Here is a 72,089-nt window from a genome sequence, read left to right as displayed (position 1 = left end):
CTCCACCTTATCGGAGACATATTGTATATCAGCCACAGGTAGTGCCTGTACCTGTACCTGCCGAAAGACCAGAACAGAGTGCAGCGATTGGTTCTAGTCAACAGAGGACAGGTGAAAGACGTGACCCATTTGAGGTAACTACCCAAGAGGGTGCAATTGGGGCACAGGAACCGACTCAAAGTGGGCAAACGATGCAACCAGCTGCTATACCTTTATCATGCTCTCCATTTCACCATACAAGGAGTAAGGGTCGGGTGATAAATGCCGATCAATCTAACGATCAATGTGATTGGCTAATGAATGATCAAAAGTTGACTCTCTCACAAGGAGGGTTTGAGCAATGTGGTGTTATGAATTTTCCTCAGCGGCAATTTCCAGGGGCAAATCAGCAACAACCAGATCTGATGTATAGACCATGGCAGGTACATCAATTGAAGGCATTGCAGAGTAGTATGCCATCTATCAAAACAGATCCACTTCAATTTGCGGAAGAACTGCGGTTAATTGTGGAAACTCAGTTGCCCACTGCAAGAGACATGGAAATACTTTTGAAGTGGTTAATTCCTAATACCACCACTTTGAGGAACTTAATGCGTGAGGCCAACTGGGTAAATACGGAAGATGGACAGGTTGACATGCCCACGGAGGCTAGAACGGCACAGATCAATAAATTGATAGAGGCCATCAAAAAAAAAAATTGCCACCAATGACGGATTGGAACAAAGTGGTTACATGCAAGCAGAAAACAGGCGAAGATGCTAGCGATTATTTGGACAGATTGCGAGATGTTTTCCGACTATATTCAGGCATAGACGGGCACAAATTGACAATGCCTTAAAACCCCTTTTTATCAATGGTCTATTGCCCAAATTGAAGAGTGAAGTGGAAAGACAATGTATTGCTTGGGAAGGCAAGCCAATGCAAGAAATATTGAATTACGCCTTGCATCATCAGCGGATTCAAGCCAGGAATAGTGCTGTAAATGCCGAGAAATTGATGCAATTACAGACTCAAGCCCTGATGACTACGAATCAACGCAATAGGTTTTCTGGGCAACAACGCAACAATGCAGTAGGAGATAACCAGGGAGTGGGGTGGCAACTCAGGGATCTGGAGAGGCAGCCCAGCGATACAAGTGAACAGGTGGACAAACCAGCCAATGACAGACATCGATGTTTTAATTGTGGAAATATTGGACACTGGAAACGATGTTGTCCATATTCAAATAGGAAGACGAGTTCATAGGACGAACCAAGATCAAGGGTACCAGTGCTTACCGGTACCTCAGATAACGATTAGGCCTTCATTGCTGCAGATCCCAAATGACGACAGGCCTCAACAGATTAAATCATAAGACCAACATGAATAATTGTTCATGCTTCTTGTCTCAAAGAAAATTTTTTCGGAGCAAGAATGAATTTTACTTTTGCTTATTAGCGAATTAATAATTAATTGATTAAATGCCAACATTGGATTTTTGGAACATGAATTAAAAGATCCAGAATTAGAGTTCATTCTGGAAGCCTCATATTTGCCAATTATAAATGTCGTTTTAGGGAGTATTTTGGGCGAAACAATTTTTTACAACAAAACAATTTCAAAAAATTTTTTTTTTACAAAAGTATGGAACATTGCTTTGCAAAATTTTTCCGAAACCAAGTGACGAGCATCACATGATCAGCAGGTGGGCATTTTGGACTATTTTTTGCATGCTCATAGGTCAGTGGTCGACTGACATGTAAATAGAGGTGTTGTAAAATTTGTACAATTTGTAAATTTGTACAATTTGGATAAATTATTGTAGGACCAAAAAGGGTAATTTCAATGTGACGTTATAGGGGTTTTCTAAAAAAAAACAAAATAAACTTTTTATCTATTTGTGTATTAGCGTTTCTAAAATTAAAGGATAAATTTTACGAAATTGAAATGCAATTGACACCCATCTTGATCTGTTAATGATGGTTCAAATGCAAACAAATATACATAATGCTTGGGTTTGTGTATGTTTGTGTGTCAATGTTTTTTTTGGTTTTGTGTGTCAATCTTACAAGAATATCCAGAAAATTCGTAAAATAAAATAGGAATATAATTTGATTATGTACATTATCTCTTTTGTCAAGGGCGATGGAAGATACGGATTTGATGTGCTAGGTTATGAGCAGCCATTAATTAATAGTAAAATTGTGAGTAATTTTGGGATTCTATTTTGATAGAATTTATATGAAAATAACAGCTATTTATGGATAGGAGCTTCATAAACAAAATGAGTACAAAATTAGCCAAATTTGGAAGTGGTCTTACATTGACTTTCCAGAGTACTCTGCTCATGGATTTTTACATATATAAACTTGACCTTTATCTGCATATAAATTGTGCTGTATGTATGGATGTGTCTTAGGCATAGACGATATGGGCAGATAGTAAAGATAATTTTGTTGAATTGAACTATTGTGAGTTTTAAAACGAAGTGCATTGTGAATCTTAAAACCAAGGGGCAGACGTGAACGCGCTGTTATGTTTTTTACACTCAGAACACGATGTTACGTGTACCTGCAACATATTTTGTTAATCTGCCACACCTATATTGGCATACTGGTGTCAGTAGTATTCACTAAGTTGCATAGAAAATGGAGGAACAACTTTTAAGGGAGTATACAACCACGTATTTGGATATTTTCTACAAAAGTAGGGGTTTCAATACGTAGTAGCTGTACACATGGGATTTATCAAATTAAGTTATGCAGTTTAAACAAAGTTACTGGTAAACAGAAGGGAAATGGATAGTAAATAAATTCTTCAATGCTGGGTAAATTTAATGAGATATTACAAAGACTTATAAGAGCTACTGTTCTTCCTTATAGCAGTGGGAAAAGAGTGAATTAGAACCAAATGAATCTATAAATGAATGTGATAGGGATAATATCCTCAATTTGTGTTACTTATTTGATTGTGGGTAAAGAAATTATTTTATCGTAATAGATTGATAACAGCAGCCTGCAATGTCCTGAGAGTGTGCATCCATGTAATTAGAAATCCCAGATTTGTTTTTACAAACAACATTTGGTAGAGGTCTTATGGCGACGAGCACTTACTTGGTAGATAAAAAATGGTACTGCATGTTGGCAGCCACTTTTGTGGCCATTTAGGCCAAACACGTTGAGAGAAAATTGTCGTTCAATACGTAATTTACACATGGCTATTTGTAAAAGGGACGTTGTTGCGATGGGAAACATTTCTGAAGGTTTATTAAAATGTTATAATATGACATGTGTCAAGGCAAACTACTGGATGGGAAAATTAGATCTGGTTATAGAATGAATTTGCTGACCCTTTGAAGTTAATTCTTTGAATTGATTGTTTTACTAGTATTTTGAGTTCAACTTGGAAATAGTATGGTAGAGCTTTGTTAAAACCTATGGTTGTGGTATTTTGGAACGAATTCACAGACCATAGGAAGTTGATAACAATAGAAACAAATATGGACCCCGGGAGATAGGGGCATCAGAATAAGGCAAATAATCAGATTTATGTTATAGTTTAAGGGATTTTTCTTTAGTCACATTTTAAGAAGTTTGTTAGTTTGGTATATAATGTTGAATGTCATTGACATATAATTATGTTATAGGTATGAACATATACAAGGAGTAGCAGCTGAGATACTCCAATATTTGTTTATTCGATTAGTGGTTATATTGGCAATAGTTTTAGTAGTGGCTTGCTTGAAAACCTTAGTGACGGTGGGTCTGAATAAGATAACATACAACACTATGATAGTGCAAGCAGCCACAAAAGAGGAAATAAACAAAGCAACAAATGAGGAAATGCATGTGGAACCACAAGAGGAAGACATCTATGGCGACATGAATACTGAGATTCAACGATTGAATCAAGTAATGTTGCAAATGAATACAGTCGAGTTAAAATAAGGGCATAACAACTTGTTGTGAACTATGTCTGTTTTACACGATCAATGAACTCATATCACCACAAGTAACACTGTTAAAGAAAAAAAAAAGCGGGGAGGACTATGCTAATAACACATTAGGCATAGTTTGCTTGTTTGCAAGAATTGTTGGGAATTAGATATTCCTGTTTGTGATTTAAATCATATATAATCATTATTAATGCATTTATTTTCTTTGAGTTGAGTTACAACACCTGCATGTGTTTAATTTTTTGAATTATATGAACCTGAAAGCAATTGTGGATGCTATTCTTAGTTTTAGTAGTGTAAAACACATGTCTGATTTGAATATTATTCGTGTGAAGTTGTTATAAAATATAGTGATTTCATGTTACAATGTACCCCATCTGATTCAATCTGTGTGGAGAGCAGATATAAATGTGGCTAAGTAAAGGAAAGACAAGACCACATCCCAAATGGAGTGATAACGACATCTGGGAAGAAGTTTGAAAAAGGAAAATTTGTGAAAATGAAGTTAATCTTGGCATACACCCTCTTTCTCAAAGAATGATGAAGAAATGCTCCTTTGGAAGATGGATGTTTACCTTCACCAAGGGAAAATTATGTGACCATTTGTCTGGGTCACACTGCAACATATGGAAAAGGGCGATCACTTACTTGTGTTCAAATACCTCGAACATTCATCACATCAGCAATTGCAGGACGACGATATTTTACCTGCAACGTTTACGGGATACGGTGACGCGTGTCATTACTTCACCAACTTCCGGGGAGCCAGCATGGAGCTGCAAGCGAACGACTGCTTTTCCTTCACAACAGCTGTGCACGATTCTGCTGTGTGCTCCTGGTATGGACCATGGACAACTGAGTACCATGGTCCCAACATCATCAGTGCGGATGCATCCGGCATCCCTGCTCTACATCTTGTTGACAAATCAACATCACATCAACACTTGCTCCATGCTCACGATGTGTGAGGAGGCAAGTCGACTACAACTGGATGGAGGCCTTGTTCAAATCTACTATGGCTCACAGCAAGAGTGGCAAGGATGCTGCATGGAGAGCAGGGTCAGTCTTTGACTCTGCCCAGCTATCACAACAGCGGAAAATCCTATGCAAATAGTGAAGGTGTGATGAAGACAACAGGAGAAAATTGTTTTATGCTGAAATTCCAAACACAAGTGATCCGCCCCTTTTTTCAAACAAAAAAGTCAATATTTGATTAAAGGCAAATATTTTGCCAAATGTTGCAGATGCTTTATTATTTTGATGAACTGAAATTATTGCGTTTTGGTGAAGGTGAAATGTTTTTGTGACCTTTATGCAAATGAGTTGAATTGAATTATCAACATAGAAAGAGTCAATGAACAAGGAAATGTATTGTGATCAAAATTCTTCCAGAATGACGGTGTATGCCTTAGGAAATTGAATTACCAGATTAGTGTTATGAATATTTAAATGTGGTAATGTTTAGATTAATGGTTAATATAAACATAAATGAAAAACTGGGGATTGTCAGGGAATAAATATTCATATTAACAATATTGCTAGAATATATATATACTAGCGGGGTCACCCGTGGGAATCCCACGGGCATGGATGTGTGTGACATTTCGACATATTGAGTTAGATGCTGCACCTGCACATTCAGTTATATAAAATGGTTACTGGCAATAATTGATCACATCCACAAATGATGTAATCCACACAATTTATGTACTTTACATAACGTTAATAGGAATACATACATGCCCGTGTAGATGGGAAATACAGTTTGTTTGAAAGAAATCACAAATATCAGAAGAAAGTTTTAAAAATTTAGAACTATTCTCACTCAGAGTTAAACATCACCGTAATATTATGCGGTTGCTTCAACGTTTTCGTTGAATTATATGTCATCATTGTGAGATTTTTTTGGAATTTTTTTTTTTGAAATGAGATTTTTAGGCAAAACGGCAAAAAAGCAACAGAACAGCTGTGAAACAACATCAAAACAGCAGTGAAAAAGCATCAAAACAACAGTGGAAAGCGTCAAAACAGCAGTGAAAAAGCATCAAAACAGCTGAAAAAGCATCAAAACAGCAGTGAAAAAGCATCAAAACAGCAGTGAAAAAGCATCAGAACAGCTGTGAAAAAACAGCACTGAAAAAGCATCAAAACAGCAGTGAAAAAGCATCAAAACAGCAGTAAAAAGCATCAAAACAGCAACAATAGTCCGGTGATTTTTCAATCACCGCAACTAAATGTGTCGGAGTAATTAACTATTTTCCTTCGTGACCTCCTTTTGTTGCCTGAATGGTGTCACTGCAGGACCTCCGGGTAAACAACATTACGGGTGAAGATTCCACTGCGGCCATCAATTTTTCCCTGTTGGCCATTACTGACTACCTTTACCTTGACATCCTCAAATCGTTTAGCACGCGACAATGCAACATATAATTGGCCATGGCTGAAGACGGGTTCTGGTAGGTAAATCCCAACTTTGTGTAATGTTTGACCTTGACTCTTGTTTATTGAGAAAGAGAATGCCACACGAACTGGAAATTGATGGCGTTTGAGTACGAATGGTAGTGTTGTATCGGAAGGTGCAATACTAATCCTGGGTAAAAATGTGCGTGTTCCTTTGTGACTGCCAGAAATTATTTCTCCATCTATTATGTTTGGCAACAATCTTTTAACAACCAATCTTGCACCATTGCACAGTCCCTGTTTCGGATCAAAGTTACGGAGTAACATGATGACAGCACCATCTTTGAGACGAAGTTTGTGCAATGGCATTCCAGAAGGAGTTAATTGATTTAGGAATTCCATAGGATAATTTAGTGCCTCTTCAGGGTCATCACAGACAATGGAATCAGCGCTGAAGTACGTCTTTTCTTCCCCAGGAAATGCATCCAGTATCTCATCGTTGATCACAAATGTGGATTCATTCTTTGGACACAACACGGCTCGTTGTGCCAGCGCATCATAGTTTGAATGGATTTCGTTCAAATTACCAAAAACAGCCTCTGCTAAAGACATGTTGTCTTCTACACAGATACGATCAGGCAGTCGTATTAAATCTGAGTCAGGAATTGTTTCCACAGGCCCATTTCCAACCGACAGTAACCATTTTGAGAATTCTTCGTCATCATTAGCTCTCATGTTTGATTTTAAGTTCAGCAGTTTGAACTTTGGCCACAACTTGCTACGCTTGATGCATGTGGCGATGATTGCTGCAGGTGCAGCGCGAGGTACAACGGGCAAAACCTGCCTGAAGTCCCCACCAAGAAGTAAGACCTTTCCACCAAAAGGAATGTTGTTGCTGGTTACATCCCGGAGACATCGATCAACAGCCGCTAAAGCATATGCTGGAGCCATAGGTGCTTCATCCCAAATGAATAGGTTGGCCTTCCTTAGAGTATCTGCATCTTTACTCGTAGGTGATATGTTGCATGTGGAGTTTTCCAAAATGGGCACTGGCAATTTAAATCGATGGTGCGATGTACGGCCCCCTGCTAGCAATGTTGCTGCAATGCCCGAGTACGCCATTGGAAGAACCAAACGACACTGGCCTTGCAAGATGTGCAGAAGCGTATTATAGAGAAAGGTCTTGCCACTTCCGCTCGGTCCATCAACGAAAAACAACCGGTTGCCTGTGTACTGGTCCCTACAATGAACGGCCTGTAGGACCTCATCTACAATTTTGATTTGGTCATCATTTAGTAGTTGTCTGTTGTTTTCACCTTTTTCATGTTCATCTCCCGGTACATACTGATAATCATCGCTCGAAAGATCTTCAACAGTGTCTGGAGGTACTGGTAACTGAAATGCTTCCAAGGTCTGTCCATGTCTTAGGAGGAAGGACTGTATTTCTCGCAATGCCATGAAAATACTTTGTTCCAAGATATGGCCGCTGTGCACAAAATCTTCGCAAAGGTCGTTTTTATATTTTTCCCACAGTGCCGACGTGTCTGTTGGTGTGCAGAATATGCATAGGGTTGCAAAAAGAGATCTCAATTGTTGTGGCATGGCAAAGATAACTCCATCAGCTAAGGACCTGTCCCATTCTGTATCATCTTCTGTTAAATGTAATTTCCTGGCTGCATCCTTGTATGTTTCACAAACTGCTCCATCTACGGTTCTGAGATCTTCAAATGATGTTTTACCAGGGCAGTGCAGCAGGAGTACACGAAGATGAAAGCGCTCAATGTCCATAGGGCTTGCCGAAACCATGCGTCCGATAACCTTGTTGCCGCCCCGGCGTCGAAGTTTCCATGTCTTTTGTCCATCTTCAAATACGTAATATTTTGGAATGTCATGGTACAGATAACTTCGTGCCTCAGGGTCTCTCTGGTTTAACTGAAACCAAGCTGTAAGTGTTGTACCCCTATGTCGTACAATGGCTTCTTCCTCGTTACCATCCCTGAACACAACAGTCTGCAATTCAGGTAAGTGTACCGCAAGTCTGGTGATGGAATGGGACTGTTTGTGCATTTCAAATTCCATCAATCTCCATGCTGCCTCTGGGGCACTGACATATCTACAGTCCAAATAGGTCTTTATTTCGTCCACCTCCACTCTCCCGCGCTCTCGAATTTCGATGCTGGCACAGTCATGTCCCTTGTACACATATTTAAATAAGTACTTTATACTCTTTATGCTTGCGCAAACCTCAATGTTGATGTGTGCTCTGTACTTCTTCAGTAAATAAGCATTGAATGGGACGACATATTGGCAATCAACATCGGTTCCATGAACGGTTATGGTGGGTCCATTTGGGGGACGCTTGTAAAGGGCATAGCCATCTATGCTCGCAAGTGTCTCTGCAGCATACGCTTTTGGAAAGCCTTTACTGCACACTCCATCTTTCACACAAATCGAATGGCGATTTAAATTGCCACACGGACCATGTATCATGTGAGACTTCACCAAGGAATGGATCTCTGGTGACTCATTTGAATTAGGAATTTGTGCGGAAACAATTCTGTCAATGTCTTCAGCGGTACAAATTTTATCTTCTTGGCACAGCATGAGTAATATGTGGGCATGCGGTAGGCCACGCTTCTGATACTCGACGACGTAGAGAAATGCACGTACTTTGCCCAACACGTGCTTCTTCGTTATATCGTCGATTAACTCTTTTAATTTCAGATGAAACACGCGTGCCACTAAATCTGGTCTGCCTTCAGCTCGTTGGTGTTGGCCGATGTTTTCTTGTATCTCTGTCCATTTTGGATTACACGTGAACGTGATGAAAAGATCTGGTTTTCCGAATTTGCGAACAATGGCCATAGCATCTTGGTAGTTCTGCTGCATAGCTCTGGGACTCCCTGCAAAACTCGACGGCAAAATGACGATACGACCGACAGGACGTTGGTTATCAGCAGCAACGTTCTGGACGTGGTCCAGTAGTCCTCTGTATTCCATGGCTCTAAGGGTTTCCTGATTTTGTTTGAAGTATTGCAGTCGATTTGCTTCTGCCTTGCAATAACCGTCGACAACATACTGCTGGAACAATTTCCCCGAAGAATGGATAGTGCTGAATTCATTTCGAATAGCCAGTCGGTAGGCATAGAATTCACGATGAGTTACCTTGTTTCGAACCGCAGTCTGTCGCAGGTGAGGCATGTTTATCATCCATCCAGGCTCGCCATGTGGAAAGAGAATGGGATATGTCATGGGATCAATGTGAGAGGAAAGTGGAGAGAGATTGTGTAAGCCCTGGTCATGCAAATGAACCTGGAAATCCCTGTTTGCAGGTGGTTCACCATCTTGTCCACTAACGAAGACAGCAGCAATTTCATCAGCAGTTGGTATGTTGTAACGTCTTTGGTCGTCTGCACACAGTCGACGAAAATGCATTTCCAAGGTAGAAGGGAGGCGATCTTCAAGGACAGCTTTCCTGATTTCTTCCTGTTCACGCTCGAACATAGTCTTGTAACATGTGACATAAGGATTAACGTCAGATAGTATGTTGTGCAGTTCTGCCATCAATTCTTGCAAACATCTGTGATTCTCAGGTCGATTCATACGTTCCTTTGTAGCTTGAGCTGTATCCAAAATAAATAATTGTGCAAATTGTGCTTGTTCATGTACATGTGATGGATGTAATGGACCACAGCGATGGTAAATTTGACCGTGGATTTTGAAACAGTATGGTCCATTTCCTGGAGGAGATGAGATCTGAGCACCCATTGATGCAAAAGCTAATGCCGAATTGTAATTCCGGATATTGTCTCGGAAGTTGCGACATTTTCCATCGTCACCCTGATAAAGTTGTTGCAGTCGAGCAGGTACGGCAAATAGTGGAGGCAATTTAACTTTTCCCTTGGAACAACACAGTGTAAATCCATCCCCTTGTCCTGTTGATTCATTTGTGAAATGGTGTGCAGAACAGTACACACATGGTGACGTCATTGGACCGCATTTATGCTCTTGAACAATATTATCGGATACTTCGGCCGGATCCATTATGGCTGCGGTTGTATATGTTTGCTGAGCACTCCAACGTCTTTGTTGCTCAGCATGCCGTGCGAGTCTGTGTTGGCGTTCATCGACGGTCTCGTTCTCGCACCTCATCGTTGTTGCAGCAGCATCCTGTGCGAGTCTGTGTTCACGTTCGTCGAGGGTCTCGTTCTCCCTCCTCATCGTTGTTGCAGCAGCATCCTGTGCGAGTCTGTGTTCACGTTCGTCGAGGGTCTCGTTCTCCCTCCTCATCGTTGTTGCAGCAGCATCCTGTGCGAGTCTGTGTTCACGTTCGTCGAGGGTCTCGTTCTCCCTCCTCATCGTTGTTGCAGCAGCATCCTGTGCGAGTCTGTGTTCACGTTCGTCGAGGGTCTCGTTCTCCCTCCTCATCGTTGTTGCAGCAGCATCCTGTGCGAGTCTGTGTTCACGTTCGTCGAGGGTCTCGTTCTCCCTCCTCATCGTTGTTGCAGCAGCATCCTGTGCGAGTCTGTGTTCACGTTCGTCGAGGGTCTCGTTCTCCATCCTCATCGTTGTTGCAGCAGCATCCTGTGCGAGTCTGTGTTCACGTTCGTCGAGGGTCTCGTTCTCCCTCCTCATCGTTGTTGCAGCAGCATCCTGTGCGAGTCGGTGTTCACGTTCCTCAACTGTCTCGTTCTCCTGTCTCATTCGTTTTCTTGCTGCAACCTGTTCAAGTCTGCATTGACGTTCGTCGACGGACTCGTTCTCCCGTCTCATTCGTTTTCTGGCTGCATCCTGTTCAAGTCTGCATTGACGTTCGACGACGGACTCGTTCGCCCTTCTCATTCGTTTTCTAGCTGCATCCTGTTCAGGTCTGCGTTCTTCATCCATTTTGGAAATGGAAGTTTCCACGCACCGCATGAATTGTCACGATCCTCAATAGGAAGTGTCTCATAATTATCAAATGACAAATGGCAAGTAAATTACATTGTGAAAATTTAATATTTCAAATAGACCTATTTAAAGTGTATGCGCAAATAACTAATAAATAAAAAAACGAAGAAATATGTCTCGGTAATTTCCTGAACTCGGTAATTTCTCGGTAATTTTACTTCCGGCTAAAAATGTTGAATGAAATAAAAACGAAGAAATATATGTCGTTTTGTGACGACTGTCACCAAAGGTAAACGGTGAATTCACTCGGTTTATTCGGTTCGGCTCGGTTTAAAGAAAAAGCGATAATGTCGAAATGTTGACGTCTGTGTCATGTTGGGCGGTGTATGATACTTGTTGGCTGTTGGGCGGTGATATGGTGTATTTTTAAAAATATATGTCTGCGTTTTCCCGCGTTGCTGACACCGAGTCTAAAACCATGATGGTGAGTTATATTGGAGATAAAGGCGTGAGAGAGACTCAATGGCCTTGAAGTTACAGGCATTTGAGAATTCATTTCGTTCTATAAACGGCAACTTTCATCGGATTTTCTTCTCTTTTTTTTTCAACCGAGTCTAAAACTATGTTAGCGACTGTGAAAAATGAAATGATATATCGAATTTAAAATAGATATCGACACATTGCCGTCGGTGTCATGTTGGGCGGTGTATGATACACCATGACGCGATTTTAAAAAATATATCTCTGCATTTTCCCGCGTGTGTGGAATGTTTGTGGAAAATTAAAGATTTCAAATAAACCTATTTAAAGTGTATGCGCACATAACTAATAAAAAAAACGAAGAAATATCTCTCGGTAATTTCCTGAAACATATTTTACTTCCGGCTAATATGTTGAATGAAATAAAAACGAAGAAATATATGTCGGCATCATTGTTGACGTTTTTGTGACGACTATCATCAAACGAAATAGTAATATATCATAACGGAAAAGCAAAAGCGAATTTTTAATATATATCGACACATTGCCGGCGGTGTCATGTTGGGCGGTGTATGATACACCATGACGCGATTTTAAAAAATATATCTCTGCATTTTCCCGCGTGTGTGGATTGTTCTCAATTATTGCTGACACCGAGTCTAAAAGTAAAACCATCGATAAAAATGAAATCATATGGTGAGTTAGATTGGAGATAAAGGCGTGAGAGAGACTCAATGGCCTTGAAGTTACAGGCCTTTGAGAATTCATTTCGTTCTATAAACGGCAACTTTCATTGGATTTTCTTCCCGTTTTTTTTCAACCGAGTCTAAAACTATGTTAGCGACTGTGAAAAATGAAATGATTTATCGAATTTGATTTGAAATAAAACTGGGGGAGAGCAAGACACCACGGGCCTACAAAACAGGACTCAAAGCTATGCGAGTTAATAAAATGGTGGATATTTGTTTATAGCCACTCCCAGAATGGGTGGAGCTATGGGTGGAGCTACTCTGCAAACCGAGTAAGCCACACCCCGGACAGACACCCAACAGATAGACAGACAGACAGACAGACAGAATCATCTACGGCTATTATAATATAGATAGATATAGATATATATCAATGTAATCTTGTTTAAAGTGGATATGTTTTACTTTACGAATGAGTAAAGTGCATAGAACTAACCGGTGGGCAAGAGAGTTAATTTAAGGAAACAGAATGTGTAATGCTCGTGGACTGCCATCTGTGTAGAAAAATAGCCTATGGTCAGGCCACTGCCCATAGGCTGCAAATTCTTCCTCAGCAGGTCAGAGTATTTGACCTCTTGAACAGAAATAAGTACAAGCTAGCCAAGAGAGCCAAATAAGGTTTTGGATAAGGTACACCCTGCATGCTCTGTAACATCAAAGGGTTTTGGGGCTTTAAAACCAGGAGAAAGTTGCGAGCAGCGCGCAGAGTGGACGGGGAACAACTGAAGACTGGTCAGCAACTGAACGAGCTTCAAAAGACCTACAGACCGAGCTTCAACCAAGACCTACCAAACGAGCTTCAACAAAGACGAACAAAGACTCATTAAAGATCTCGGCTTAGTATACAACAATTCTCAAGTATACAACAAATTCTGAAAAGTGAATAAAACATTGATTTTGCTAAACCGAGTCTCTTGAAGTTTTAGTAACATAACACCAGAAATTGTTAATAATTCTCCAAGAATTGCATGCGGGTCCACTTGTCCAGCAACATTGCCTGCGGGTCCACTTGTCATGCAACATTGCCTGCGGGTCCACTTGTCCAGCAACATTGCCTGCGGGTCCACTTGTCTAGCAACATTGCCTGCGGGTCCGCTTGTCATGCAACATTGCCTGCGGGTCCACTTGTCCAGCAACAATGCCTTCATGTCCGCTTGTCTAGCAACATTGCCTGTGGGTCCACTTGTCCAGAAACATTGCAAGCGGGTCCGATTGTCATGCAACATTGCCTTCGGGTCCACTTATCTAGCAACATTGCCTGCAGGTCCGCTTGTCATGCAACATTGCCTTCGGGTCCACTTATCTAGCAACATTGCCTGTGGGTCCACTTGTCTAGCAACATTGCCTGCGGGTCCACTTGTCCAGCAACATTGCCTGCGGGTCCACTTGTCTAGCAACATTGCATGCGGGTCTGATTGTCATGCAACATTGCCTTCGGGTCCACTTATCTAGCAACATTACCTGCAGGTCCGCTTGTCATGCAACATTGCCTTCGGGTCCACTTATCTAGCAACATTGCCTGTGGGTCCACTTGTCTAGCAACATTGCCTGCGGGTCCACTTGTCCAGCAACATTGCCTGCGGGTCCACTTGTCTAGCAACATTGCCTGCGGGTCCGCTTGTCATGCAACATTGCATGCGGGTCCACTTGTCCAGCAACATTGCCTTCATGTCCGCTTGTCTAGCAACATTGCCTGTGGGTCCACTTGTCCAGAAACATTGCATGCGGGTCCGATTGTCACGCAACATTGCCTGCGGGTTCACTTGTCCAGCAACATTGCCTGCGGGTCCACTTGTCTAGCAACATTGCCTGTGGGTCCACTTGTCTAGCAACATTGCCTACGGGTCCACTTGTCTCGCAACATTGCCTCCATGTCCGCTTGTCTAGCAACATTGCCTGCGGGTCCACTTGTCCAGCAACATTGCCTGCGGGTCCACTTGTCTAACAACATTGCCAACATGTCCGCTTGTCTAGCAACATTGCCTGCGGGTCCACTTGTCTAGCAACATTGCCTGTGGGTCCACTTGTCTGGCAACATTGCCTGCGGGTCCACTTGTCCAGCAACATTGCCTGCGGGTCCACTTGTCCAGCAACATTGCCTGCGGGTCCACTTGTTGAGCAACATTGCCTGCCTGTCCACTTGTCTAGCAACATTGCTTGCGGGTCCACTTGTTGAGCAACATTGCCTGCGGGTCCACTTGTCTAGCAACATTGCCTGCGGGTCCACTTGTCCAGCAACATTGCCTGCGGGCCCACTTGTCTTGCAACATTGCCTGCGATTCCACTTGTCCAGCAACATTGCCTGCGGGTCCACTTGTCTAGCAACATTGCCTGCGGGTCCACTTGTCTGGCAACATTGCCTGCGGGTCTACTTGTCCAGCAACATTGCCTGCGGGTCCACTTGTCTGGCAACATTGCCTGCGGGTCCACTTGTCTGGCAACATTGCCTGCGGGTCCACTTGTCCAGAAATATTGCATGCAGGTCCACTTGTCTAGCAACATTGCCTACATGTCCACTTGTCTAGCAACATTGCCTGCGGGTCCGCTTGTCTAGCAACATTGCCTGTGGGTCCATTTGTCTAGCAACATTGCCTGTGGGTCCATTTGTCTAGCAACATTGCCTGCGGCTCCACTTGCCAAGCAACATTGCCTGCGGATCCACTTGTTTAGCAACATTGCCTGCATGTACGCATGTCATACAACATTGCCTGCGGGTCCACTCAGTCTGTGCACTTGGTTGAGCTCCATTAGGTCGCTATCTCCTTCTCGTCTCGGCAGGTACATTCTCGGGATGCATTGATTTTTATGCCTTCGCCGACAGAGTTGCCAGAGGCATTATGTTTTCGGGTTGTCCGTCAGTACGTCTGTCTGTCCGTGTTAAACCTCGTTTTTCTCAGCAACCATGTGTCGGATTGAGACCAAACTTTCAGGGTAGGAGTGACAAACATGCAGAATGGTTTTATGATAATTGTGACGTCATAGGTCACGTGGTGTGGCAGCCATCTTGGATTAAAAGCAAATAATAAAAATATATTTCTCAGAGTTTGAAATCATCCAAGCAAATTGTAAAGTACTGCAGATGTTTCACCTTTTTAAAATCTCTTTGGACGTTCTCTTATTTGATGCCAGGGTGTATCCATATCCTTGCTCATTCATGAGGTTGTTCAGTGGGTCCAAGGCCAGGCAAAACAGGAGGGGTGAGAGGCTGTTTCCCTGTAAGATTCCTCGATGTATCTTAACTCCTCGTATTGTGATCTTTCCAACCGAATGCTGTAATATCAATGTGGTATTCCAAAGCTCCATTGCTTTCTTTATCAGTTTGATTATTTGGGGGTTGATCTTGTACAAATGATGGCTTTTCATTATGCATGGATGTGGGGCACTCTGAAAAGCTTTTTTGTCGTCCATCCATGCTGAAGATAATTTAGTTCTTCTTGTATTGCAACTTCAAGTATGGTCTTGTTTAATAACAGGTGGTCTATCATTCCATAGCATCCTATTGCATCCCTTCTGTTCTTCGTCTTGGCCTCCTTATAGTCTACTTGCCAAGCCTATAGAGCCCTCTTGTGAACCCGGAAATGTTGAGTACCCCAACGTTTTAAGTTAGAAATGTACAGTATGGGTCCCCAGCACTTAGAAACTGCCGGATGCTAACTTGCATATGTTGGGCAATTAGCAAAATTCGCATTAATAGCATTAACCCTATCAAAGATAGGCCTGGGACACTGAAATTTCTGTTTCGCTCTATTGCTCCGTTTGAATGCTTCGTGTGAGCAAACTATTTGAAGGATCTGTATGAAATTTGGACATAATACACTTAGACAGATATGCTTTCCGTGAGTGTTCTTATAAAAAATTTCCTGCGATCAAAATTTCATGTGAAAAAAGGGATGTAAAAGCCGTGGATTGTTTTTTACACAACATGACTCCACCAGCTCTGAAAGAAGTCCCAAGAACTGATGCTTTCCAAGATGCCATCAAACAGAGTGTTTCAAGAGCACAGAAGAAGGATGCTGCTTGGCTCTCGCAGCTCCACTCTTCCCTCTTCCCCAGGACTGGGCAGCCTACAATGTTGTGCAAGATCTGATGACAGTGCTCCAAAGCTGAAGACGATAAGTGTCTTTGGACCACTGCTTGACTCGCCCCCTGCCCACCCTGATACAGTGCTCAGTACCATTGCCTACTTAGACACATCACTGAGGCAGCTTGGCATGAGCCACAGTCATATCACGTTTGACATGCAGCTGTACGTGATCGCTTGCTTGATCAAGTGGAGTGATTTGCAGCGATGGTCATCAGTGGTTCTCAGACCTGGGATGATGCACACTCTCATGTCATTCATCGGCTCAATCGGACAACTGATGAATTCAACAGGTGTGGAGGAGCTAGTCGGTGCATCATTTGGAGGCCTGAAATCCATCTTCAACGGGAAGGCCTGGCCCAAGGCTATGTGAGCCTTCCGTATGGGTGTGTCTGCTCTTCTTCATGACTTCTTAGAGGAGGGAGAGAAGACTCACGAGCAGATAACGGCATTCCTGGAGAAAGCCAGAGAGCACCCCACAGGCCGGCTATGGGTGGATTGTTTCATCACCCCTACCCTAATAGCTCACAGGTTCTGGCGAGCAGAAAGAGAGGGTGATTGGATGCTGCAACAACACTGCCTTGAAGAGATGCTGCCGTATTTCTTTGCTGCCGGTCATCACCACTACGCAAGATGGATCACATGGCATCTGCGCGACATGCAGTACCTTCCTGCTACTGCCAAGGATGACCTTTACGCTGGAAGCCATGTGTGCCGCCACTCTGATGATGCAGCTACAGTGAGTGGAGACATGTTTGGGGAGCAGACATGCATCAAGCAAGGGAAGGGAGTAGGAGGCATGAAGGGCATCTCCACCAACCCTGAGCAGGTCGCCGTGTGGATCCAATCTTTCGGCATCTGCTCCTATCTCTCCAAGTCATTGGATGAGATTTACGACGATGCTGAAGCACCGGATAAGACAATGAAGCCCAACAGACACAAAGAAGAGGGTAAAGGACGGCGGGAATTGGACGCGGAGGACCGGGCTAAAATCCTGAGAGTGCTACAGGAAAACTCCCATCCACTCACCATAGAGACCGCGACCCTCCACCATATCATAAATGGCCAGGTGGCAGATGAAAAGGTGAATGTGCAAGATGCATTGAAGATCGGACAGGACATAAGCACACTGTTCTCTTCATCACTTCCTGAGAGATTTCATGCGCCCAATAAGGTGGTGACAATGACATTCACCAAAAAAAGAGTGAAGGTCAATGCGAAGATCATATGTGACCTTGAGGCGTTGTTTGCTCGGCTGCTGGTGGTGGGGAGCAAGAGAAGTATGGAGCTCTCTGCCCTCTTTGACTACGAGATCGGCCCGGTCCCTGCATCCATCATCGATGAGTATGGATGCCTCAGGAAGGGTAACAAGTCTGTGATCGTCCAGCGTCTTGGACTCCTTGCCCCCAATCCCCACCCACCACATGTTGTACTCGTTGATGCATCGCAGCTTATCTACCACGTGGTGTGGCCATCGTCAGGCACTGTGGCTGACCTCGCAGCCAGCATGGGGCGCCGGCTTAATCGCTACATCACCGAAACATTTGTCATCTTTGACCGGTATGAGCAATTCTCTGCCAAAGACCACGAGAGGCAGAGAAGAGCTGGGGAGAGCTCAACAGAGTACCGACTCTCACTGACAACCCCTCTACCTAGCCGCGACAAAGTGATGAAGAACAAGACAAACAAACGGAGACTGGGTGAGCTCCTGTGCACACACAGCATAGGAGATCACATCAAGATGGTCAGCAAAGCAGACAGTATTGTCACTCATGACGAGGCTGACGTCTCCCTCATCTCATACATGTTGGATGCAGCCAGTCGCGGAGCTGAAACTGTCCGCATTCTCAGCGACGACACTGATGTTTTCGTACTCATGATCTATTGGTGCTGGAAGGTGGATATCACATGTAACCTGCAGATGGAGAGATGGGATGGCACTATTCTCAACATCAATTCGACAGTAGAGAATCTCGGTGATCAGTGTTGCTCCATCCTGGCTATGCATGCTCTCTCCGGATGCGACACCACCTCCTATCCCGCGGGGAAAGGGAAGGTGTCCGCACTCAAGGCCATGAGAGTAGTACCTGGTGACCTGCTTCACTTCATCGGAGAGGAGGGAGCTACTGATTTACAGATTACAGAGGCAGTGAGTGGTTTCTTCCTGGCTCTGTACAACGAGAGGGAGTCGGCATCTCTGAACGTCGCCAGATATGACATCTACCGAAAGCGCAAAACCCCCCCGGCACTGAAGACACTGCCTCCTACAGAGCGCAACGCTCTCCTCCATGGCCGGCGTGCCCATCTACAGGTGCTGCTTTGGAAAGCAGCAGACTGCCCTGACCCACCAGCTGTGGACATAACAGAGTTTGGATGGAATAAGAAGGAAGGCGAGAAGGGAGAGGAAGTCATCATGCCCATCCTGGATGCAAGCCCCGTTGCTCCTCCTGCCGTGTTGGAAATGATCAGCTGTAGCTGCAAAGCTGGGTTAAAGCCCTGTTTAACAGCAAAGTGCAGCTGCGTAGCTGCAGGCCTGGCCTGTACCAGCTACTGCTTCTGCAAAGGCTCTGATCGTACATGTTGCAACACACTCACACACTCACAGCAAGAAGAGCAATATGACAAGAATGTCGAGTCAGGAGAAGAAGTTGAAGACGATGAGGATGAGTTTTATGATGAGGATATGCTTTATAACAGTGCAGAGTAGTAGAAGTGCAAGACGCTCTTTCTTGATGGAAGTTTTATGTTGTGTAACTAGTGCACATCTTTTTCAGCTCTGATAATTTTGGGTATACTTGTGTTTTAATTTTGAGGATATTATTTACCCATAGTCATATTATTCTAGTTTGGTATGGTACTTGCCTTTGTTACCTCTAATACCTGTGAATAAAAGTGGAGCAATAGAGCGAAACAGAAATTTCAGTGTCCCAGGCCTATGTTTTATAGGGTTAATGCTATTAATGCTAATTTTGCTAATTGCCCAAAATATGCAAGTTAGCATCCGGCAGTTTCTAAGTGCTAGTGTCCCATACTGTACATTTCTAACTTAAAACTTTGGGGTACTCAACATTTCCGGGTTCACATTGCTGGCAAGTCGACTATTATTGTATTAGGTGATTGTAGATCATTTCTGTGATGATTCCCATCAGGAGTTTGTACGTTGTTGGCAGACAGGTTGGGGTCATGTTGATCCTCTGTAGCAAATGTGGATGTAGAACTGTTGGAGGAGTAACACGACAAACGCACTAACTAACACACACACACACACACACACACACCGGTCCGTGAATTATAGTAAGGATTCATATCTGTTCTGCCATGTCCTTCAATACTCTCGGATGTTTACCCGGCATCAAAGCTTTTTCCTCTTTCGTCAACTCCAAGAAAGACCCAAACTAATGTGAAAGGCAAACAAATAACTAACACCAGGAGACGGGACTCCCGGCTTAACGTCCATCTGAGGGATGGACGTTAAGTTGTGGGAGAGCGGAGTTGTGGGAGATATGTTGAAGGCAACAGGAAGTTGGGGTGTGAAGAGAATGACAGAGATCTGTAATCTGGTGGTGAAAGAAGGCCGCATTCCAGTGGCTTGGGAACTGAGTACCCTCATCCCTCTATACAAGGGGAAAGGTGACCCTCTGGACTATGGCTCATATCGAGCGATAAAGCTATTGGAGCATGGAATGAAGGTATTGGAAAGGGTGTTGGAGAGGAGGATAAGGAAGAAGGTGAAGATCGACGAAATGCAGTTTGGATTTATGCCAGGAAGAGGAACGACAGACGCACTTTTCATTGTGAGGCAGTTGCAGGAGAAGTACATGGAGAAGAGGAAGAAGTTGTTTCTTGGGTTTGTTGATCTGGAGAAAGCATTCGATAGGGTTCCATGCGAAGTAGTGACATGGGCATTGAGGAAGTTAGGAGTGGAGGAATGGTTGATCAGAGTAGTGATGGCAATGTACAAAAGAGCGCGCACAGCTGTAAGGACGAAGGACGGGAACAGTGGTGAGTTTGAGGTGAAGGTGGGAGTGCATCAGGGGTCGGTACTAAGTCCAAGACTATTTGTAGCTGTGATTGAGGTGCTACCTCAGAACGTAAAGGAGGGTTTACCGTGGGAGTTGTTGTATGCAGATGATCTGGTGTTGATTGCAGAAAGTATGGATGGGCTGAAGGAGAAGATGAACAAGTGGAAGGAAAGTATGGAGACAAAAGGTCTGAAGGTGAATATCGGAAAGACGAAGGTGATGGCAAGTGGTAAAGCATGTGGTGAGGTGGAAAGAACTGGGAAGTGGTCGTGTGCTGTGTGCAGGAAGGGTGTCGGAGTGAACTCCATTCAATGTACAATGTGCGCTGAGGTGGTTCATCAAAAATGTAGTGGTCTGAGAGGGTCATTAACCAGTGTGGCAGCTACATTCAAATGTAAGGTGTGCACAGAGGGAGGTGCAGATGGAGGAAATGTTGAATTGGATCTTGGAGATGGTGTGAAGCTGGAAGGTGTGAAAACATTTTGCTACCTCGGAGACATGCTGAATGGAGAAGGTGGATCAGACTCAGCAACGGTTGCTGGAGTGAGATGTGCATGGAAGAAGTTTCGGGAACTGAGTGGCGTTCTGATGAGGAGGGGAGTGTCGTTGAAGCTGAAGGGAAATGTGTATGCTGCATGTGTGAGAAGTGTTATGATTTATGGGAGCGAGACATGGGTAATGAACGTAGAGCAGCAACGAAGGCTGGAAAGGGTGGAAATGCGAATGGTTCGGTGGATGTGCGGAGTATCGTTGAGAGAGAGGAAGACAAATGATGAATTGCGAAAGATGATGGGAATAGAGCCTGTGATTGGTGCTGTGAAGAGAAACAGGTTAAGATGGTTTGGTCATGTGTTGAGGAAGGATGAAAGTGACTGGTTGAGAAGAATGATGGAAATGAATGTAGAAGGAAGTAGAGGACGGGGAAGACCGAGAAAGACTTGGCTAAAGATGGTGGAAGAAGAAATGCGGGCAAGGGGGTTAACAGGGGGAGATGCAGAAAATAGGGCAAAATGGAGAAGACTGTCATGGGGACTGCAAGGCTAACCCCCGCTCTAGCAGGGAAAATGGCCTTAAAATGCATGTTGTTTGTTGTTGTTGAGGGACACGGCTCACATGTTGATGAATCACCTTACTTGTGAAACACCAGGATGGAAATTTATACCTGGGTCTGGATTCGAACCCAGGCTAGACAACTTGAAGGGGAGTATGCATATCTCTCGGCCATCCCGCCATCCCGAACTGTTATGATGCTCCAATAAAACTCGACTGAATCGACAAATAATGATCAATTGTTGTTCATTTCTTAACTCTCAGCACACAGGGTCGTTTCACGCCCATGCCATCTGCACTCTGACATAACTCGCCGGAAATTGAAAGAGACCCGTTTGAACACGGAGAACATTTTGTACATCGATACATGCCATCCTCCCCTTCATGTCCACAATTACGAAGAGCAATATAAAAAATAAAATAAAAAAGTACCAATATGTGTCCGAGGGTAGACTGCCCCAGTCAGGAAGCGGACAAGGGGATTATTTTGCCCCTGAATGAGTCAACGCGAAAATGAAACACAAAAACACACAACTTCACAGATTCAAACGGGAGGGTACTCTTCTCTGGCGCATTGAGCGTTGTGGAGGAACGGTGGATACAGAGTCCCAGGTCATTCTTTCAGTGTCCAAGACGAGCGGAGCGTTCGCGCAAGTTTTCGAGGAATCCGAGCCACCCGGAGCGGCCACGACAATCTCTGGTGGTGGTGGGTCAAACTGTTGTTCTGGCTGTGATAAAGCTGCAGGCTCGATTGACTGACAGTGACGGTCGGTCACATGATCCTGGTGTCGACAAATTTTGCGGCCGTTGTGCAGGAGAATCTCATAGGACAGTGGACCTGGCTTCTTGATGATGTCCCCAGATAACACGTCGCACCCGCGTCAAAGTTGTGGGCAAACACTGGATCTGCAATGTTGACACAGCGACTGTTGGACGACTTATTGTGCACCAACTTTTGATTAAAGCTGACTCTGATGGACATTTGACAACATGTCTGCTTTGAGATTGTCAAGCGCCGATTTCAGGTGTCGTTTCATCAACAACTCAGACGGAGTTGCACCTGTTGTTGTGATATTTGAGCAGGAGACGGGACAGCTTTGTCTCAAAGTTTCCCTTCCGAAGTTTCTGTAATCCAGATTTGTTGATTCCCGCCAAACGTTCGACCAAGCCATTCGAAGCCTGGTGATGTGAGCTGACAAACTTATGTTCCAAACTGCCTCTGGAAGCAACGTCAGCACAACTGTTCAGAATACGTGTCAAAATCTCCCCATGAGGGTCGAATTGTTCGATATGGCCGAAGGCAGTCATGCTCTGGGTGTTTACCTTCATCTCCATGTGATGTAACTCGACTGAATCGACAAACAACGATCAATTCTCGTATATTGATAAAACTCTCGTCACACATAGACATTTCACGTCCGCACCATCTGCACTCTCACGTCACTACCGGAAACTGAAAGAGACCCATTTGAACACGGAGAACATTTTGGACATCCATACGTGACAGATACTAAATAGAAAAAAAAACTTTTTTAGTTTTGAAAAAATATCTTTTTTTTGATGAAAAACGTTGGTTTGACACGAACTGATATGTGTTTACTAAAAGGGGGTTCTTCTTCATTATGAAATTGAGTGTGTGTTATTTACTTATTTCTGCTTTTGTTTACAAATCATGGTAAAATGTGTTTCATTTATCACTCGTTTTGGGACTCAAATGGTAATCGTCATGTTAAAACTTGATGTGACGGTAAATCTGATGATGACGTCAACATTTTTTCAGGATCCGGTATTTCAACATTTGGCGTCCCACCACAGGTCATAATCCGTCCATAAAGTTTTGGGATATCGTGCCATGTAACGTTTTTGAGCCGGCCATCTCTCAATGGTGAAAAATTTAAAATTTCTCCGGATTCGTCCTCGACACACTCAGCCATTATGACGTCACGACGGTTGGGCATGGTCACAATGATAGATAGAGACGTACATTGTTGACCTCACTTGGTGATCGACGAGCAGCAGAGAAGATGTGGTTTCTCATCGTGGTGCTGATACTCGCTCTTAGCCGAAGTTTTGTAACATCACGACCAACACAGCAGGTAACGGGTTTGTAAGAGATAATGTACTCGGGGAAGGTACACCACACGACAGGAGATACGTAGTTGTAGTTGTGAAATACTTTTGCTGTTTAAACCGGTAACTATGGAGACAACGAAAATGCAAATGACATCTCCTGTCACGGAGCTGGTAATCTGGGCCTGAGAGAAACGAACGAACTACCTATGGTGTCAAATCTTTTATGTAGTGTATGTTGAACAAACTCCTTAATCTAGGCCCCTATGAGATTTAGCTCCCGGTCTAGTACCACACATTGCACTCGTTTGTAAGGTGCAAATTGAGAACCGATAACATACAACTCAGGCTTGCCAAGGCTTAGTAGGTTGCGCACTCACCTTGAGCTGTCCTACCTGGGTTTGAATCTTGATCCATGCATAAACTGCCACCCTGGTGTTTCACGTGCAGAGTGGTACATCAGTGTGTGTACCAACCATCGGAGGAACGTTAAGCCAGAGGACCCGTCTGCCAGCACTCGTTTCTCACAAAGAGGAGGCGAGTTATCACCAGCATTCTGAACAAATCACAAATTGCTTCCCAAACCCTCTTGCAAAACTGCCCTTGGTCACCAAAACAATATGACCAGTAGGAGTTCAATGGGGGCTTCATCCTGTGTCCAGTGGATTGAAAACGGGCTGATGGATGATGGATGATTGATGATGGTGATGAAATGCATCTTGAAAAGTTGGGTCTAAACCCTTTTCTAAAACGGATGATAAAGTTTCCCCGGAAAAAAAATTTCACAAACATCTTGTTTTTTATGTCACCAAGTTTTCGATTTTGTAAGCGAATTGTAAAAATATTGTTTAGTTTAATTTAAAATGTAATAAACGTTTCTCCTGTCCCTGCCCTTGTCCATGTCCATGGATGTTCCAGATCGATGCTGTGGAGGGAGCAATGATGTCCCGAGTTTGGGATGTCCTGGTGGTCGCAATTGCGATGTTATTGTTTGCTGGAGTTAAATCATTTGAACCATCTTCCTGGTTCAAGAGGAAGAGCCACAAAACAAAGCCCCGCACTCAGTGGTGAGGAACACAAGTGACGTTTAAATCAATGTTTTACTTTCTATCAATATTTTCATCCAAGGGGACAAGATAGCTCAGGAATTTAAAATGAATTGACGTTGAATTTTTACAAATAACTAGCAAAGGATCGACCCTCTGGTGGGTCGAGTTTGCACATTACTTGCTGAAAAAGAACAGTCGGTGTTTTCCAAGAAAACTATAGAGCTGTTTGTGTGGTCTGTTTTATGGGACTTCAAAAGGGTTAAGGGTCTTAAGTGTGTCAGGGTTGCAGGAGTTCTAAATGGTCTTTGGGGTCGTCAATGTTCTTAAAGGGTTTTGGGTTCCAAAGGGTCTTCAGGGGTGCAAATCGAAAGAGGTCCAAGGGGTCCAAAACAACAACAACATGCATTTTAAGGCCATTTTCCCGGTCAGAGCGGGGGTTAGCCTTGCGGTCCCCATGACAATCTTCTCCATTTTGCCCTATTTTCTGCATCTCTCCTTGTTAACCCCCTTGCTCGCATTTCTTCTTCCACCATCTTCAGCCAAGTCTTTCTCGGTCTTCCCCGTCCTCTACTTCCTTCTACATTCATTTCCATCACTCTTCTCAACCAGTCGCTTTCATCCTTCCTTAACACATGGCCAAACCATCTCAACCTGTTCCTCTTCGAAGCATCAATCACAGGCTCTATTCCCATCATCTTTCGCAATTCATCATTTGTCTTCCTCTCTCTCTCTCTCTCTCAACGATACTCCGCACACCCACCGAACCATTTGCATTTCCACCCTTTCCAGCCTTCGTTGCTGCTCTACGTTCATGACCCATGTCTCGCTCCCATAAATCATAACACTTCTCACACATGCAGCATACACCTTTCCCTTCAGCTTCAACGCCACTCCCCTCCTCATCAGCACGCCACTCAGTTCCCGAAACTTCTTCCATGCACATCTCACTCTAGCAACCGTTGCCGCGTCTGATCCACCTTCTCCATTCAGCATGTCTCCGAGGTAGCAAAATGTTTCCACACCTTCCAGCTTCACGCCATCTCCAAGATCCAACTCAACATTTCCTCCATCTGCAGCTCCCTCTGTGCACACCTTACATTTGAATGTAGCTGCCACACTGGTTAATGATCCTCTCAGACCACTACATTTTTGATGAACCCACTCAGCGCACATTGTACATTGAATGGAGTTCACTCCGACACCCTTCCTGCACACAGCACGTGGCCACTTCCCAGTTCTTTCCACCTCACCACATACTTTACCACTTGCCATCACCTTCGTCTTTCCGATATTCACCTTCAGACCTTTTGTCTCCATACATTCCTTCCACTTGTTCATCTTTTCCTTCAGTCCATCCATACTTTCCGCCATCAACACCAGATCATCTGCATACAACTCCCATGGTAAACCCTCCTTTACGTTCTGAGCCAGCACCTCCATCACAGCTACAAATAGTCGTGGACTGAGTACAGACCCCTGATGCACTCCCACCTTCACCTCAAACTCACCACTGTTTCCGTCCTTCGTCCTTACAGCTGTGCGTGCTCTTTTGTACATTGCCATCACAACTCTGATCAACCATTCCTCCACTCCTAACTTCCTCAATGCCCATGTCACTACTTCGCGTGGAACCCTATCGAATGCTTTCTCCAGATCAACAAACCTAAGAAAGAACGTCTTCCTCTTCATGTACTTCTCCTGCAACTGCCTCACAATAAAAAGCGCGTCTGTCGTTTCTCTTCCTGGCATAAATCCAAACTGCATTTCGTCGATCTTCACTTTCTTCCTTATCCTCCTCTCCAACACCCTTTCCAATACCTTCATTCCATGCTCCAATAACTTTATCGCTCGATACGAGCCACAGTCCAGAGGGTCCCCTTTCCCCTTGTATAGACGGACGAGGGTACTCAGTTCCCAATCCACTGGAATGCGGCCTTCTTTCACCACCAGATTGCAGATCTCTGTCATTCTCTTCACACCCCAACTTCCTGCTGCCTTCAACATATCTCCCACAACTCCCGTCGGCCCTCCCGCTTTTCTACTCTTCATTGCTTTTATCGCTTCCTCAACTTCCTTCTCAGTTATCTTCTCTGCCGGTCCTAAAACTGGGTTACTCTCTATGTTGCCATCCCATTCATTCTCTGCATTCATCAGCATTTCCACATATCTCTTCCATCTTCAAACTTGTACATGTGCAGAACCAAATTTGCAAACAAAGCGGCCGGATCTGAACCCATGGGTATGCCCACTGTCTGCTAGAGTATCTTGGGATCTGAACCCATGGGTATGCCCACTGTCTGCTAGAGTATCTTGGGATCTGAACCCATGGGTATCCCCACTGTCTGCTGGAGTATCTTGGGATCTGAACCCATGGGTATGCCCACTGTCTGCTGGAGTATCTTGGGATCTGAACCCCTGCGTATGCCCACTGTCTGCTAGAGTATCTTGGGATCTGAACCCATGGGTATGCCCACTGTCTGCTGGAGTATCTTGGGATCTGAACCCATGGGTATGCCCACTGTCTGCTGGAGTATCTTGGGATCTGAACCCATGGGTATGCCCACTGTCTGCTGGAGTATCTTGGGATCTGAACCCATGGGTATCCCCACTGTCTGCTGGAGTATCTTGGGATCTGAACCCATGGGTATGCCCACTGTCTGCTGGAGTATCTTGGGATCTGAACCCATGGGTATGCCCACTGTCTGCTGGAGTATCTTGGGATCTGAACCCATGGGTATGCCCACTGTCTGCTGGAGTATCTTGGGATCTGAACCCATGGGTATGCCCACTGTCTGCTGGAGTATCTTGGGATCTGAACCCATGGGTATCCCCACTGTCTGCTGGAGTATCTTGGGATCTGAACCCATGGGTATGCCCACTGTCTGCTGGAGTATCTTGGGATCTGAACCCATGGGTATGCCCACTGTCTGCTGGAGTATCTTGGGATCTGAACCCATGGGTATCCCCACTGTCTGCTGGAGTATCTTGGGATCTGAACCCATGGGTATGCCCACTGTCTGCTGGAGTATCTTGGGATCTGAACCCCTGCGTATGCCCACTGTCTGCTGGAGTATCTTGGGATCTGAACCCATGGGTATGCGCAATGTCTGCTGGAGTATCTTGGGATCTGAACCAATGGGTATGCCCACTGTCTGCTGGAGTATCTTGGGATCTGAACCCATGGGTATGCCCACTGTCTGCTGGAGTATCTTGGGATCTGAACCCATGGGTATGCCCAATGTCTGCTGGAGTATCTTGGGATCTGTACCCATGGGTATGCCCACTGTCTGCTGGAGTATCTTGGAATCTGAACCCATGGGTATGCCCACTGTCTGCTGGAGTATCTTGGGATCTGAACCCATGGGTATGCCCACTGTCTGCTGGAGTATCTTGCGATCTGAACCCATGGGTATGCCCACTGTCTGCTGGAGTATCTTGGGATCTGAACCCACGGCTGTCTGCCGGAGTATCTTGTTGCCAAATGTAAAGAAACTGTTGTTTAGCAGAAATCGAATACTTTCTTTGTTTACTTTTTTTTTAACTGCATGAATATTGATTATTATCCTTTACAGACCAGTGTGCTCTGTTTTGATATACATTAATGTATACCATATTACCTCCTGCAAATGCTTTATCTATTGCTCTGTGCAATGCGGTTACTAGCTTGTCATGTGGAATGTTTGTGTACAATGTGGAAAATCAAAGGTTGAAAGACATTTTGCTTTACCCTTGTTATTAATGTTGTGGACACTGTCGATTACCAGTTTGGAATTGTCAACGATCCAGAATTTCTTAATACCAGATTAAAACTTCACTTTTTCATGGTCGTTTTTAAAGCATTTATAGATTCGTTTCATTGCCGCTGTAATACTGCCCGACAAAGGTTTCAAGCTACATTCTCTACTTGCGATGATGAACCTCATCTTACAAGGGTGTTTGTGCATTTTTGGGATCCAGTAAATGAATGGTAATTTATGGTGTTTATCCGGAACTAGCAGTCTTCTCACCGTTGAGTGATTTGTATGGTGTTGTATCAAGTCTGCTTTGTTGTCGTTACTTATTTTGTAGGTCTTTGAAATTCCCGTGTCGAAGCACAATTCTTCCAAAAGTGTTTGAATGTAGAATGTTTTACATACAAATGCAATATTATTATTTGCTTTGTCAATTGGAACAATAACACATTGTGTTTGAAGCTGCCTAAAGCAATCAGGTGCCTCTGGATTGTTTAAAATTGCCTTTGGATTATCGATTCGAACTTTTTTTTTCAAATCAACAACTCTCCTTTTCACATGTTTCTCTACCTCCTCCAACCATAAAGCCATTTGTGTGTTTGGTACTTTGTGTTCATCAATTTGTTGTTTCATCCATTCACCCAGTCCCATCATTGTAAGTTCCATTGCTTTATTACAGTTTATTCCTTTATTTTCTCTATAATTTGGTCCTTTTGTAAGTAATGCACGTAATCTTTTATCTTTTACTATTCTGAGATCACCTGTGATGACGTGTTTATGATGTGGATCTTTGAATGCGGAATGTTCACAATTACAATGACGTGTGTTATTTAACCATTCCTCCACATCTATAGATTGTACAGTGTCCTTGTAGTTGAAGATCTTTCCCCGAATTGAATTTACCAAAATGTACACAACTCTTGGTCGTGTTGTATTGTTTCTGGAAGTTTAGTCCACACTTCCTTATGTTGAAGTATTTTCTCTATATTTATCATTTCCATCCCTTTGTTATCAAACATAATTTTGATGACATCATTGTCTTTTCTACGATTCACTTTTTTTAGGTTTCTCTTTGTACATTTTATGATCAATCATGTCCAGAATTGCTTCCATGTGTTGGATTGGGAGTTCCTCTTGATCGTCCTCTTCCATTTATCTGTTCACGATTTGCCAAACTTCTTTCAGTTTTTTTATTATTAAGGGATTGATCTTAATTCTGCTGTTGTTACACACACACACACACACACACACACACACACACACACACACACACACACACACACACACACACACACGAAACAAACACTTAAAACAGCCACCGTCACTTGCCGGGATACTCTGGATACCAGCGACGTCATAACAATGGCGCTGTTTTTCTCACTGTACTCAACAGTGCCTTTCCTTGAGGAATTTCCTCCTCCTCATCGATGCAAACTGATGGGCATTATCAGTGCCCTATCCTTTTCAAGCAAGGAAGCAGCACGTACCATTTTAAAAGTCTTTGGTGTGACTTGAACCGGTCCAAACCAGATGGGTATTTTTTGGAGACACCATCTCCTTACTGGATTTCCATTGGCTCCCTATGGGAGCTCATCCGCTCTTTGCCAGGTGTTGTTTTTGGTCCTGTCTCGGTGTCACAGTCACCCTCCCCACTAACAAAGCCAGTGATGGGTGTCCGTTTCGTCACCGATAACCTGACCATGCGGCAGGAAGCACTGGCTTTCATATTACCAGTGGCAGTCCCAAAAGACTGACCTGACCGAAACCTGATTTCCGTTCCAACAGGACAATGACCCCAAACATAGAGCCAAAGCAACACTGGAATGGCTTTAGAACAATAATGTGAAAGTTATTGAGTGGCCCAGCCAAAGCCCAGCCATGAATCCCATTGAGAATCTGTGGAAAGATTTGAAGATTGTTCTTCACCGACGCTCCCCATCGAACTTGGCAGAGCTTGAGCAAATCTTCAAGGAAAAATGGGAGAAACTCCACAAATCCAGATATACAAAGCTGATACATTCATACCCAAGAAGACTCGAAGCTGTAATCACTGCCAAAGGAGCTTCTACGAAGAAGTGACTCACGCGATGTAAATTTGATATTTCTGTATTTCCTTTTAAATTATTTTGTCGACAATTTAAAAAAAAGACACTTTGATATTATGGGGTATTATGTGCAGATCAGTGACAAAAAAAATCTCTATTTAATCCATTTTGAATTCAGGCTGTAACATAAAATGTGAAAAAAGTCAAAGGGTGTGAATACTTTCTGAAGGTAATGTATCTCGTTTGGTATCATGCATTTCGTCTGGTTGAATGTTGAACTTTGCCTGCATGCGGAGCTTTTCAAACGCAGCGTGGAAAGCTCCCGCCGGAAACGGGGGACAGTTGAATGTGCGACCATATAAATACATGGGCAGATGCCACACTTCACATTATATTTATATTAATAGATACCGCACTTGATTTTAGCTCAAACTGACAAGTACCGTCTTTGTTTCTTGCAGTTTTCGATGTGGCCGGAGACATTTGCAGAAAAAAATGGGGAAGAAAGAGCAGCCATTGCCTGAGGAGGTTCAAGAAAAGGAAGTAATGGAGATGCAGGAAGTAAAGAAACAGCTGGATCGAATAATAAAAGAAAGAAATGCATTGTTAGTTAAACAAGAATTGCAGGAACAACAATTAGAGCGAAAAAAGTTGTGGCTGAGAGAGAAAGAAAAAGTGCAGGAAAGGCGTGAAAAGTTGTCACGAAAAAAAGAAGAGCTGAAAGAAAGAAAGCGATTAGTTCAGCTCAGAGAGCAAGAGGTGCAGGAAAAGGAGGTGCAACATAGCTATGAGGAAGAGGTATGGATGAAAGAGAAAGAAAAGCAGAAGAAAACAGAGGAAGAACAGCAAATGAAAAGCAAGGAAGAGGAAATGAGGAAAACAGATGAGGAAGAGCAGATGAAAAGGCATGATGAAAAGCTAAAGGAAAGAAAGGTGGCAGAGTGGAGGCAAATCCAACTGGAAGATCAGAAAGAACATGCGGAATTTGTACAATGGAAGGAATCGGTATGTCAGGAGCATACACGAAGAATGCTTGAGATCCGACAAAAAGAGCAAGAAGTTCGAAAGAGTGAGTGCATAGTGGAGGAATTAGAGAAACAGATTTGGAAAAAGGGAATGGAGTGCGAACAACTGCAGGCTCAATTCGAAAAAATGAAGGCGTTAAAAGAACCGGAGATAAAGCATAGAGAGCTTGAGACACGCCGACAAGAGGAAGAGGTCAGCGAACGAGAACGGGAAGTTGAGAGAAGGGAGAAAGCGGTACACCGAAGAGTGGAAGAGGATCGTGTGCGACAAGAACAATTTGTAGAGACAAAGACAAGAAAAGAGGAAGAATTGTTGTGCAGAGAGCAAGAGGCACATCGACTGGAGCAAGAGATTTGTAAAATGGAAAACGATGCGCTTGCACGGGAACACGAGGTTTGGCAAAGTGAGCAAAAGCGAAGAGAACAGGCAAAACACACAGTGACGGATCAGGGAATAAAAGATCCGTTTGAGAAATTTAATGAGATGAAAGAGGAGGTAGAAGCAAGTGTTGGTGGAGAGGAGGTGGAAGCAAGTGTTGGTGTAGAGGAGGTGGAAGCAAGTGTTAGTGTAGAGGAGGTGGAAGCAAGTGTTGGTGTAGAGGAGGTGGAAGCAAGTGTTGGTGTAGAGGAGAAAGAAGCAAGTGTTGGTGTAGAGGAGAAAGAAGCAAGTGTTGGTGTAGAGGGGGTGGAAGCAAGTGTGAGTGCAGAGGCAGAAGCAAGTGTTGGTGTAGAGGAGGTAGAAGCAAGTGTTGGTGTAGAGGAGGAGGAAGCAAGTGTGAGTGCAGAGGCAGAAGCAAGTGTTGGTGTAGAGAAGGTAGAAGCAAGTGTTGGTGTAGAGAAGGTAGAAGCAAGTGTTGGTGTAGAGGAGGTAGAAGCAAGTGTGAGTGCAAAGGCAGAAGCAAGTGTTGGTGTAGAGGAGGTAGAAGCAAGTGTTGGTGTGGAGGAGGTAGAAGCAAGTGTTGGTGTGGAGGAGGTAGAGGTAGCGGAAGAGGAGGTAGAGGAGGTAGACGAAGAAGCAATTGTTGGTGTGGAGGAGGTGGAAGCAGGTGTTGGTGTAGAGGAGGTGGAACCAAGTGTTGGTGTGGAGGAGGAAGAAGCAATTGTTGATGTGGAGGAGGAAGAAGCAATTGTTGGTGTGGAGGAGGAAGAAGCAATTGTTAGTGTGGAGGAGGCAGAAGCAATTGTTGGTGGAGAGGAGGCCAAAGCAATTGTTGGTGTGGAGGAGGAAGAAGCAATTGTTGGTGGAGAGGAGGCCGAATCAAGTGTTGGTGTAAAGGAGGAAGAAGCAAGTGTTTGTGTGGAGGAGGAGGAATCAAATGTTGGGGTAGAGGAGGAAGAAGCAATGATTGTGCAAACGGTTGGTGAATGGAAACTGCGTCGGCAGCAACTACGGGATGAGAATGCCAAAGAGTTGTTGCGGAATTGGGATGAGAGTCAACGGCTGAAGCAGGAAGAAGAACAGCTGGTGAAAACAAAGGAAAAACTCTTGTTGAAAAAACAAAGAAAGAAGCAAAGGGAGGCAGCAAAGAAAAGTGTGGGAATTGAACAGAAACCCCACGGTGTTGGCAGGACTCATCAACCACAACAGAAGCCTCACCGTGAAGATGGGCTGCAACAGCAGCAACCAAAACAGCAGGAACGGAAGCCTCACCATGAAGATGGGCTGCAACAGCAGCAACTAAAACAGCAGGAATGGAAGCCTCACCATGATTATTGGCAGCAAACACAACCAAAACAACATGTTGTTGAAGGGCTGCAGCAGGAACAGAAGCCTCGCCGTGATTCCTGGCAGCAACAGCAATACCGTGAACAACATGAAGAGCAGCAGCATGGTGTTGAGGTACCCTACCATATTCATGACCTTCAACAGGTAAGCATTCTTCAGGACTTTGGAGAAGTTGGAGTGAACATACAGGTGATAAACACAGCCAACCGAAGATGAACATGATAAGTTGAAATAAATTTGGCACTTCGTCTTTGACAGACATTGCTGTTAATTCTTGCTTTGATGAAGAGGAATATCCTTAATTGTGGAAATAATTGTAATTATAATTTTGCTGGGAAAGTCTAACTTATTGGTTCAGTCATTCCCCATGAAGGATCATTCCCAAGCATTTTAACTCCCCTCGATTGGATTGGATCAGCTAATTCAAGCTTTTCTCGATTACATGTTCCATCAGTGCATTTTCTGATGTGTCCTTTCCTGAACAAGTTATCAAACTGATGAAGACATCAATGTATTTAATCATTCATATTTTGTTTTTCCAAAGGCCCCCCAGAAGAGGCGCCCGTTCCCTCCTCCACCACCCTCCTGCATGAAACCATCGTACAAGTTAGAACGTAAGTCGCCAAGAATCTTGCCTTACATTACCAATTATCCCAAACTTTGTCGACGCTGCACGTTCTTCACCTCCATCGTGTCCCATTTTCTCTGTGCCTCAGAAGTGTTGAAAACAAACGAATATTTTGCTGCGCTCAAAGCCATCCAAGCACCAAACAAATCTTCCAATGTGGTGGAAGTCTGGCATGAGTGTTAATGTATCCATACAGAAGCCAAGTGTGCACCTGGATGATCATTAAAATTAATTTTTTGAAAAATTATTTTTTCACAATTCCACTTTCAATCAGTGACAGGTGACTCGAGCTGCCTTCTCCGGAGGAGTTCATCAGGGTTCGCTTCTCGGCCATCAGATGAGGTTTTAATATTTTAAAATTCGTACAGTAAGTGGGGATGTGTGGGCTCGGCATGAGGCACAGGAATGATGGATCAAGTCGCTTAAATTCCCTTGTAAAGTGACAGAACGTAAACATTCTTCCTCGTCCCGTGGGAGTTGTTGATTAAGAAAATACAAATGTGAAACTGCAGAGAAAAGTGAAATAAAACATGAACTTAAATACAGAAAACGAGGGAGAGGAGAGGCACAGAAAAAGAGATCGATAGATATTCATTCCAGGATTGTGTTCGGAGGCAGCAGAATGATGGAGATTATGGTGACGATGCTGTTGACTGCTTTTGCTGATGTGTGTGCAGCGAAACCAGTCATCGTAATGGCCGCTGGAGACGAAGATGAAATGCTTGGCAGTGACTCTGTCATCTTTCCGCCGTGCAAGCGCTCCAAGAACACAAAAAGAAATGCCAGGTTGATGATGATGGCGAATTCAAATTTTTTTAATTGAACATCAATCTCCAGAACTAAGGTACGATAAACACACGATGGACTCGACTTAATCACTCGAGTCCTTTTTGTGACTTTGTTACTGTACATCACATGTGACTGTTACTGTATTTCATCGACGACTTTATTACCGTACTGTACATTATGTGTGACTTCATTGCTTTAGTTGTGTGTTTTAATTACTGTACGTACATCGTGCATCACTTCATTAATCTAAATGAGGCGTGACTTCGTTACTACTGTCGTATGATGGAGATGATGATGACAATGCTATTGAGTGGTTTTCACTTGCTTTTGTTCATGTGTTGCAGAGGAAAAAGTCATAGGAATACCCAATGGAGAGGAAGATGCAATGTTTGGCAATGGGTCTCTCTCTCATCACTCCACCGAACAAGTGCACCAGGACTAAAAAAAACAAACAAAAAAAAACACGCAGGTTCATTCAAAAAAATTGGGGATCCATCCATAAGCATCTTTCATGTTTCTCTCACCTTGGTTTTCATTTCAACTCTTCCTGAATCACAATCCTGTTCTACGTTTGCTTGAAACTGCTCAAAATATTTCCTGGAGGTCAAGTCCAGCTCCCTTCTAATCAGCAGTCAAAATCCTGGGTACCCATCTCACTGAGAACTTTCTCATGCCAGATAAAATTCTAGTATCCGGATCCGATTCTCGGTGAGGATGCACTGATCCATTACTGAGTCTCACCAACGTATCTGCTCATCTTCAGTCATTGGTCAAAAGCTTGTGGACCACGTCAACCTCTTCTGGTGTGGCGGCTTCGTTGGGACATCAAGATCTTGGCTCAGACTAAGTGCTGTTTCTCTCTCAAATAAATTCAGCTGCCCAGTTGTTGTTTACAGCGGCAAATGAAGGAAGGGGCATCATCTGCCAGTGTTGCCACCATGTCCTCATGGATTTCCTTTGGACCTTTCGTATGGAGTTACAATGATTGATTATTACTCTGATTTCACACTTTTCCATTGACCGACATGTTGAGACTTCTGGTCCTGTGAAAATAAAGAAAAGTGCGTTTTAAAATAAACTAGAACTGCCACTTCATAACTGCTGGCAGTGATGACCGGTTTACTCCGCCTTCCCGCTTTCATACAATCCCACTTTCATTGGACGTGCTTTGATACAAACTCCCCTTCAATACAACCCAGATACACACACACACACACACACACACACACACACACACACACACACACACACACACACACACACACACACACACACACACCCCCCACATCCCCACCCCCACATACGCACATCCCCACACACACACACACGCACACACACACGCACACCCCCCCCACACACACACACACACACCCCCGCCACACACACACACACACCCACCCCCCCCCCCCCCACACACCCCCCCCCCCCACACACACACACCCACCCCCCCCCCCCCCCCCCACACACACATCCCACCCCCTCCCCCCCACACATCCCCCCCCCCCAACACACACATACACACCCCCAAACACCCCCCCAACACACACATACACACATCCTCCCCCCCCCCCAACACACACATACACACACCCCCACACATCCCCCCCCCCCCCCCAACACACACATACACACACGCCCCCACACATCCCACCCCCCAACACACACATACACACATCCCCCCCCCAACACACACAAACACCCCCCCCTCTACACACACACACACACACACACACACACGAAACAAACACTTAAAACAGCCACCGTCACTTGCCGGGATACTCTGGATACCAGCGACGTCATAACAATGGCGCTGTTTTTCTCACTGTACTCAACAGTGCCTTTCCTTGAGGAATTTCCTCCTCCTCATCGATTCCCCGCCCGCCAGGCATTGAAATAATTTCCACAAATACATTCTGCTGTGGTGTCAAGTTGGTGACATCTTCATAATGAAATTTTGCATTCTGTGCAAATTGCCAGAGGAAAGTGGACAAGAGGCCCTTGTTCTTTGTGAGAACAAAAGCAAAGCAATCAATTAGGCTACTGATGCACAATGAGATGGTATTTCGTTTTCAGAAAGATAAATAATTCACAATAACCTTAAGTTGGCTTAGCCCTGGTGTTGGCTTAGCCCTTAACCCTGGTGTTGGCTTAGCGGTTAGGGTGCCGGCTTGGGATCCGAGGATCCTGGGTTCGAATCCCGGTCGATCGCTGAATTAACGCCAAGGGGGTTGACTCAGCCTGTCATCCTTCCGAGGTCGGCAAATTGAGTACCAGCTTGCTTGGATGAATGATCACGGTGTGTACCCTGATTTAGAACAGGTACACTGTATCCCTGCGCATCGTAAGAGCGTGACCAAGGGTTGGCGTCAGGAAGGGCATCCGGCCATAAAAACATTGCCTCAAACAGGGAACCATGATTGTCATGGGGCCCGCAAGGCTAACCCCCGCTCTAGCGGGGAAAATGGCCTTAAAACGATCATTCATTCATTCATATTCATTCATTCAACCTTAAGGAATGTCGTGTTGACAGAAAGCACTGCAACAATAACTGTAGCAGACCAATTAGGAAAAGTTCATTCATCGTTACTGAAGTAGAAGCTATGTAGTCATCTGCAGACTTACGAGAGAGCCAACGCATTATTATTATTTTCCGAATTGATGCAACTTCTATTCCGACCTGCCGCTGCTGGGTATTCAGAAACCGGAGAACAAGTCTCGTATTAGCACTGTGGCCCCATGATGCGCCCAAGGCTGCGGTCACAAAGGACTCCTCCACTGATGGTTCTTCTGCACAAAATACACACCAAAATTAGAGAAGAGAGTACATAAAGAACAGGCGAAAAGGAAAGGGGAACACACGGCAACAAGGCCATCAGAAAGCGATCCAAATCGGTACCAAAGAAACTTCTTGTTTGCTTTGCCTGAATTTCTGACTCATCTTACTCCAATTTTTATTTATACAAGAGTCTGACCTCATTAAGGAGCTAATTGACAAACAAGAGAAGGAAAGGAGAAATAATACAAAAACGAATACTCTAACAATGGCCCAGAGAGAAACTGTGGGGTAAGAATTAGTGAGTGGAGAAGGCATTGTGGAGACGTGGATGTGCAAGGGTTAGCACACGAGGTCGTGAGGGGCAGCACATTACAAAGCCTGAAGTGAGGAGAACAAGGTAATGGACACAGCGAGATGATCAGATGAATTCACACAAGGGAGAATATGCGTCATGCTTGAATTGAAAGGAATGTTCCAGGTTCATGATAAATTGCTCACTTTTTTTTCAAGATCTGACAGGAGAGATTCTGCCGCAGCCTTCTGGACAAGTGGTTGAGGAATTATAATGCTGAGAGATGAATCATCTACAAAGTGTTAAAATGAATTTTCTAGTGATGTATGTGAAGGACAGGATTGTTCTCAGAAAACCACCTTGAGGGACACCTGCCTCCAGAGGTACAGCATGGCATAATATTTCATCAAACGCAACCTGGTGCGTGTAACGTCCAGGAAATTTCAACGCGAGTGGAGGAGGGAACACGAGATACCATTAGCCGACAGGAAGGAAATCAGTGCAGGATGCAGGATAGAATATAAAGTGCACACATGATACGTCGTGAGAAGAGCTTGGCCTCTTGTTTGAAATTGAGTGCATTCATTTTTGAAGAAGCAATGGAACAATCAAGGGAAGCAAGGAATTTCTCTCCACCTTGGCAGAAGGGAGGTCACATGCTATCAGAGGTTTCCATTGAACGGGACAGGGTGGGTGCAGGAACAGAGATTAGAAATTGTGGCCTTGTCTATAAAGACGGTAAAGGCAGTCAACCCTAACATAAGCCATGTACATAGTGATCCCCATCTCCTATCCTTCAAGTTACTCCCATCCTTCAAGAATGGAAGAACCCATTCGGAGCACGTTCCAAAGATACAGTTGACCAACTGCCACCAAGCTCTTGTCGATGGAAAGAAGCACAGCTGCGAGTTAATGTCTCAGATGGGCCTGGTGTTGAGATCTGGTGTGATTTAGCACAAAGACATGATGGTTGCGAGCTTTATGGGGAAACGTCAGCTTCCTGTTGGTGAGGTCGGCTTTCTTGCAGGAAGGGTAAGCTATTCTTCTGGCAATTGGCTACTGCATCAATCACTGTACCAATGACGATATATATTGACAGAATAGGCAAAGGCAGGAAGGTGGTTTATTGAGAAAAGTGTCGCATGCATTGTCGATACATCCAGAGAAGAAAGAGAGTGGAGCAGTTCGCTGGAGATGGAAGACTGCATGGAAGACTAATCTGCCCGATTAAAATTCCCAACAAGGCAGTGCCCTGGTGACCACCAGATAGATGGACAACTTCAAAAGTGGATGATGGAAGGAGCCATGGGGAGATGAGGAAGAACAATAAAGTTTGGAGATGTTGTAAATAACCTTTTGAAGTTCATGTAATAATTCTTCATCAGCCATTTTAGCACACTTGGACTTTAGTCCGGTGAGCTACTGTGATTGAGTAGTGTCCGTCAGTCAGTCAGTGAGTCTGTAAACACTTCAGTCATTATCGCTTGATCCAAACACACGATTTCGATGAAACTTGGCCACAAGCTTCATATGTGATGCCTAATGAAGGTGTATTTACCGCATCAAAATCTGCGCTTAATAAGGGGATCAATGTGGGTCCAGGTTTGAACCCCCCCCCCAAAAATAGGTATTTGCTCTCTTCTCTGTTACATGTTTTGTGTTTCATCCACACCTACCAGTGATTCCCTGGTTCTACCAGGTGAGTGCAGTGGCATTGTCCCCATTTTAAAAAAAAATTCAGAAGGGTATTATTGCTCTGACGTTTTACTAAAGTCTCTTGGTATAAAATTTCCAAAGTATCTACACGAGCAAGGAGCACAGGGAACGTTCTATTGCAGGCAGTCGAGTGGGAACTTCAATCACCTCTTCTTGGACAATACAGTATATAGTTCATTATGATATCTATCTATAATTCCAGTAATCTCTGTCTGTACGTTTGTCTGTGACCGCTGTTTCTCGACAACCACGGGTCCGATATACTTTTAACTTGCCAGGTATATTGCTGGGGACCCGAGGATGTGCCTTTTCAAGGTTTCATATTAATCGGACAATTACTTACCGAGCTATGTCCAAAAAACGATTCAACCAATCAGAGAGCAGCGAACGATCGCGTGTGCCGAACGTGGAGGACACACTCTGCCTCGGATGGCACATTTGAGAGCGTATTCATTTATTTCACGTTTGCAAACTATGTTGGCGTTAAACTACGTTTTAAAACTAATAAAAACGAATTTGCGATTCATTCGCTTTCCTGCGCGTTTGTGCACGCGATGGCGATTTCTTTACCAAACTCCGGAAGCCGTTCGCTTTGGACCAAACCATTGCATGTAAATAGAGGGGGGGGGTTCTGTGGTCGTTGCGAATGGACCAAACCATTCATGTAAATAGAGGGGGGGGATTGTCACTGTACTCGCAAGCCGTTCGCCGTTCGCTTTGGCGTTGCGAATGGACCAAACCATTTCATGTAAATAGAGGGGGGGGATATAATTTTAGATAGATATATAGTACGGGCATATATATAGTACGGGCATGCCCTAGTAATAATAATAATAATAATAATAATAATAATACATTTATTTTATATAGCGCTTTTCAAGAAGCCCAAAGGCGCTTTGAAAGAGTACAAAAAACAAGTGCAAAAAGACAAAAATCAATAGGTAAATAATCAAAGCAAAAGGAAGGAGAAGGAGAAGAGATAGTCAGGGGTTAAATGCTGTGGGTTAAATGTTGAATGCAGTGTTGAGCAGGTGGGTCTTGAGTGATGTTTTGAATGTGGGGAGTGAGGAGGAGTCTCTGATGGTGTGAGGTAGTGAGTTCCAGAGGGTGGGAGCAGCGATGGAGAAGGCCCTGTCCCCCCAGGATCTGAATTTGGTCCGGATGGGGGGGGGGGGGGGGGGGTCAGGAGGTTGGTACCAGCAGAGCGGAGGTTGCGGGTGGGAGTGTGTCTGGAGAGGAGGTCAGCCAGGTAGGATGGGGCCAGGTTATGGAGGGCTTTGTAGGTCAAGAGGAGGATTTTGTACTGGATTCTCTGGGGGATGGGGAGCCAGTGAAGCTTAAAAAGGACGGGGGTGATGTGGTCACGGGTCCGGGAATGGGTGAGTAGACGGGCAGCGGAGTTCTGAATGTATTGGAGTTTATTGGTGATTATTGAGGGTGAACCATAGAGGAGGCTGTTGCAGTAGTCCAGACGGGAGGTGATGAAGGCGTGGATGAGGGTTTCTGCAGCCGTGGAGGAGAGGGATGGACGGAGACGGGCGATGTTTTTCAGGTGAAAGAAGGCTGTTTTTGTGATCTGTTTAGTGTATTTGTCGAAGGAGAGGGTTTGGTCAAAGATGATGCCAAGAATCCGGATGTGAGGGGAGGTGGATACTGGGAAACCGTCGATGTTGAGGGCAAAGTTATGGGTGGATTTGGTGAGCGTTTTTGGGCCAATGATGATTATTTCAGATTTATCATAGTTAAGTTTGAGGAAGTTGATTTGAAGCCAGGATTTTATTTCAGTGATGCAGTTTGTCAGGATAGAGTGGGTGGCGGTGGAGATGGACTTGGTGGAGATGAAAAGCTGGATGTCATCGGCGAAGCAGTGGAATTGGAGACCATGACGGCGGATTAAGTGACCAAGGGGGGACAGGTACAGGATGAAGACGAGGGGGCCAAGAACTGAACCTTGGGGGACACCTTGGGGGAGGGCAGCAGTGGGGCATTTGCAGTTATTGATGGAGATGAACTGGCGTTTGTCAGAGAGGTATGATTTGATCCAAGAGAGGGCAGTGCCGGTAATGTTAAAGGTGGTTTCAAGTCGGGTGAGGAGGATGGTGTGATTGATGGTGTCAAAGGCTGCACTGAGGTCGAGGAGGATGAGAATGTTGAGGTTGCCGGCATCAGAGGAGAGGAGAAGGTCGTTGGTGATTTTGAGGAGAGCAGTTTCAGTACTGTGGTTGGAGCGGAATCCGGATTGGAATGTTTCATACAGGTTATTGGCAGAGAGGTGATGTTTGAGTTGAGTGGCTACAGCACGTTCCAAAACTTTTGACAGAAAGGGTAGGTTGGAGATGGGTCTGAAGTTGTTTAGGGTGTCAGGGTTTAGTCCAGGTTTTTTCAGAATGGGGGTAACAGCAGCAATTTTGAGGGATGGTGGGACAATGCCTGCAGACAGGGAGGAGTTTATTGTTGCAGTGATAAGTGGAGAGAGAGCAGGAAGGGAGGCCTTGACAAAGCTGGAGGGGATGGGGTCAAGAGTGCAGGTGGCAGTTTTCATTCCTATGAGGAGTTCAGAGAGGTCAGTAGGGGAGACTGGGTAGAACTGAGACAGGGGTTGGCAGGATAAGGGGGAGCAGGTGGTTTGAGAGGGAGCAGGTGCGGTGGTGGTTAAGCTGTTGTAGATGTTGTCAATTTTGCTTTGTAAGAATGAAAGGAAGGAGATGCAGTTTTCTCCTGTGAATGACTGGGTGGTGGTGTTCAGGGGGCTGAGGAGTTTGTTTATTGAAGAGAAGAGTGCTTTTTGGTTTCCAGAGCCAGAGTGGATAATTTGAGAGTAGTAGGCGGAGCGGGCGTGGGAGAGGGCATCTTTGTAGTGCTGTAGGTGTTCCTTGTAGGCTTGGGAGTGAATTGTGAGACCTGTTTTATTGCGGAGTCTTTCAAGTTGGCGAGCACGAGTTTTCATCAGGCGGAGTTCAGGGGTAAACCAGGGAGCAGAATGGGTGAAAGAAACTGTTTTGGTTTTTATAGGTGCAAGCTGGTCAAGGCAGGAGGAGAGAGTGTGGTTGTAGTAGTCAGTGAGGTCAGAAGGGGTGTGGAGGTCAACGAAGGGAGAATTGGACATTTTTTCATTTTTTCAGGTGGATGAGAATGAGGTTGGTGAAAGAGCGTTTAGCTTACGGAAGTTGATAGTGCGATAATGCCTTGGTGCTGGGGTGGGGATGTTGATGGTCATAGTGATGGCTAAATGGTCAGAGAGGATGAGGTCGGAGCCAGAGAGATGGTGCAAAATTAATCCAGTAGAGCAGACAAGGTCCAGAATGTGCCCACGGTTATGGGTAGGAAAGTTGACATGTTGAGTGAGGTTAAAGCAGGTGAGTAAATCAGTGAAGTCAGTGGTTATTGTGGAGTCAGTGGAGTCCATGTGGATATTGAAATCACCGAGGAGGAGGATTGAGGGGGAGAGGGAACAGAGCTGGGTCAGAAAGTAGGAGAAGTCAGACAGGAATGATGGGTGTGGTTTAGGAGGGCGGTAGACGACAGCCATGACTGACTGCGTGTGACCAGAGAGTTTAAAAGCCAGGTGTTCAAATGGTGGAGCAGATGAGATGGAGATGAGGCTGGTCTTGATGTCCTGTCGGTGTATTACGGCAATTTCACCACCTCGGCCCTCCGAGCGTGGTTTATTGATGTATGAATATCCATTGGGTGTAGTGAGGTTGAGTGAGAAGTAGTCCAGAGGTTGTTGCCAGGTTTCAGTGAGACAGAGAAAGTCCAGTTTATTATCCAGAATGTAGTCGTTCAGGATGAGGCTTTTGTTGTTGAGGGACCGGGTATTGAACAGAGTGAGCTTCATGTTTGTTTGTACGGTGGGGATGAACTCAGGTGATTTAGCCAGGGTTTGCAGACAGGAGGTGCGATCGTGTGCGTTGCTGTGACCAGGTGCGCTGGGACGATGAGTGGGAGTGCGCTGAGCCGACCAGAGTATGGGAATGAAGTGACCTGTTTGTAAGTAAACAAACTTACGACCAGAGCCTCTATGAATATATCTGGGTCGTCGCAGGAGTCCGTGGTATTCGATTGCAGAGATGCATGATGGAGTGGAGTAAGTGTTGAGCAGAGGTAGCCTTGCAGCGGAGTACCATAGAGCCATGTCAGGCAGGAGCGAAGGGGACGAGGACAAGGCCAAGGTCAAGGAGGACGAGTAGGCCTTGCCAGTGGAAGCGGCTTGCCAGAAGCGGCGAGCAAGACAGTAAAGGCCGAAGCGGCAGACGAGCGCAGGACAGTTCGGGAGCGGGCCTGAGGCAACGGTGGAAGAGCCGGGCAGGCGAAGCCAGGAGCAGAGCCGGGACCGAGCAGAGAGCAGACCAACGGCCAAAAAGCCGCCACGGCCACCAGAAAAGCAGACTATGTACAATGACCCAGTCGGAGAAGCGGCGAGCAAGAGAGTAAAGGCCGGAGCGGCAGACAAGGCACAGGACAATCCGGGAGCGGGCCTGAGGCAACAGTGGAAGAGCCGGGCAGGCGAAGCCAGGAGCAGAGCCGGGACCGAGCAGGAAGCAGACCCAACGGCCAAAAAGCCGCCACGACCACCAGAAAAGCAGACTATGTACAATGACCCAGTCGGAGAAGCGGCGAACAGGTAACGCCAGCGTCCTCTCCAGACCGGACCGGAAGCGGCACTCCAATCATGAGATATGGCTTGAAAAACGAGATTTCATTGTTATATTTACATCCAACACCGAAGGTGGAAGGAGGTCATGTTTTCACCCCTGTCTGTTTGTCTGTGAGCAGGATATAGTTGTGAGCAACCCTAACAAAATATCTCAAAAGGTTATGGATGGATTCGGATGTAACTTGGACAGGTTGGGTGTGTGACAATGATGAAGTGCTTAGATTTTGGTGAAGATCCAGACCTGCATCCGGATATTAGAATTTCTAGTGATTCTACTCCATTGTGAGATAGGGCCAAAAACGAACGTAGCACAATATCCCAAAAAGTTTGTGACGGATTTGGGCGAAACTAGGCGGATGAGTTGGTTGGGTGACAAGAACAAGGTGATTAGATTTTGGTTAAGCTGCGGATGCAAATCTGGCCTATCAGAGGAATACAAAAGGTAAACCGTTCAGCCTGGCACATGTATGCACTCTGAGTGCCTGTTTTATTTACACCTGTTACTCTCTTTGTGTTTCTCCTCTTCTTTCCTGTAAAAACGGTTCAGTTCTCGAGGATAATTGACCCACGTCTTTTTTTATATCCTCCCCTTCGTTCTTTGACTTCCGATGCTTGATCCTGCTGATTCAACTCTGGGCCCATTCATTCCACAACATAATCCCCACTCACCGCCAACCACAATTCCTTCCCTCTTTTGCTCTAAATAAGGATTAACATCAACAACGCTAGCTTCACCTCACTTCTCACTTGTCTCAACTTACTCTTCTCAGCTTTGTTGATCAAATTAATCGTTTAACTTGTCTGCCGCTGCAGACCAACGTGTCTTCACAGAAACTAGATTCCATTGTTATTTTCATGTCCTATTTCATAAAACTGCCAGAAAAAAAATGTTCACACTGGAATTAGCGACTAGCAAAACGTTAAAGTTGAATGAAGCACAGAAGTAACCTTTTTGTGAACGGGTTGGAATTTTGCGTTACTTTCTTGTATTATTTCTTCCTATTTCATGGTACATGTTATGCCGACTCTTCTTCAAACAGAAACACGGTTCCTACTGAATTATTCAGTCCATACCAAATCGTGGGAAAACAAACGAGGAGTATGATGGCATTATTGTGCAGGCGACACCTAAATTCAAATTAGAAGGTGCATCTCCGTCATTTTAACCACCCAGTGGTGATCAGTCCAGGCTTGGCACTGCGGTTTGAATTGCTGTTGTACAGGTCGAAATTGGAAGAAAATAATAAAATTACTTTGAAGCACAAAAAGTGCGGCACAAATTAAATAGCAATAAAACGTGTTGTTAACTCAGCAAAAGAACTGTAACTGACTTGAGGTGTTCTGAAACATGCAGGGCCGGATGCGCACTTGAGGTCAAGCCTTGGCGTGTTTGTTCCCACGTGGTGTATTACATGTTTGGGCGTTTTGGCAAGCGGCTTTGGGAGGTCGAGTGATAATGTATAACGAGCCGAAACCCGTGGAACATCCACGGAAGGGAGGATGTGGTGTATGGATAGAGTGTATCATTATGGGTGGCATAGGGGATTTGCTTGTCCGAGTAAGAGTGAGGAAGAAAGATGAGAATGAAGAGTGCGTATATATGGATGGCATAGGGGATTTGCTTGTCCGAGTAAGAGTTAGGAAGAAAGATGAGAATGAAGAGTGCATATATGAACAACGCTCGCCGACACCGGCACAAATGCATGCTCTGGATTGTCCACTCAGTGGATGGCTTGCTTTCGCCTTCGCCTGTCCAATCAGCGGACGGCTTGCTTCGCTTTCGCCCAGCAGACGCCAATACGATGGCGTCGTAAGATGGCGTCGTATCGGCAGTTAATCGGATGCTTTTGGGCCCCAACGTCGGCTAATTCAGATTTTTCGAGTTTGGCTGTATGTGATAAACAAAGAGCGCGGTTCGTAGATCGTAAATCCATTAGTGCCGTGGGCATCGGGTCACTGCGTGCGGCGTAAAAGGGATAACAAAGTCGAGTCCTTACGCTATTATTATATAGATGATTGTAAAACTGAAACGATCGTGTCGAAAAATAGTGTGTGTGCAATAGTGTGTGTGCAAAATAGTGCAATTACATCCGCCTCATGGTTACTACCCCACTCACAGGAAGTGAAAAGCGGGGTTAAGCGATTGGTTCAGTTCTGTGTGTCCATTTGTCCACAAATGTAAATTTATGATTGAGGAACAACTTAATTTCAATTGAAAAAGTTATATGTTGAACATGAATCAGAACATGAATCGGAAAATGAACCTATTGTTTCGTAGTACTTTGGCTCAGAATGGTCCCGATCGCACGTGCGCAGAGAGGAGTGAGATAAATTTTAAGTGGTGAAGCCTCTTCAATATTTGGCTCTGTCTGTCCATCCATCCCATCATAAATGAAGAAGAAGAACCTTTCTAACCCATGGTGTTAATTTTTGAGGTTCTTAAGTGTAATTCTAAAGGGTTCTTCTAAAGGTTAATTCTACAGTGTAATTCTAAAGGTTAATTCTAAAGGGTATTTATGAAGGTTAATTGTCCCCCGTCGCACCGCGGAGCGAAAGGGGGACTATGGTTTTCCCCTCCGTCCGTGTGTGCGTGCGTGCGTCCGTGCGTGCGTAAGCGAAGGACCGAATTCTAATTTGGTGTGCAGGTGCAACCCACGTTAAAATCCAAGATGGCCGCCACCATGTATGTCTGACACCACGTATGTCTGAACCTTGTGAGCGGAATATCTTGAAAAATAAGCGAAGTACCAACTTCTAATCTGGTGTGTGGGTGTATCTAGGCATAAGGAAGAACGCTATTGAAAATTTGATTGCCACGTCATAATCCAAGATGGCCGCCATCATATATATTTCTGAACCTTGTGAGCGAAATATCGTGAAAAATAAACGAACTACTAACGTCTAATCTGGTGTGTGGGTGTATCTACGCATAAGGAAGAACGCTATTGAAAATTGGGTCGCCATGTCAAAATCCAAGATGGCCGCCGCCATTTATGTCTGAACATTGTGAGCGGAATATCTTGAAAAATAAGCGAAGTACCAACTTCTAATCTGGTGTGTGGGTGTATCCAGGCATAAGGAAGAAGGCTATTGAAAATTGGGTAGCCACGTCAAAATCCAAGATGGCCGCCACCATATTTGTCTGAACCTTGTGAGTGAAATATCTTGAAAAGTAAACGAACTACTAACTTCTAATCTGGTGTGTGGGTGTATCTACGCATAAGAATGAATGAATGAATGATCGTTTTAAGGCCATTTTTCCCTGCTTGAGTGGGGGTTAGCCTTGCGGCCCCATGACAATCATGGTTCCCTGTTTGAGGCAATGTTTCTCTGGCCGGATGCCCTTCCTGACGCCAACAAGAGGAACGCTATTGAAAATTGGGTCGCCACGTCAAAATCCAAGATGGCCGCCTTGCGTCTTCCACTTTGTCAACTCACATCACTTCAACGACGGGGGACCAAGGCGTAACGCTTGTTCCAAAGGGTAATTATAAAGGTTAATTCTAAAGTGTAATTATAAAGGTTAATTCTCAAGGGTAATTCTTAAGGTTAATTCTAAAGGTTAATTCTAAAGTGTAATTCTAAAGGGTTCGATATAGTAATTCTAAAGGGTAATTCTAAAGGGTAATTCTAAAGGGTAATTCTAAAGGTTAATTCTAAAGGTCAATTCTAAAGTAATTATGAAGGCTGATTCTAAAGTGTAATTCTAAAGTGTAATTCTAAAGTGTAATTCTAAAGTGTAATTCTAAAGGGTAACTCCCAAAGGGTAATTCTAAAGGGTAATTCTAAAGGGTAATTCTAAAGGGTAATTCTAAAGGTTAATTACAAAGGGTAATTCTAAAGTGTAATTCTAAATTGTAATTCAAAAGGGTAATTCTAAAGGGTAATTCTAAAGGGTAATTATATTTTTTTTTAAATAACCACCTTTAGAGGCCATTTTTCCCCGCAAAGCGGGGGTTGGCCTTTTTTGGGGACCGTGGTTGTTGTTGTTTTTCGGTCCCCTTTTTGAAGCAATGTTTTACGGCCGGATGCCCTTCCTGCCGCCAACCCTTTTTGTCGCCTTTTACGACAAACAGGGAATTACCAGTGAACTGGTACTCAATTAGCCGACCTCGGAAGGATGACAGGCTAAGTCAACCCCCCTGGCATTAATTCAGCGATCGACCGGGATTCAAACCCAGGATCCTAGGATCCTAAGCCGGCACCCTAACCGCTAGCCCAATACCAGGGATCAAAGGGTAATTCTAAGGTGTAATTCTAAAGGGCAATTATAAAGGTTAATTCCAAAGGGTAATTCTAAAGAGTAATTCTAAAGGTTCATTCTAAAGTGTAATTCTAAAGTGTAATTCTAAAATGTAATTCTAAAGTGCAATTCTAAAGGGTAATTCTAAAGTGTAATTCTAAAGTGTAATTCTAAAGGGTAATTCTAAAGGGTTCAATATAGTAATTCTTAAGGGTTATTCGAAAGTGTAATTCTAAAGGGTAATTCTAAACGGTTCAATATAGTAATTCTTAAGGGTTATTCTAAAGGTTTATTCTAAAGAGTAATTCTAAAGGTTAATTTCAAAGTGTAATTCTAAAGTGTAATTCTAAAGTGTAATTCTAAAGTGTAATTCTAAAGTGTAATTCTAAAGGGTAATTCTAAAGGGTAATTCTAAAGGTTAATTCTAAGGTGTAATTCTAAAGGGCAATTATAAAGGTTAATTCTAAAGTGTAATTCTAAAGGGTAATTCTAAAGGGTTCTAAAGGGTAATTCTAAAGGTCAATTACAAAGGTAAATTCTAAAGGGTTTGATATAGTAATTCTAAAGGGTAATTCGAAAGTGTCCTAAAGGGTAATTATAAAGGGTTCAGAGGGTCATTCTTATGGGTTTTGTTCGTTTCTCGGCTTTGCCTATTCCACATTAAAAATGGCAAACTGAACCGCTTCCTTCGGACACGGGTGCGATATTTAATTTTCTTTTTTTTTAGCATTGTCTGCCTGTCTGGCAGTCAAACAAAATTGAAAATCATTGCAAACAGAAAATTTTGTGTTTAAGGATCTCAAAGGAAACAACAGGCATGAAGAACTAATGTAAAGTGTTAGATAAGGTGGTGTATAAGACCCTGCATCAATGGTGGTAATCTTTCGGATTTTTTTTTTTTATTACAACCTTTAAATCTTTATTTTATTTCAATTGAATTAAATACTTCAACAATGCAAAACACAAATTGCCCTTTTCCACTTTCAAAACCCTTCCATTTAGCAGTACTTGGACAAAATTTTACGGCATTTTCGATCATCTCGGCCAATCAAATTTGCCGCTTGTAGACCCCGCTTATATGCTGGTTCCTCAAGACGGCGTGGGGTAAGATGTACTGTGAACTCTCTAGTTTCTAGATGTTGCAAATGTGGAACCTGTGTGGCTCAGCCTAGCATGGAGAAAGAATCCATTATCAGGTGGAGGAGAAAAGGCATTTGTGACAATCAATGCTCATCCAGAAGAAAAAGGATGTTGCCAAATTTGCTCCGACAGTAATGAACTTTGGAAATGTGCACCAGTTTGATCTTCACCATACTGTCAAGGAAACCACGTATCTTTTATGTCAATGTTAATGTACTCAAACCCCTGCCTCACACCAATATACCACAAGACAAGAAAGATGAAGATGGGCAATTTGGTTCCATTCATATCAATATTGAGAAATTGTGATGAAAAATAGCAGAAGTGCAATAATTACTGGAAGTGTGGCACATTTATTTATCCGACTTTTTTTGGGAGAGGAAGATTAATTTCGATCATTGTGTTGCACACTGATCTCACTAAAGATAATGATGTGTCCATGTAACAAGTTTTACAATCGGAGAAACAAACCCAGAACATTAAGCATTTAATTTCTTCTGATAAAGGAAGATATCCGGTGTTGCTCACCTGTTATCTCCAAAGCAGATTTCGGGCGATCGTTAAATCTTACTGTGATCTGATTCGTCAGCAAGATCTAAAATAAGAAAACAGAAGATAAAAATTTCATGTATTAGGCAACGGCATACAAAAGTCTATAAAAACAAACAAACCACTGATGTATTGTTAAGCATTGGTCTTTCTTTCTTTGGTATTGGTCTTTCTGGCTTCAACCTACTCCTCTCCGGCCGAGCTCCCCCTGCTCTGTCTGTGCCCTGCCCCCCAAATATTCCTGCAGGACGCACAAGATCTGCCGTCAACTCTCTTCTGGTGAAACTGCCAAAATCAACTCTTTGTCTTGATTTTGCCTTTTTCATTCCTCACCTTCACTCTTTCATTCCTCTTTTCTACCACCTCTGGAACAATCTCCCACACTCGCTTCAATCTCTCTCCTCCCTCCAGGTCTTTAAAACAGCTGTTCACCACCATCTCTTATCTTCCCCCATCCAAAACCTTGATCTTTTCTTCCCCCGTTAAAACACCCCAAATCCACCTCTTTCAATCCCCAACTTCTTTCCTGAAATTCCTAGTAGTGTTCATTTGCTTTATACCATGTACTCCTCCCCTCCCCCCCCCCCCCCAGCCCTCCCCCTTGCACAGATCTACCGACGTCCCTGTTCCCTACTGTTGTTGTGCTTGTGTTCTTCTCTCTCTCTCTCCACCTCTTGTCTCCCGCTCCCTTCATTGTATGTTTTATGTGTCTGTGCATGTTTTCATGTTCAATGTGTTAGCTCTTACACGAGCCTCGATTCTGTATACGAAAAAAAAAAAAAGAAGCAAAGATTACAAGTAAAATAAATAAAAACAAATAAATGAGCACATTTCCAAGATTGATGACAAAAAGATCAATCTATATCTACAGCGTATAGTAATCCGCCAAGGTGTCGAGGAGGGTGGGGAAGGGGGTCCAAGGGTGGAGCTAAAGGTTTTTCCTTGACAACCCCCACCCCATCCTTTGAAATCCTCATCGTTCATACACTCAAAGCCACGAAGGTGTTATTTGAATGAGTGGATCCAAAGAGATGTAAATCACTCTGTGACAAGACTTGACTAGATGGAGGGTGATACCAAACTGCCCAACCCATCTCTCGTACAGTATAGCATTGTACACATTTACTGTGTGAGACAAAGCATTATCATGGCAATAACATTACATACCGAGACAGTATACCACTGACCATCCCATTTCACCATGGAGCTAATCAATGGCCGTTTTACCACGTTCACGGAGTCTTTCCTGCATGATTTTAACTATTGAGGTCCTGACACGCGATATATTGCCCGAAACAACTAGACTGATGGTTAAGCTTGAATTTTTTTGAGTGATAGGAACCAATATCTCCACTCTATGCGAGAGAAATCACGATATCCCTCCCTATCGTCGAACTCCAGGAGCTACGTTGCATTGGCCGGACGAGGTACCTTTTGCTCAAACATTGAATTCCTTTGATAAACTACCTCGTACCAACCTTAATCAATTTCCAGGGATAATTCATTATTTTTTCCACATTTCTGTTTCTGACATCAAGTTCTGCAACTGACAATTTTATAGTCCGGCCACAAATCACACCCAGACAAAACAGCTGTCTGCTTCCTTTCTGGTCTTGCACCCCCTACTCTTTTCATACTTTTTCCACCCCCCTCTACCCACAGGTTTCTCCAGGGCACACATGGTCCGCCATCAATCCCCTTCTGGTGAAACTACCTAAAACCAGGATCACTGCTCACCTTCACTTATTTGTTCCTCTTTTTTCCCACCTGAGGAATCAACTTCCACATCCTCTGCAATCTCATTGTTCCCTCTAAATCTTCAAGACAGCTGTTCACCACCATCTCAGATCGTCCCCCATCTAAAACCATGATCTTTTCTTCCCTCGTTAACCACACCCCAATCCCTCCTCCTAAGTTTCCAGTTTTAACTCCTTGGAGTTTTCCTTCTCCATACATGCGTTTTGCATCCGGATCCCTTCAGTGTGCTAAGTCTTACACAAGCCTCGACTGTATAACATAAAATAAATAAAGATAAAAAAAAAAGAAAAAAGACAATAAAATATCATAAATAACACCAACAGGCCAACCTTAAGTTTCAATAGGATATGGTATATAGCATTAGTTAGGTATGGGGCAACATCACAGATCGAAATATCACAATGTTTTACCTGTCCATTATATGTTGTGTGCTGAACTCCCTGTACAAATGTACTCTGCCTGTCATTTCAAGGAGTCTTTCCTGACAGGCAAAGTACTCGGAATAGCGTTTCTGAGCAATCTCCATCAACCTATGACATAAAAAGGTAAAACCTGTGTGTTTAAAGGCAAAACGCAAGCAAATCTCTGGGTGACAATTTACCAAATCAGACATGTCAGTATTAAGGATTGATAAGAAAAAAACAAGGCGAGAAAAAAAGGAAATATCTATATATGACACTGTATACAGTCGTGGAGTCGTCTGAATCCATCGGTGGAGAGCATCATCAAAAAACAACAACTGCAATGGGCTGATTACCTCTTAAGAATGAGCGATTTAAGGATCCCGAAACAGCTATTTTATGGGGAACTGCCTGTGGGAAAACGTGGCATTGGGAAACCTAGAAAGCACGCCAAGGATTGTCCAAACGCGACACGAAAAAGCTGCGATATTGACCCGACCAAGTGGGAGCATCAGACCACAGATCGCTTGTTTTGGAGAAGGATTGTCAACAAAGGCATCAGAAAATTTGAGAAGGTGAGATGTGAGCGTATCCACCAGGCTCGCTTGAGGAGAAAGAATCCAGACCAAGCGGTATCAACCAGATTCCAGTGCGACATGTGAGGGAGACCGTGCGCAACTGCGGCTGTGGCCTCGCTGCGCATTCTCGTGCTTACCACAGGACATGATAAACCAACAGTCTTCGTCGGACTCGACGTGACTTCCATCATCATCATACAGCCATGGCCAAAAATATTGGAACCCTTGCACTTTGCTCAAAGAATGCACCATTTCTTCCAGAAAATTATTGAAATTTAAAAAATCTTTTGGTATTCGCAAATGTATTTCTATGGTTTGCAGTGGAACAAAAAAAAGCTGAAAAATTTGTTAAATCTTAGATTATTCCACACAGAAATCCTAAAATGGCCCGGACAATATTATTGGCACCTTTTAGAAGTTGTTAGAAATAATTAAGTGTGTGGTATAAACAGGAGGTCGCCACTCCTCTCTGTCTCTCTGCTGACCGTTGGGGAATTCACCCTCTTCTGTCCGTGCTGTTGGAGTCAACTGGACTCTCATCCACCAGATGTGCAGAGCCATCTGCCATTTGAGCCGCATGACTGTGGACCGTTACCCTGGGAAGGGGGGCTGACAGGTACTACACCTTGCCCACAGGTGACCTAGGATTATGCAAGGCAGGGGCATCCATCTCCCTGAGGTATCAGAAGACACCCGCATGCCCAATGTTTGCAGTGGAACAAAACAAAAAAAAGCTGAACACATTACTAAATCTTACATTATTCCACACAGAAATCCTAAATTGGCCCGGACAATATTATACAACCTTTTAGAAGTTGTTAGAAATAATTACATTTCATAACCTCCTTGGACGTGGCCGCAAGAGAAAACTTGATCGAAGATTGCAGCGAAGGATTGTTCGACTGGTGGAGAATGCACCTGGATCAACTGTCAAACAGATTGAAGCTGACCTTCAGACACAAGGTATGACAGTTTCAACTCGCACCATCCGCAAGGCATTTTGGAGCGCAATGTTCAACCCAGTGGCGGAAAGCTGGGTCTCCGTCGAAGGTCAAGGGTCTTGCAGCAAGACAATGACCCCAAACACACTTCAAAAAGCACCCAGGAATGGTTCAAGACAAAACGCTGGACTGTTCTGAAGTGGCCAGCAATGAGTCCAGATCGAAATCCCATTGAACACCTGTGGGAGATCTGAAAACAGCAGTTGGGAGAAGGCACCCTTCAAATCTGGGAGAGCTGGAGCAGTTTGCACACGAAGAGTGGGCCAAACTGCCAGTAGGGAGGTGGAGGAAGCTCATTCATGGCTATAGGAAGTGCTTGACTGCAGTTATTTTGTCCAAAGTCTGTGCTAGCAAATATTAAGTCGAGGGCATAAATAATTTTGTCAATGCCATTTCTTTTTAATTTTCTTATTTAAAAGGATATATTAAGTTCTGAATCAAAAACAAAGGGTCTGTAATATTAACAGTGAAATAAAGATTTGTGGAGACCAAATAATTTTGTCAATTTCAACTTATTTTTAGAGAAAATTGTGAGTTATTTGAAAGAAGTGCAAGGGTGCCAATATTTTTAGCCATGACTGTATAAGAGTGAGTTGTGTGTACGAGTGTGTGTGTGTTCGAGTGTCTGTGTGTGTATGAGTGTCTGTGTGCGTACGAGTGTCTGTGTGCGTACGAGTGTCTGTGTGCGTACGAGTGTCTGTGTGCGTACGAGTGTCTGTGTGTGTACGAGTGTCTGTGTGCGTATGAGTCTGTGTGCGTACGAGTGTCTGTGTGCATACGAGTGTCTGTATGCGTTCTAATGTCTTCGTGTGTACGAGTGTCTGTGTGCGTACGAGTGTCTGTGTGCGTACGAGTGTCTGTGTGCGTACGAGTGTCTGTGTGCGTACGAGTGTCTGTGTGCGTACGAGTGTCTGTGTGCGTACGAGTGTCTGTGTGTGTACGAGTGTCTGTGTGCATATGAGTCTGTGTGCGTACGAGTGTCTGTGTGCATACGAGTGTCTGTATGCATTCTAATGTCTTCGTGTGTACGAGTGTCTGTGTGCGTACGAGTGTCTGTGTGCGTACGAGTGTCTGTGTGCGTACGAGTGTCTGTGTGCGTACGAGTGTCTGTGTGCGTACGAGTGTCTGTGTGCGTACGAGTGTCTGTGTGCGTACGAGTGTCTGTGTGCGTACGAGTGTCTGTGTGCGTACGAGTGTCTGTGTGCGTACGAGTGTCTGTGAGCATACGTGTCTGTGAGCGTATGAGTCTGTGTGCGTACGAGTGTCTGTGTGCGTACGAGTGTCTGTGTGCGTACGAGTGTCTGTGTGCGTACGTGTATGTGAGCGTATGAGTCTGTGTGTGTACAAGTGTCTGTGTGAGTATGAGTCTGTGTGCATATGAGAAGACTTTTCTTTGACTTCTATACAACTCCACACCCCTTGGACCAATCTCCACCAAATTTTTCACGAGTGCTGGGGGTACCCAGGGTCAAGTCAGGGGCATCAAACCTCCCTCCTCCCTCCCCCCACACATCCCAAAAGGAAATTATCTGTATGCATGTGTGTAGGCACTCAAAATGAACAGTTTACTTTTTAAATTCCACCGATATGCCGGATCTGCATCCGGACCTGAACGAGAATCCATTCAGCTTCTCCCTCGTCACCGACTCTACTCATCCACCAAGTTTTGTCATAACCCATCAATGACGTTTTGAAGTATCGTGCTCCATAAAATTTTTGCCCCTATCTCTCAATGGTGAAGAATCACTTTTCAATTCTAGAATCCGGATATTCACCAAAATTGAATCAATTTGTCCTCATCACACACCCAACCTGTCCACCAAGTTTCGTCCGAACCCATCCATACCATTTTGAAATGCAGTGTCGTGCTCTATATAGTTTTTGCCACTTTCTCTCTCAATCGTGAAGAATGGCTTTTGAAATTATCGTATCCGAATCCAGATCTGCACCAAAATCTCATCAACTCGACCTTGTTGTTACACAAACAAACCTGTCCAGTAAGTTTCATCCGAATTCGTGCACAACTTCCTGAGATATCCTGCTCACTGACAGATAAATAGACAGAGAGACAGGGATGACAAACGTAACCTCTGTCCACCTTAGGTGGCGGAGATAAAAACGGCGGGCCCAATGCCCAACAAATTTTGCATATGTGTTGGCGGTTACCCACAGCCACTAACTGGCAATCACAGAGGTGGAAGGAATCACTGAAAACTCAAAGAGGTGGGCTGGGGAAGGGTTAATTTTCTTGCTTTTGAAATATATATTTTTTTAAATTGATTAATTTCAAGGAGAGTGCTGTGCAATGAGGGCATGCGTACCTGTGGCGGTGATAAGATTGCTTGCAAGAGGAAGTGATCAATAAAAGCAAAGCATATGGAAACACCAAGAAGGTTTGGTCTAAAGTCGATTAAAACTGAAGTGAATGGTTATCCCACAACGTGCTCACCTCAATGGTGAAAAGGCTCCTTCCGTGTCAATATATATGACGGGGCTGTCCAAGCCACCCATTCTCATAGGAAGAGTGGCCAGTACACTCAGCATCATGCAGAGCTGCGTCTTACCACAGCCCGGTGGCCCTGACACCTATGTGGGTGAACAACAATAAACCTGTTTGGAAGTTACGATATTAAGTGTTATCGGTAAAAATCAACCAAATTATTCAGGCTTCATTTTTCCAGCTAGACAAAGACATACTACATACCTCTGTGACTGAACCGCAGGCAAGACCTCCACACAGAGCATTATCCAGAGACGCCAATGATGTGGGTAAAAAAGCAGACTGCTGCTTGTGTTGTTGTTTTATTTCAAGTGCCTGATGACATTGAAAACATGTTTTAAAAAAGTAATGTGCAATACAAATATAAACAGTTGATCAGTAAACTTCCTCGGACAAACATGTAATGTCAATAACGGCACTCAATTTGCAATAAAAACAAAAATAACTTGCACAGAAATCACAAGTCAGACAAATATATCAGTAACTAGAATGGCACTCGGTAGAGCGCATACCTCCGCCAGGCTGAACACTGAACACTCCATGTTTTGTATCCACTGATAGGTCAGATCTGGATCCGGACCTCAACCAAAATCGAATCGGCTTGTTTTTGTCATCTAACCTACTCGTCCACAAAGTTTTGTCATAACTCATCCATAACTTTTTGAGATATCGTGCGATACTGTCGGACCCCGCTATTCATGGTTCCGCTATTCGTGTGATAAAATGTGACCTGTTTCTCTATACACGGAAAAGTGCCCGGCAAATTCGCGATTGTTTTCCTATTCGCGGCCGTGTTCCTCGAATTTGTGGTTTTTCAGTGGTTAAAAAAAAAACCATGAGCCATTAGCTTCACATACGGTATTTATAAAACCTTCGTGGATTATCGTTGATATTGAGGGATTTACCTCGCCATTCACGGATTTTGTCTCCATTCACCGTTTGGTCCTCTCTATTCGCGGATTTTTGTGACTCGGGAACCTATCCCCCCTTTTTCCATTGAAGCAATGCCCCGCTATTCGCAGGTTTCGCGATTCGCGGATTTTCCAGGAACGTACCCCCCACGAATAGTGGGGTCTGAGGGTATATCGGTTTTCGCCCGATCTCTCAATGGTGAAGAATCAATTTTTTTCTTGTCAATAACTTTTTGGGATAACCGGCTCACAGACAGACAAACAAAAAAACAAACAGACAAGGGTGAAAACATAACCTCCGGTCACCTTCGACAGAGGAGGTAAATATCATGAGTGTACTTTCACGTGGATGAAAAGGACATGAGTAGACAACGGAAAAACGCACATGGCGTGTGGGATTTCAACCTGGGTTCCCCACATAATGAGCCATCCTGGGTTCAAATTACTTTGATAAACAGAACAACCCAATTTTAACAAGCTGAAAGAAATGAATGAATGATCGTTTTAAGGCCATTTTCCCCGCTAAAGCGGGGGTTAGCCTTGCGGGCCCCATGACCTCAGGGATCCCTTTTTGAGGCAGTTTTTATGGCCGGATGCCCTTCCTGACGCCAACCCCTAGTCACCTCTTACGATGAGCAGGGATACGGTGTACCTATTCTAAATTGGGGTACACACCGGGATCATTCATCCCAGAAAGCTGGTACTCAATTTGCCGAGCTCGGAAGGATGACAGGCTGAGTCAACCCCCCTGGCGTTAATTCAGCGATCGACCGGGATTCAAACTCAGGATCCTAGGATCCCAAGCCGGCACCCTAACCGCTAAGCCAACACCAGGCTTGCCAATTTCGGTGAGGTCCAAAAATCAATGATCTTCATTCGTATGTCAAATTCGATGACAAAAGCTTTAATAACATAGGGAAATGCAAGCAACATGCACTTTAGCTGGTAAAGTTATTTATTACACAGGAAGTGTAATTGATCAGTCGTGATCTTTCTATCGAGGAGTGTCTGATAGGGCAGGATTCCAAAGTCGACGGTAATGCATTGAGAGGCTGATCTATCAGTGGGTGTAAAATGCCGGGGTACCTGCACTGCCATGGTCATGCATTGACAGTGATCCAGGCATCTACTTCCTGGTTGATTTTGATGCCATCAGTGTGCCTCTGCTCTGGCTGGGGGCTCATTTGGGCTCTTGATGTAACCAAATAATATTTCGTCCACTCTTGCAGCACAGATACCCCTGGTGTCAGTGCTTTTAACTTTGCAATGTCCCAGGACCTTACTCACAGAATTTCAGCTCCGACTCTAATTTTTGATGTAAACATGGTATCTTCTCGATCTATTTTTGTACTCAAAAGCCAGGGATTGTACTGTAAAAAAAATCGTCCCCCCCTCCCCCCCCCCCTCTTGGAAACTCTGAACATGTCACTTCTTACTCCTAACCATCAACTTTTGTTCATCCTGCCCATCGAACCATCTTCCAATATAGCAAGGCTGACAGGGATGGCTTACGTTATTTTCTTGCTGATGTTCGCTGGAACTCAATTCTTTGACACAACCCACCTGAAGCTGAAGAGGAAGTTACTGAGTGGATCCACGTTGGCATGGGCTTCTTTACCCTTTCACCGATCGACCAAGTGAAACCACATGCTCAACCTTTGACGTCCCTGGGTCTCTACTGTTGTTGTGCTTGTATGCTTTCCTCTCCCTCCCCCTCCTGTCTTCCGCTCCCTTAATTGTACGTATGTTTTATATGTCCGTGCACGTTTTCCTGCTTAATGCGTTAGCTCTTACACGAACCTCGACTCTGTATACAAAAACATTGGGGCAATACCCCTGGCACTCACCTGGTAGAATAAACAGTATACTGCACCGACTGAAGGCATTTTAAACGAATTTCAATGGTTGCTAGAAGACAGGGCAACATGTACAATAAAAAACCTATTTTAGGGGGCAAACCCCACGCCCCTCCTCCAACCCCATATACCTCCGAAGACCCCAATATTTCTAATGCCTTGAACAAAATTGGTACATCATGGGTGATTAAGGTTGTGGTGAAGTTTCATCGAAATTGCGTGTGTAGTTTCTGAGAAGAAAGTAAACACTTATTTTGGGGGGCAACCCCCCCTTAAGCCCCTAAAGGGGCAGATTTTTTTTAATGCCACGAATAAACTTTGGGACAGCACAGGTGGTGAAGGTTGTGGTCAGGTTTCATCGAAATTGTGTGTGTAGTTTCAGAGAAGAAAGCAAATACCTATTTTGGGGGTTCAAACATGGACCCACTTTGACCCTCCGTAGATCCCCTTAGACTTAGATTTTTTTTGTGCCAGAAACAAACTTTGATACATCACGGGTGATGAAGGTTGTGGTCAAGTTTCATCGAAATAGTGTGTGTAGTTTCAGAGGAAAAGCAAATTCCTATTTTAGAGGGTCAAACCTGGATCCACTTTGACCCCGGGGAACCGCCTTAGACCCCGATTTTGTTAATGCCGTGAACAAACTTTAGTTACAACCCAACAAATATAATTTGTGCCAAGTTTGGTCAAAATCCCTTCAGCGGTTTCGGAGAAGAAGTTGCAAGTGCTTATGGACGGACGGACAGGCTGCCGGATGACGCGCCATTGCATAAACTCCCCTGAATTCGTTCCAGCTTCATCGCGGTAGATTCCAATGATTCTGAAAGCTTTGGTTTCAACAGCGTGAAGCCGAGCGAGATGTGAGGAAGGAGCACCAGCCCAGAGGGGAGAACAGTATTCCATTGAGCTGCGGATGAATGCCTTGTATGTGGTGAGGAGCTCAAGTGTGCCAAGGAAGGACTTCGCACGACGGATGATGCCCAGTCGGCGACTGGCTTTGGAGGCCAGCTTGGAAATGTGGTTTCCCCAGGAAAGATCATGGCAGATAGTGAGACCCAAAAGCTTGAGTTACAGAACTTCTTGGAGAGGGTTGTTGAGAAAGTAGATGGGAGGGTTGTCCAGTCGGTCTTTTCGGAGAGACATAGTGAGAGTGTGAGATTTGTCAGGATTGAAAGACATGTTCCACTTGTTTGACCAGTCTGTGATTTTGTCCAGGTCTGCAGAGAGTGAGGAGGCTGCAGACTGCCGATCTGAGGGATGAGGTATGGAGCGGCAGAGAGTGGAGTCATCAGCAAAGAGATAGAGAGGATTTTCCAGAGAGTCGGAGAGATCATTGATGAAGACCAGAAAAAGCACAGGGCCCAGAACACTGCCTTGGGGAACTCCAGCCTGAACAAGAAGGGGAGATAAGAGAAATCCATTCAGGGCCACACGTTGACTACGACCAGAGAGGAGGTCCGCAAGCCATGTGTGGAGATTTCCATGGATACCATAGGAGGAGAGTTTGGAGAGCAGAGCGGGGTGCCAAATCGTATCGAAGGCAAGTGATATGTCAAGGAAGACAGCTCTGATTTCCTGTTTGGCATTAAGGACCTCCATCCATTGTTGAGACAGCAGAAGGATCACGTCCAAAGTAGAATGACCTGGTCAGAATCCAAATTGATGATCAGAGATCAAGCCATTGGAGAAGAGGAAGAATTTGATGTCAGAAGTGATGATAGATTCCATGACCTTGCTGATAATTGGGATCAGGCTGATTGGTCTGTAGTTGCAAGGATCTGTTTTTGCACCTTTTTTGTGTAAAGTGGTAATGTTTGCTGATTTCGCAGTTGATAGCAGATGACCTTGAGCAAAAGAGAGTGTGAAGAGAACAGACAGAGGGTGAGATAGAGCGGCAGAGCAGGATTTTAGGACCCGTGGGCTGATGCTGTCTGGTCCAGTTGCAGAATCAGAGTCGAGGTTTGACAAAAACTTCTCCACCTTATCAGGAGAGAAGTAACTTGGCTTGTGTATGCATTATTTCAAAAACCGTTCAACATTTAGCTTTCATATTACACAGACCTATTCGGCCTATCACAAAAAAGGCAGGGGGCCTGGAGTATCAGCTCCTTGTTCAATCAGTATCATTGCGTTGCCTCAATTGAGGCGCGTCACTTGTTTCGTCTTGCAAGTAAGCACTGTAAATGAGTCTTAGAGAATGTTAAAGCCCCAGTCACACCGGGCCTGCGACCAGGTTATGACCTAGCTGCGACCGAAAATTTGGTGAATCACGGGCAAATCGTAGAAAGAGCGCGCGACTGGTCGCAGAGGTCGTGGGTGATCGCCAGAGCAAAATCAGTCGCAGCAAGGTCGATGGTCATGTTCAAAACTTCTGACCTGCGATTCCAAATCGTAAGAGGTCGTAGACAGGTCTTACATGGTCGTACCACCAGTCGCACATGGACGCACCACCAGTCGTGCATGATTGCGGGTCAGGTAGTCGCACGATTGGTCGTGCTACTGGTCCTGCCACCCGACGATTGGTGGTGCCACCTGTCGTACGACCTCACGATCGGTAGTGCGACCAGTCACGGCCTGTCCCGACTGGTTGCACGACCTTACGATTGGTGGTACCACCAGTCTTTAGCTCGCAGACCAGTATATTTGGACCATTATACTATAATATTATATTATTATATGATATTATATTATTTTATACCATTCGTGTGTGTTCGGCGTGTTTTGCTGTGCGTGTACAACAATGTTTTTGTCAGTGTTTAATGGTTCGACGTGTGTTGACAAGACGCTCGCTAAACGACTTTAGTAAATTCGGTCCGATGTTTTGATTTAAATCGCTTAATTCTTAAACAAGGGCTGGCAGGTACACAAACTCGGCTCCAAGCTGTCTACCCTGGGTTCGAATCCCAACCAAGCTATAAAGTGGCATCGTGGTGATTCATAGGCAGTGTGAATCATCATTTCCAGGATCGACGTTAAACGGGAATCCCGTCTGCTGGCGTTAGTTGGTAGACCCCACGCCACGGTGTCCTTCACGAAGAGGAGGCGAGCCATCACCGGAATCCTGAATAAAGTACAAATTCCTGTCCGAAATACTTCTGGGAATGCAATGGCAAACCACCAGTACAGTGTGACGATTGTCAAGAAACTGTTTCGGTAGGACGGAGTCTTTGTCATACAGTATGGAGTATGGGACTGCACATCAGAATCCTTTAACTTTAACATGATATAAATAAATATTTAATACAGGATGTCATTCTATTCTTCAACACGATCTTCTTCCTGTGACTTCTTCTTCATTAGCCCACCTTTCTTGAGGGGTCGGCCGGGGGAAGCTTGGTCTGAGTTTGTCACGAACCGGTTGGCCAGGCCTGACGTTCCACTAGTCAGGGCAAGGATTTGTAATTTGTTGAGGGTGCCTGCGATAGCTCGCCGACTCTTCGCGAAGGACATCTTGGGGTCTTTAACGTCCACAAACGAACGTCGGCAGACGGCACGTCCATTTAACGTCCATCTGAGGGATCGTAAACACATTTATGACATTTTATAGCTGCGTCGGGAATCGAACTCACGACTGGCTGTGACTGGCTGCGACTGGCTGCGATCGATCGTGTGAGCGGTCGCAGGTCGCCACCACTCGTCGCACGATTACCTACGATTGATCTTGCGATCGATCTTCTCCAATCGTTGGTGATCGCACGACCACGCGTACCACCAATCGTACGATGACCTACCATAAGTCCTAAGAGCAATCGCTGTTTGCGATCGCAAATGGAGAGCGTAGCAAACATTGACGATTGGTCGTACCTCGGCCAGATTGCCATCAATCGCACGATCCAGAAATCGTACGATCCAGTGTGACTGAGGCCTAAGCAACAGTATGCAGAATCTGTGTGTGATTCTACCTCAATTCAACAGGTAAGATCCAGAGATTTTTGGAGAATTGTTAACAGCATTCTCATCCATAATCGATCATCGATTCTTGTCCTCTTCAATGGCCCTGAAGTGCTAACCTCTCCTATTGATGAAGTCAACATCTTTTCTGAGCATTCTGCTGCAAACTCCACATATGCAGACCACGGACACCCATTGCCTGCTTGTCCTTCCCGTGTTCACACCAGTTTGTCCACTATTATCATCACACCCAGGAAAGTTGCGAAGATTATTCAAGGGCTTGACATCTCAAAAGCTGCTGGACCAGATGGAATCTCTGAAATTACTTTGAAGATGTGTTCACCTGAACTGTCTTCTGTTCTCTCAAAATTGTATCGCTTATCTGTGCTTCTACCCAGCTAAAAGCAGGCTTTTGTAGTCCCTATCTTTAAAGGCTCCGATGAGAAATCTGCTCCTTCCAACTATCGACATATTCGCCTTTTACGCATTATGAGCAATTTGTTTGAATCCCAGATGAAACTGCAACTCACAAGTCATCTGGAAACCCACAACCTCTCAAGTGATGCCCGGCGTGGCTTCCGACATTCAATATCTACTGGTGATGTTCTATCCCTAATTAATGAACATGTGAATCGGGCTTTGGATCATCGTGGTGATGTTATGGTTGATGCTCTCGACATCTTGACAGCTTTTGACAAAGCGTGGCACAAGGGCATTTCTGGACAACTGATCTATAAGCTAAAATCGTGTGTCATCTCTGGAAAATTTCTTCCGACAATTTCTGACTTCCTTGTAAATCAAAAAGATCTCTGTGGTACACGAGTGACAGTCATCCCCGGTTCTGGGTTGTGCCCTCCATTGTTCTTGTTGTTTATGAATGACCTGCCTGGTTGTATTCTTGCACAGTTAGCCATTTACACAGATGATTCAACACTGTACGAGTATACTACATATCCAGGAACCATGCATGTCTCCTCCATCCCGTGTTCAGGCCAGTGCCACCCTTAATCAGGAACGAGAGAGTGTGATTAACTGCGGAAATGATTAGCTCATTACTTTCAACCAAAATAAGACTCACTTGCTGTCTGTGTGCAGCTCGAGATCACCCAATTTTCCAACCATGTCTATGGATTATTCACCTTTGCAGGAACTCCTTGGTATGTATCCATCTTCGTGGATTGGACATCAGCTCAAACTTCAGATGGGAAAAATGCATCTCTGGTATAACTAAAGGAGCCTCTCATTGCCTTGGCGGCTTATTCCGTGCTCGGCGATTCAATCCTCCAGCTGCCATGCCCTATCCATACAAGGCCACCATACGACCCGTCATGGAGTGTTGTTGCCATATTTGGGCTGATGCCTCTCACCTCTCTCCTTTATATAATCCAGCGACGTGCTGCCAATCTGGTGGGACAGGAGTTACATCGTCCCTGGAACCTTTCAATCCACTGCTCTGTATGTTATTTGAGCCTTTTCCCCAGATAATTTTACGGAATGTGATCTTGAGGGTCGAATCACAGGTTGTTCCACCTGAGCGTACTTTTAGTTACTCTACACGTTTGGCAGCTTCTTCCCATCTCTGCTCTCACTGTAGTATCTGTCTCGAGGACGAAGACAATCCACAAACCAGACAGCCACTCTTCTAGTTTCTTTCCCCGTACTGCACCCCTTTGGAACTCTTCACAGGCATCCTGCTTCCCCCTCAATCCTAACATACCTCAGTTCAAGAGGAATCCTACTATATTAAATAAGGCAATTCTATGTATGCGTGTGTGTTTGTCTAAAATTATCGAAGAAAACATGGCTGGGCTGATTTCCACCAAAATTTGCACGTTGATAGTACCAGGGTCAGCTCATGGGCACAGGCCCAATCCTCCCTCCCCTCTTCCCCCCCCCGTTCTTTGTGAGGGGGGGGGGGGAGGGAGGACATGAAGTTTGCCTGCACACCCACATAGTGAAAGGGGGGGTTATTAATCAGGGCACAAATTATATTTGCCCCTCCTTCCCCATTATTTCCCCACCCTTTACCCCTTCCCAGCCGAAGGGAGCGGGTGTTTTTGTGTAAATGTCTCTTTAATATAAATACTCTCCTTTGTGTCGCCCCCACCTTTGAGTGGCTTTTACTTTGTGGCGCGTGAAATTTCATAAAGGATATTTTAAAAAACTTACAGTGGTAGTTTTCGGACAACAGTGCTTGCTGATAGTCATCATCAGCTGTGATAAATCCTCATAACTCCTCCCAGTCATCCTCAGTAGATCCAGTGGAGACAATGTTAGAAAATCCTCGAGGAGGGTGGGGAGAATTGAATAAGAAAAAAAAAATTCCAACAATGAATTCCACAATATCAAATATTTAAAGCTCTTTCTAACCAGTCACCGGTATAAATACATATTTAGTGCTTTCTGTGGGAGGTGAGAAAATTGAAATTTGCCATACTGATGCGACTGAAACCACGATTCAAGAAAAATAAAAAACAAATACAGAGTTCACAGAACACCTTACCTCGCGTAGTCTTGAGAAACAAGGACATGGACGGGGTTGACAAGCGGAAAATTTGATTGGTCGTGATGATGTAAAATGCCATAATATTTTGTGCAAGTACTGCTAAACGGAAGGTTTTTTTGAAAGCGCTAAAAGGCGATTTGTGTTCTACAGTGTTCAAGTGTATAATTCAATTGAAATAAAATGAAGATTTTAAAAGTTGTAAAAAAGAATTTTTTCCGGAAGCTTCCCGCTGTCTCTTTTACGCCACCTTATTTTCAGAAACATTCATACTTCAAGTTCAATATTTGATTACAAATAAACAAATCATAGCTGTTGGAAACAATTCCATGTACACGCCGAGTCTTTCGACAAAAATCAGTTTGCTCCTGCAATTCGGTCTCTGTTGAAGAGTCATCAACCGGTCAGGTCAGCAGGGGTGGTCTTAGTGATTTTGGGGCCCTGTCAAAAGTTAAAAATAGGTCCCCACACCTCCTTTATCCCTACCCAACCCATTCTGAACAGGGATAAAACGCCCAATTTTCACAATGCATGTTCCTCCAATAATGCACCGCAGATTGTGATTTTAACTTTACTCTATTCTCCAATATTCACCAAAACAATGCAGAAAACATCGAGCTATCACAATAAAAAAAGGAAATTAATATTACAATCGGAATGTAATAACTCTACATTAATTTGGCATCTCAGTGTGAGTGCATTGTGATGGTCTCAAAAAACAACATACTCTACCTATAACTCGGAAACAATGCGGTCGAAATGTTCTTACCTGTTAGCCCGAACGTTACCGCTACTGCTGCCGACACTGCTGCTTCATTCTCGGATTTACTTTTGAGGGAATCATACAGTATATCACCCCCACCAGCCAGGGTGCCTTAAGCAAACCTTCAAGTTTGCACCCTAATTCTCCCTCCTTCAACCCCCCCCCTCCTCCCCCCCAGCATGGGGCCCTGGGCAATTGCATTGATCCACATGTGCCCACAACACAAATTCAACTTATCAGTTACTATCTAACCCTAACCCCAGTTCCTTTTTCAGTATCAAATAAAATACCATCAGAAGGTCCATAATAGAAGGAAGAAATTGGAGGGAGAAGGGAGATAAGCAAGTCACACCTGGCAGGTCACAACCTGTTGCTTTGCCAGTCGTGAACACAGTTCAGCGGGCAAACCAGCTCGGCGGAGATTTTTGGAGGCCATGGCTCTACGTCTGTCCAGTTCTGGTGGACAAACAATCACATAAGCAACATCACAATGCAGCTTTGTCTTTGGATTATTGTTATTTTTACTTTATTATCATTGTTTTACCGCCGTTTACATGCTTGCATCATCACAAAATATCCACCCTCACCAAACTGTAACTTGAAATACCTGAGCTCACTCAATGTGTTGTTCTTTTTGGCCGAAGAACATCGTCTACATTTTTACCTGCAACATGTTGCAGGTCTACAAGAGCTTCCCATTGCTGTTGTTGTTGGGGTTCTTGTTAAGGATCGATTTCTGAAATGTGCAACCATTGGTCAAACAGCTGCCAGACCACACCCACATCTGTCGCTTGACTCCACCCTCTGTAGCACAAGTTAAAATTATATGGACGCCATCTTGGTGTTTTGGTGGTCCAAACACAATAGGCCTGTAAGCCTCCACTGATCATACACTGCCCGGGTTTGTGGCATGAGATTTCCATTGGGTTGGCTCGATTGTTATTCACGATGACAGACCCCGAAAAATCTAATCATATGTCCCCGAGGACCCAAAAGACCCTTGAGGACCAAAAAGACCCAGATGACCCTGATGACTCAAAAGTCCCTTAACACCCAAAAGTCCCCAAAGACCTAAAAGTCCCAGAAGATCCAAAAGTCCCCAATTAAAATTTGGTCCAATGAACGAACAGGCCCCCGAGTGTAATAAATATTTGAACTGACATTTAGTGTTCCTTTCATCTTTGTTTTGGCATACTGCATCGCCTGGAGTGGTCTATGGTCAATTAATTTACATAGGCTCCGCCCCTACCCTCTGTCCCAGCCCTATTGGTTAAAGGGAAACCACATCAGTTATTTTGAGCATTTCTGAGTGCAGGTCATTGTGTGGGTTGAGGCTGGATGAAGACATTACTCTTTGAGAAACGAGCAATAAGACAGAGCTGCAAGATACAGTCAGGGTTACGTAAAACAATATAGGAACATGTGCAGTGTTTGACTTTGCTGAATAAGATATCTTGGCACTTTTGCTCCAAGATTGGGTATCCTCTGAGTACCATATTCCATTGTGTTATTCCACATTATATAAAATTACAGAAACAAGTGAATAAAAAAATTTATGCTAAATTAAAAAGGCAATGTAGGGATGACAAACTAGAGTCTAAAAAAAGGTCCTAAACAAGATAGGGATGATGTTGGTTTAGACTTAGAGAGTAGCTAACAGTATTGCCATCACATAACAATCCCTACATCACTGCCTCCAGACTATTGTCTCGAGATAGGCCGAGCTAAAAGTATTAGAAGCTCCTATAGTTCATTTCTGCAAAAGTATAAGAAGCTCCTATATAATTTCAGGGACTTCTTGCAGCTTCAGTTGTCTTTCCTACTTTTCTTTTTTATCAACTTGGAGTAACCAATCACAAATGGAGATAATTATAGAATGCTGTTATTGGAGATGTTCATGCATTTGTAAGAAGTTGCTGATCATGTACTGATATTATAACATTGTACTCATCTGCTAATTTGTAGAGTCCAGGTGGTTGTTGTTGTTGTTGTTGTCAGTGTGTGGCTGCACTACAGGAGTAATCAAGTACTGGTGTAACCAGTGGAGTGTTTGTAGAAGCTTGAAGCAATAACTGATGAAGTATAAATGAGGCAGTAATGTTGGGATTGTTATGCGATGGCAATACTGTGAGCTACTCTCCAAACCAACATCATCCCCATCTTGTTTAGGACATTTATTAGACTGTAGTTTGTCATTCCAACATTGCCTTTTTAATTTAGCATAATTTTTTTTATTGACTTTCACATGTCGAATAATAATAAGCTTTAATCAAGCCCATCAGAACGCACAGTACATCAGAATGCACGGTAACCAAGGGTTATGTTATATAATCAAGCAGTATGTTATATCATCAAATGTTATGTTATATAATCAAGCGTTATGCAACACAAATTCCGAAAAAGATTGTGTTATGTAATTTTTGAACATATTGCAGTTAATCAATCTGTGACCATGTGACAAATCAAGGCAGTGTTCTGGGCCCTGGGCTTTTTTGGTCTTCATTGATGATCTTTCTGACGCTGGAAAATCCTCTATATCTCTTTGCTGATGACTCCACTCTCTGCCGCTCCATGCCTCATCCCTCAGATCGGCAGGCAGCAGCCTCTTCAATCTCTGCAGACCTGGACAAAATCACAAACTGGTCAACCACGTGGAGCATGTCTTTCAATCCTGACAAACCTCACACTTTCACTTTGTATCTCCAAAAAGAACGTCTGGACAACCCTCCCATCTACTTTCTCAATAATCCTCTTGAAGAAATTCTGTAACTCAAGCTTTTGGGTCTCACTATCTGCCATGCTCTTTCCTGGGAAAACCACATTTCCAAGCTGGCCTCCAAAGCCAGTCGCTGTCTGGACATCCTTCATCATGTGAAGTCCTTTCTGGGCACTTCAGAGCTCTTCACCACAAACAAAGCTTTCATCCGCAGCTCAATGGAATACTGCTCTCCCCTCTGGGCTGGTGCACCTGCCTCACACCTAGCTCGGCTTCACGCTGTTGAAACCAAAGCATTCAGAATCATTGGAATCTCCCTCGATGAAGCTAACTCCAAGGGCCTTTCACTTACTCACCACAGGCAGGTTGGTGGTCTTTCTGTCTTCTACCGACTCCTCTCTGGCCTTGCTCCCCCAGCTCTCTCTGGGCTCTGTCCCTCAAATATTCCTACAGGTCGCACAAGATCTGCCAGAAACCCTCTGATGGTTAAACTGCCAAAATCAAGACTCTCTGCTCACCTTCACTCCTTCATTCCTCTTTACTCCTGCCTCTGGAACAAACTCCCACACTCTCTTCAATCCCTCTCCTCCCTCCAAGTCTTCAAAACAGCTGTTTACCACCATCTCCTATCTTCCCCCATCCAAATCCTTGATCTTTTTCTGCCCAGTTAATACACCCCAAATCCACCTTCATCAAATTCCGTTTTCTTTCCTTAAAGTTCCTGTCGTGTCCATTTGTTTATCCCGTATAGCCCGCCCCAAGCCTCTCCATTCCACACATCTCCCGATGTTCCTGTTATCTGCTGGTGTCTGTCTCTGTCACTGTCACTGTCTCTGTCACTGTCACTGTCACTGTCTCTCTCTCTCTCTCTCTCTCTCTCTCTCTCTCTCTCTCTCTCACACACACACACACACAAACACCCCCTTTATGATATGTTCTATGTGTTAGCTCTTACACCAGCCTTGACTAAGTGTGGAATGTTTTATGAACACCAAGTCGGAAGGGTAGCGCCAAAAAACGACGAGGGCCCCCCTGGGTGAAAAAGCAAAAACAAGTGGGAAAATGTTGTCAGATGGGAGTGCCCCAGATGAATGACTGTGGCCCACAGTAACAGAAAAGAGGAGGTGAGGGGCTTCAGGGAAATTTGCAAACAAGGAGCGTTCCCAGTGGCATGGACAGTGCAAACGAGTGACCTTCGAAAGGCCTCCCGGAATCCCGTGTTCAGTGCTGCTCCAGTCGTGAACTCACAGAGAAGGGGACCCACGATTCTGCGCCAGGTGATGAGAGAATCTCCCAGGGCACTGCACCTGCGTTAAGACCTATAGCTTGCTGGTGGTGAGTGTGGGGAAACCGACTTCAACGGTACTCTCCAGCAGGCACTGCAGAACCAGGAATGAATGCAACAGGTAACGCAGAGAGAACCCCCTAAAAAACAATTTCTTATGGAAATAATAAGCATGTTGGGCTCACTGTAAAAACCAAAAAAAATCCTTATTTCAAAATCTTGAATATTTTTCATATCTTGGGGAAAACAATTATCATCCTTGAAACTAACAGGCCCATCTTTATGGGATGTGTGTATGGTAAGAAAATACGTCAAAAATTCTCAAAGAGTAGAAATTCAAAATAACCCCCGCCCCCCCTCCTCTCCACTTTATGGGACGGGGACAGCCCCTCCCTGTTGAAACAAACACAAACACACTTTATGGGATTGGGACAGCCCCTCCCTGCTGAAACGACCCCACCCCCAATTTCAGGGAAGGGGCCAGCCCCTCCCTGGTGAAATGACCCCCACCCCCAAGTGTATTTGTTCACATGCACCCCCATTGCCTGCACCGGAACGACCCCAACACCGTTCCCCCGGACACGCGTACATAATAAATAGATGGGCCCTTTTGAGGGAGAATGGAGGATTTACCTCAAGTGTTTAATCAATAAAGGGTGTCGGACCCTCCCTGCTGAAACGACCCCACACCCGTAGCGTAATAAAGGGTGTCAAACCACGACCGGGACATTTGTATGTAAATCAATTTCAACTGACGTCACCCAAATAACGAATCATAAGCCTTATAATGTATAATAATCGGGGTAACTTACGAAAGCTTTACTTAAATTGGTGGAGAAAAGGCGATGCCAAAAAAGCATTTCTGACCGACTAACCAGTAAAAGCAGCACTCTGTGGGTGAAACCTTGAGGTGTGTGGAAAGAACAAACCAGGAGCGCTGGTTCCTCGGGCGTTTAGTGTTGAAAACGTTCATCAGGATTCCATCGTGATCGAGGAAATGTTTTATAAATTAACATTCTCCACATTAATAGGCAAAGCAACGTGAACAAAACATTATATTAATGCAGACCCTTCGTGAATCAACGTTAACATCGTCGCGCCTCATCTTGTAATAAACACTGAAGAACAAAAAAAAAATGTTCAAGACTCCCATGAGCTCGTGGAGACGGTGACATTATCACGGTTTTACATTATATTCGATTACACACAGATTGTGTTTGTGTTCAACGCCGAGAATATATATCGAACCAACAAACCAACGTACCAAGTAAGTCGAAAAACACACCTTGGCCGTAAAGTCAAAACTCCTCCACGACGCTTCACGTCTGCCGCGAAGGGGCGCAATCTCCTTTTTCCGAATTCCGGATTCGCCAAACCATGCAAGTTCATCATCCTGCGAAAAAATAAACATAGCGGCAATGCCCCCACCCACCCCGTATACATCCACCCCGTAAACATCCACCCCGTAAACATCCACCCCGTAAACATCCACCCCGTATACATCCACCCCGTATACATCCACCCCTCTCCCACCCACCCCGTATACATCCACCCCGTATACATCCACCCCGTATACATCCACCCCTCTCCCACCCACCCCGTATACATCCACCCCTCCCCCACCCACCCCGTATACATCCACCCCTCCCCCACCCATCCCGTATACATCCACCCCTCCCCCACCCACCCCGTATACATCCACCCCTCCCCCACCCACCCCGTATACATCCACCCCTCCCCCACCCACCCCGTATACATCCACCCCTCCCCCACCCACCCTGTATACATCCACCCCGTATACATCCACCCCTCCCGTATACATCCACCCCTCCCCCACCCATCCCGTATACATCCACCCCTCCCCCACCCATCCCATATACATCC

At 44.4% G+C, this 72,089-nt stretch overlaps 3 protein-coding genes across 3 annotated transcripts in view; 2 read left to right on the top strand and 1 right to left on the bottom strand.

The window, feature by feature from the left end:
• The window catches only part of LOC144893733 (uncharacterized), a 1,240-nt gene extending 454 nt beyond the window's left edge, over positions 1–786 (top strand). Inside the window, exon 1 of the mRNA XM_078785130.1 lies at positions 1–786. This exon is cut by the window's left edge and continues 454 nt beyond it. Coding sequence (XP_078641256.1) covers positions 1–710 — 710 coding nt within the window. The 3' untranslated portion in view covers positions 711–786.
• A 28,653-nt stretch (positions 787–29,439) lies between these two features.
• On the top strand, positions 29,440–34,703 carry LOC137414391 (uncharacterized). Its single transcript, XM_078785128.1, has 4 exons — positions 29,440–32,022; positions 32,419–33,396; positions 33,797–33,866; positions 34,558–34,703. The coding sequence occupies exons 1-4, from the start codon at positions 30,997–30,999 to the stop codon at positions 34,701–34,703; spliced, it is 2,220 nt and encodes a 739-aa protein (XP_078641254.1). The 5' UTR covers positions 29,440–30,996.
• Positions 34,172–71,156, bottom strand: LOC144888199 (DNA repair protein RAD51 homolog 2-like). The gene is made up of 9 exons (XM_078784795.1): positions 71,081–71,156; positions 66,557–66,660; positions 65,108–65,221; positions 56,485–56,595; positions 56,230–56,366; positions 52,211–52,330; positions 50,022–50,088; positions 37,347–37,456; positions 34,172–35,107 (listed from the first exon to the last, which is right to left on the bottom strand). Exons 2-7 carry the CDS (start codon positions 66,638–66,640, stop codon positions 50,079–50,081), a joined length of 576 nt encoding a protein of 191 aa, XP_078640921.1. The 5' UTR covers positions 66,641–66,660; positions 71,081–71,156; the 3' UTR covers positions 34,172–35,107; positions 37,347–37,456; positions 50,022–50,078.
• Positions 71,157–72,089: the final 933 nt, after the last annotated feature.

The sequence above is a fragment of the Myxine glutinosa genome, chromosome 9 (assembly GCF_964187855.1).
Source record: "Myxine glutinosa chromosome 9, kmMyxGlut1.1, whole genome shotgun sequence".
Classification (NCBI taxonomy): Eukaryota; Metazoa; Chordata; class Myxini; order Myxiniformes; family Myxinidae; genus Myxine; species Myxine glutinosa.
This window is presented reverse-complemented; position numbering and strand designations above follow the sequence as displayed.

Bases quoted from the DNA above. Each gene is read 5' to 3' on its own strand.
- LOC144888199 (XM_078784795.1), bottom strand. From the start codon at position 66,640: ATGGCCTCCAAAAATCTCCGCCGAGCTGGTTTGCCCGCTGAACTGTGT. The intron at 65,222-66,556 runs GTGTGACTTGCT...ACCCTCCTCGAG, and splicing joins AACAGGTTGTGACCTGCCAG to GATTTTCTAACATTGTCTCC. The intron at 56,367-56,484 runs GTATGTAGTATG...TCACCCACATAG, and splicing joins CCTGCGGTTCAGTCACAGAG to GTGTCAGGGCCACCGGGCTG.
- LOC137414391 (XM_078785128.1), top strand. From the start codon at position 30,997: ATGGGGAAGAAAGAGCAGCCATTGCCTGAGGAGGTTCAAGAAAAGGAA. The intron at 33,397-33,796 runs GTAAGCATTCTT...GTTTTTCCAAAG, and splicing joins ATATTCATGACCTTCAACAG to GCCCCCCAGAAGAGGCGCCC. The intron at 33,867-34,557 runs GTAAGTCGCCAA...ATGTGTGTGCAG, and splicing joins ACCATCGTACAAGTTAGAAC to CGAAACCAGTCATCGTAATG.